The following is a 72,089-nucleotide window of genomic DNA, read 5'->3' as shown; positions in this document are numbered from 1 at the left end:
TTAATATTCCATTCTATTTTGCTGTCCCAATGGTTCATAAATTCTAACAACCAACCAGCATGGTGGCCTAATAGTTGGTTGGGTTTTAAGTTTTTTAACCTTTGGCTTCTCAGAAAGGGCAGTCTCATCAACAGTTTAATTGCATTATTCAGTTAAAGAAAAGAATATTTTCCTTTAACAAACAACCTGCACCAAGAAGAAATAAATCTGGAATGATAAAAAACTTTAGCAGCACTTGGTTCTCTAGAAAATAGCACAAGTACGAAGTTCTAGGTTCTGAAAACACCCCAATATGCTAAAGACTGCACAAACTTGTACAGGTATGCTTATTCCATAAACAAGTTTCTTCCTTTTTTTAATAAAAAATTATTTTCTTAATCAATAACAGTAATTTCATTAGATATAAATATAAGTGATGTACAGAAATAGGATGACTATGTCTCCCCAATATTTGGAACTTTACAAAAAAAGAGGCAAAAAGAAACAAATATTAACAGCAAAGTCTCCCATTTGTTATCAAAGTCAACCCTTGTTTGGTGTAAATCTATGATGCTGGAATGGTATTATACCTACTTGGAGATTTCTAGACTACTTAGAGATTGTTATCAAAGTCTCCCGTTTGTCACAAAACACTAATTTGAATGGTTAGGTATTTCATTTGTCACAACACTAATTTGAATGGTTAGATATTTCATTATTCAGAGGTATCTGTGTGCATGTGTTCTAGTGTATATCAGTGTGTGTCAGAGAGAGAGAGAGAGTATGTGCTGTACTACCATAACATTTAAGAAATAGCAAACTGGATCATTGGCCACCTCTTTTATTCCCCATCCTCCTTTCATTTCCAAGTTTCATAGTAGTACCAAGATGGCAAAAGAATGGTATATGGTTTGTCCTATACTTACAGTGTCAGCAAAAAAACAATCAGAATGGTAAGGCACAAGAGTCAGAAACCCCTTCCTGAGATGACAATAAACAAAAGCTCACCCATGGAATCCCCTTCTCTTCTAAGCTTGCTCATGGTTTCATGTGGAAAGACTGAAATAGACATATATCCAATAAACAAAAGCTCAGCCACGGAAGCCCCCATTGGTTGCATTGAAAGAACCCTAATGGACTGGACCTCTATATTAAAGTACTTTGAAGGCCAGAAGTACAAAACTTTAGACATCAATAGGATGGAAAAATATCTTTGCATCTTTCGATAAGCATGAATACTTATTATATAATTGCATATGACTTTCATGGTGTATACTAATCAACCATGTATAGAATGTATATCTGGGGACAAGGATCGTTTATTGAGCTGCTATATTAAATCACTTAATATGCTTTTTTTTTTTTTTTGACAAGAGGTAACTTTCATCGAGAACCAAAAGGAGGGGGTGTGCATGAGAGAATGTACAAAAACAGAAAGCCCAAAAAAGCCAAAAAAATACAATGGAAATTTGTTATCGCTATACAATGAAGCCTTATCTACCCCTGATTTTCTAACGAATCAGTCATATTCAGTTCCCTAGAAACCCATCTAAAAGAACAAAAGCTCTTGAGTGTCGTTGAGCAGGTGGGCCAAAATCCCAGGACCCCCTTCTTGATTAGCAGCCCATCCTATGGCATTTCTTCAAATCACCCTCCACAAAAGGGGGCAGAGTGAATAGTTCTAGCCATCCTTAAGCGGTTAAGCCCATAAAAAGAGCTCTGACTTTAGCTTCAACCACGTCTGTAATGCCAATAGGTCCACTATAAGCCCACAATACCGTCCCAGCAGAGTTGGTTATGAGAAAACCAATCCCTGCCACCCCCTACCATCTGAAATTATTCTGCAACTTCCAACAAAGTTTAGCAGGAAGTCACAACTTGGCCTTGGATAACAAAGGAACAAACCTACAAGAGAGGAGGACCAGAACTTACCTCCTTAGAAAGAGCTTCCACCTTCGTCAAAGGGGAAATATTGGGAGAGGGACCAGAACTTACCAAGTTATTCAGACAGGCGATGACCAGCCGGCAAACCTCTCTGCTAAGATGAACTTTGGCTCCGATCCTTTGCTTTATTCCCGTGGCGTTAGATACATTGTCGCCTCTGAATCCCCTGCCTTCTGCGACTCAACTCATCTGCATCTTTTGGCTATTCATCGCAGTCCCCCTACTTCAACTCTTGCTATCAGAATGGGTTCTCGTACCCTTCACTCCAGACCAAAGCCCCCTATTTCGACTCTCGCTATCAGAGTGGGTTCTCGGACCCTTCACTCCAGGCCAAAGCCTTCGATAAAGGAAATCAAGATCGTATCAAATAGGATCCTCTTAACGGTTAAATTGGATACTCGTCGATCTCAAATCGGATCCTGTAAACGTTAATAAACTAAAAAATGACGTTAATATTATATGCCATCACCAAATACAAAGATGTGGAGTGCAAAACCTACATTGTATTAAACGAAAATAAAATAATAGAAATTATAGGCAAATGAAATAAATCCAATTAGTTGACAAAAATATAAGATGATCTATATTGAAAGTTAATAAAGTTTAAGAAAATTTCTACTAATTTTATGATCTATATTACTAATTTATCAATAGTAGTTATCTGTAATTTTGTGCTAATTTTTGGTAATTTATTAATAATTTCAGGATATTTCTACTATTTTATGATAATTTGTGGTCAATTTCTACTAAATTTGTATACTAATTATATGATAAATTATTGGTAGTTTATTGTATTTTCTGGAAATAACAGGTTATTTTTGACAAAGTTCTACTAATTTCTAGTATTTTCTATTGTATAATTATATTTTTCAATATTTTCAAAACCGGACCAAACCAAACGGTCGGACCAGAAAACCAAGAAACTATCACCTGACCAGTTTTGCTTCATCGCAAAACCAGTTTTTGGCAAAAAACCGTTGATTTTGCTGTTTTTTGTTTTTTTTTTTTTGTCAGAATGGGTTGTCCGTTCAGACCGAACGGTCTGACCATTCGACCAGGGAACCGGTCCCCAAAATGGTTCTTGTTTGGTCCAGTTTTAAAAACCTTGATATTTTTGGACATTCCTACTATTTTATGATAATTTGTGCTAGTTCCTAGAAACCTCTGTTATTTTATGATAATTTTTGACAATCATTGGTAATTTATTTTGGTTACATTATTTGAAGATTTCATGTAATTTCTAGTAATTCATTTTCTACTAATTTATGATAATTATTGGTAATTTATGGAAATTTAGTTTCTACTAAGTTATGGTTAACAGAAAATATTATTAATGATAATTATTAATAAATTTTTGATAATTATTTATTCATTGTCATAAATTACTGGTTATTTTGGAAATTTCTAGTAATTTATTTTCAAATAATTTATGATAATTATTTATTAATATTAATAAATATCAAATATTATTAGGATGATACTAATTAATTATTATTAACAATAATTACAGTAAATTATTAATATTTTCAGATATTATTAAATTGATAATATTTTTAGAAATTGTAGAATTTTCATAAATAATTAATAACTACTAATTTCTATTAACATTTTCAAAAATAAATAATTACTATTAATATCAATACTGTTATAAAAAATTAAATGATATCAGATATTATCAATGGATTATTAATATCATTATCAATATTATTATTAAAAATTATTATCATTAATATTTTTTTATAATTTTTATTAATTGTTAATAATTGTTGTTAATTAATAATTATTAATTACTATTTCAATAATTATTATAGAAAATAAAAAAAAATATTGTAATAAATAATTTTGAGTGGATATAAAAAAATTCATAAATCAATTTTCATTTTCTATTAATTATCTGAAATATTAATTTTAATATGAATTATCATTATCGAAAATTATCAGATATATTAATGTAATATTAATTATCACTAACTAATTATCTAGATTCAATTGTTGGTCTTTGAATAATATTAATTATCAGAAATGATTAATTTTAATAACCATTTTGATCATTTTTATTTTGATTGACTAATTAAATAATTTGTATAGGTAATTTTCCATAATTTAAAGAGAGTAATATAATGATGGTTTTGTTAATAATATTTTCCTAAAAATTATTCAAAAATTATGCTTAACTGTTCATGTTAATAACATTAGTATTTGCATGAAAAGCTTTTGAAAAGGTTCATCTGGTAAGAATACATTAGTATCTTCATGCGTTAAACCAGGATGTATTTCTTACCCTTGAATATAGCAAAGCTTTAACAGGGAGAGTTTCAGAATCAGACGCACTAGTCAGTACCATCAACAGGAATGTTCATTCCAATTAAAAATTCGAAAAATACACAAACACGATATGAATGAAATGGAAAAACAGGACACATTGGGTGGAAGTAATAACAAATGATTTAAGTTGTATTTGGTTTGATGAAAAATAAGAAAGAAACAGAAAGTTGATATGTAATTTCTTTCAACTTAGGCTGTCGTGCACTTAATGAAGTTTGTTTGAACAAGAGAATATGTGTGACCATGATCCATTTTTTCCATTCTCGGTACAACTATAAAATTTTAGAGGCACTAGATTTATAGGTGAATTTCAGAGGTTTATTTCTTAATTGCTGAAATATAACCAGAACTCAATTTTTAAGTGCATATGATATTTTGTTGGTGGAAAGAACATCATAAATAAGGCTATATTATACATCAATGGCATAACAACCATATAGTAAGACGAGACCAATATATATAGACACAAAAACATGCATGCAATTGTGCAATTTGACTATAAAACCAATAAGCACATGAAGAGAACAAATTCAATTCAGTAACTCTATCTACTTCATGAGAAAGTTGAAATCAATACAAGGATAATATTGATTGGAGATAATAATAACATTGGAGCATGCATAACAATTGCATAAAAGAAAATCCCAACATGTCCCCTATAAAGCTTAAAGGAAAGATCATTCATAAAGCACAAAAGCTACTCATCAGAGAGAGAAACATAAGATAAATTCCAACCTCTCTCTCTCTCTCTCTGTATATAACAATTGCATATCATCATTTTTTAAATATTGAATCCATAATGAAATCGGAAAATAATAAAATCAATTCCCTACTTGCAACTTTGTACAGGACCTACAGGTCTCCTACCTTTCCCTTCGAACCAAATGGAGGGGGTGTGCATGAGAGAATGTACAAAAAACAGAGAGCCCAAACAAGCCAAACAAAAAAAAACAAAGAAAATGTGTTATCACTATTATTAGGATGATACTAATTAATTATTATTAACAATAATTACAATCAATTATTAATATTTTCATATATTATTAAATTGGTAATATTTCTAGAAATTGTAGAATTTTCATAAATATTTAATAAGTACTAATTGCTATTAATATTTTCAAAGATAAATAATTACTATTAATATCAATACTATTATAAAAAATTAAGTAATATCAGATATTATTAAAGGATTATTAATATCATTATCAATATTATTAATAAAATTTATTATCATGAATATTTTTTTATAATTTCTATTAGTTGTTAATAATTGTTGTTAATTGATAATTATTAATTACTATTTCAAATAATTATTATAGAAAATAAAAAATATTGTAGTAAATAATTTTGAGTGGATATAAAAATTGTCATAAATCAATTTTCATTTTCTATTAATTATCTTAAATATTAATTTTAATATGAATTATCATTATCGAAAATTATCAGATATATTAATGTAATATTAATTATCATTAACTAATTATCTTGATTCAATTGTTGGTTTTTGAATAATATTGATTATCATAGATGATTAATTTTAATAACCATTTTCATAATTTTAATATTGATTGATTAGTTAAATAATTAGTATAGGTAATTTTCCATAATTTAAAGGAAGTAATATAATGATTGTTTTGTTAATAATATTTTCCTAAAAATTATGGTAAATTTTTCATGTTAATATTTTTTTATAATTATTAATAGTATTTCTAGATTTATTAATTATTAACAATAATTTGGGTTAGGGGTGTTCACATTAAATGTCAAACCGACCAAATTGGCCCGACCCAACCCGAGTTGGTCAGTTTTTCAAAACCATCATCGGTTGGTTTCAGTTTGTGTGAGAAAATAAACCGACAACTCGGTTCGGTTTCAGCTTTCATGTGTGAAAGTCAAACCGATACTTTGTTTATGTAATCACTAATTAGTCCCTATCTTATATGTTAAATGTCGATATATTTTATTATGGTTACTTATGATAAAAACAAAAAAAAATGCAAAAACAATACAAATATAACTAGGCCTAAATTGACAAGTGTGGTCAAACCATTGTTAATTGGGCCTGAGTTGATAGAATGAATGACAAGTTGGTCGGGCCTGAGTTGTTTGGACTTAGAAAACGGCGTAGATTGATTGACTAGACTAAATATAACTAATGTAAACATGGATATGAATTGGGATCCAGTTTGAATTGTCCAAACCTGACACAATATCTCCTTCCTCACTCATTTTTTAGCTACAATGGTCATTCGCGATCACAATAACAAAACAAACTAGTATTTTAAACAAAAATGCACATTTTTTACAATGTTTTAGCTCCCAAAGGTTATGTTGGCCAATATTTTCATGAAAAGAATCCCAAAATATCAAGTTGTTTTGTTCAGCTATAGTGGTTGTTTTTCTTAGTAACTTGGCTGCCAAATATTGCCCAAATAATTCCCTATTTTCATGGCTTGAATCATGTCTTAAACCTTGCTTAGAGTATCTTCGCTGACATTCTTTTTCTAACAACTTCCCTCTTTTTGCTCTCTCCTTGCGGTTGGTAAACAACAAGAACTGATTGAATGGATCATAGAAATTTAGGTGTAGGTGATGTGGGTAAATATGATTCTAAAGGTGAGGCACGCATAGGGCTTTAGGACATGTTTCATGAGTTAATCGTCAAGAGATCAGTGCTGAATTAGTTGTCTATATCAGTACATCGGTGGATGGTGTTAGTGTAGTTGGTGAAGTGGTGACATCAACTTTAGCAGTCCAACGACAACATTAGAGGCAATTGACATCTCTAAGTTCTAACAACCATTTATGTCAAACTTGGGCGATCACATCAGTCTAGGAACATCTCCCCTACTTGTCACTGGTAGATGTTCCCAATACACGGTTCCGATGTATTGTGCAGAGTTTAACATAAAACTTTTAGCTACTACTAGGACCATTCGACATCCAATAAAGCGAACTTGGCAGCTGGCATGAAATAAGAGCACCAATGGGTTACATCCAATGCAGCGAACTTGGCAATTGGCATGAAATAGGAGCGCCAATGGGTCAGATAACGGACGGACCGATGGTTGTCCCATTATTTTACTACTATGGAACACGTGTACCGAAAATCTCCTCCAAAAACTTTACTGTTTATTAGAAATATATTTCCTTCTCTCTCTCCTCACTTTTTTCATTTCCCCTCTTTCTCTCTTTGGGAGAGAAAATTGCAGTTACGGCTACAGAAAATAAAGTGAAGACTAGTTAGGACTCATAATGGACTTTATTTATAAGCAAAGTTTAAGATGAAGCTCTACGACATTTTTAATTAAATAGTATCCATCTAAGTTCAATTAAAGTATTATTTTTGGGGGTTCTGCTTGGTTTATCCAATCACAATATAAGTTCCGCTTTAATGAGAGTGACAATTTCCTATTCTCTAGATAATTTGGTATTTTTTTATTTTTTAATGCTAATTTTATTGGTTTGTTATTATTTTTATACTATTATTAGGTAAAATTATAAAAAAAAAATTATCCTCTTATAATAATTTTATAAACCACCTTTGTGTTTTGACCCTAACAAAAGCCTCCCCTATAGTTTTGAGAAAAAATGCAAATACCTCATTTCCCTTGGCTTTTCGACAACAAAGGCATTGAAGTTATCAAAATACTATTATCCTTGTTAGTGCATTATCATACATAATTAGAGTTTCAACTTTACCCTCCACTAGTTTATTTTACTAGACAACATTCAAAGAATAATTCTACTTACTCTTCTTGGACAAAGGTAAAAAGGCTGATGTGAAGTAAAATTCATGCATTACATCCAAATTTTTTTATTTGGAATGCTGACAAAAGGAAGGTATTTGCACCTTTTCTTCAAAACAATAGTGAAGGTTTTTGTTGAGGTAAAAAAAGTGGGGAGTTTCATAAGTTTTTTAGAAAACCCAATGAGTTTTTTTTTTTTTTTAATTTTCCTTATTTTTAATTGAATTTAAATTGATTTTAAAATAACAAACTATATTTAAAATTAATTCTTTAAATTAGTAAAATTAAATTTATTTAAGTATATTAAGTTTTTGTTAAATTTAAATTCCTTAGGAAATTTAATTAACTATATAAATTTTTATTTTTCACTAGAACTTAAGTTGGTTCTAAATTGAATTTAATTATAAAACTAATAATTGTTTGATAATTCCATCTTAGTTTTTAATTTATCTTATTCCTTTTATTAGTTAAATTCTTTTTATTATATTAATAAAAATATTTGTATCAATAAAATTAATTATTTGTTTTATTTAAGTAACTTACTGTAATATTTTTATTATGGTTAATTAATTTTTATTTTTTTCAAATGGAATATAAATGGATTATAATTTTAAATGGAAGTAGATTATTTAGTGCAATTACATATCATGGAATATCCCAATTTCAATATAATTAATCTTTAATAATAATTGTAGTTCCATGCAAATATATCTAATATATATAAAAATCTAGTTAAATTGAAATGGATATATAAATAAAGTTAACGTATTCTATGCAATTTAATAAAGTAACTGAGATGAGAGAGAAGTAGTGGCATGAGTTATGGAAGGAGAGAGTTAATGGCATAATTAATAAACATATATTATTTAAAGAGTTAATGGGAGAGAGAGAAAAGATAAGTTCCTTTTGAGTAGAAATGGCTGTTTATTGCAACACTCTTGTAGGTTTAGGATATTCTTCATAGTCTTACTTAGGTCCTTGTGTGTCCAAGATACGGGTACCTGATATTTTTCCAAATCCAGCTTCAGTTGTTCAATGATGTGAACCGACGAATCTAGAAAAATGAGGAACCTAACAATTGAAATTTTACTAGATGATGATGGACCAACCAAAATGCAAAACCATTGATTTGATTCTGTACACAATGTAAAGCAGCTTCCAAGCTATTACAAATTCCAGGCAATATGAACATGTGAAATTATAGATGGTTTCACTCCAGGAAATATGAACATTTTGCACTCGTGGATAAGGATTTATAGATGGGTTCACTCCAAATAAACCTACAAATATGAACATGTAAAATTAGGTTACCAATTATGTCCAACACATGTATTAAACTGAACCCTTAAAACATATGGTAGTAATAAAAAACAGAGTGGGGAGATTATTTTGCCTTTGTCGAGAAGTATTGAAAGTAGAGTCGCAGAAAAGGGGGAGAGCAGACAAGGACATGAGGTAGACGGGGTTGAAGGGGCAAAAGGAAACGAGGGATGTGGAAGAGCTGTTGGGAGCATAAGAGGAAAAGGAGATAGAGGTTCAGTAGAGGAGAATGGAGGGGAGAAAGAATTAGGGATTGAAGGAGGGGGGAAGCGAGGGTGAAGGAGGCAAGATTAGAGGTGAGGTTAGAACATTTCCCTTGCAATCCGTTTGGTTCGTGCAATATGGATGAGAAAATAAGAATATTTGTTGAATATTTCTATTTTCTCATGTTCGTTTTGAGAGATATGATGCAATGAGATGGGATTAGTATTCTCAAAATAATGGACGCGGGGTCTCACCAAATAGGTGCAACCCCAGTGAGACACAAAAGTTGCATGACGAGTGAGAAAACTTTATCGAGGGTGGACTGTTCTCATCTCCCACCTCTGCAATGGTCCAAACTTCAACTACTTTATCTTTCATCTCCAACGAGGTTTACGGCCTCCAGTAAATACTCACATCCCCTTTTAGGCTTTCATGCTATTTGGTGTTTTGTTCTACGAAAAACACCATTCTCTTCCTCCATCAACTTTGATCTTAGATCTTAGACGACAAGGAGATAGGATATTATCTGTCTTCTCTAGCGATGGTAACCTTGTCTTCATCTTCTCAGACGACAAGGAGACAGAATTCCGTTTTGCACATTATCCATGTTTTATTTTTGCATTTTTTTTATCAAGAACATTTTTCCTTTCATGTGTTTTAGGTGCTTAGCAGACAAGGAACACAGGTTTGTTTCTGAAAATTGGAGTTTTCATCCTCATCTTCTACAAAAGTCTGTTTTCATCCTCATCATCTTCCCATATCTTCTCCATTTGCCAGCCCTTTGTAATTGGGTTGATCTTAATCTGATCCACTTTCTGGTCGGATCATATTATCCAATGTGAAGATCTGAACAAATGTGAACTAAATTCAATCAAATAGGATTGAATCGGATCATGATCCGATCCATTTGCACCCCTAGTTATGCTACTGCACCATGCAGTCCCATGGCTTAAAGTGTCCACATAAAATTATAACAAATAGCTAGGTGTAGGTTCTTGAAAATTGGTGACCCTTGTCAAATCTAACAACAATAGGAGAAAATTGAGTTATAAAAATTGAGTAATTGACAATGATGGCTAAATATCAATTCTTTTAAACATGAAAATTGAGTAATTAACAATGATAAATATCTTAGTTGGTAATGTTTGGATCGGTTCTTTTTAGACTCGAACCTGATACAAAACCAAAATCCTTGTAGGGTCATGGGTCAAATCTTTTGAGAATTATATTCATGTGTCAAGGGCGAATCTAGGATATGTGACTTTTGCCTAAGAGTTGATCTAAACTAAAGTGTGAGCCTATCTGTTTCTTCTTAACTCTTACTTCTTAAGAAGATCCCTAGTCCCCTCTTGTTACTTGTTAGTTTATTGTGCGATCTCATTTCCATGTTTGTAATCAAATTGACCATTGATTGCAAATTCTAGCTCATTTTAGTTTTGAGTTTTAGCACGAGTTAGTTTGTTTACAGTATAGGTCAAGGAAAATAAAAAATGAAACAAAATAAAGAAAGTAGACTAGATTGCACTCAAATGAAACTACAATGAGAACAAATGGAATGCCAAGAAAATGCAAATGGAATGCCAAGAAGTAGACCACTCAATGAATTTATACTAATTTTGTTCTCTGTTTCAACTTTAAAACACAAACACACTGACGAAATGCAAACGAGAAAGAACTGAAGAAGAAGCTATGAAGACATGTCATCCTAACAACAGCTTACCTGAGAAAATATAAGGGAAGAATAATGGTAGACTTCTCATTGTATATACACACAAAAAGCTTATGATATTATGTACAACAAGGTAGCGCAAATCTGCAAATATAATTTTTGAAATGTTGGATGAGACTTCATCACTTGACGGTGCAAGGCTCGTGGCCTTTGAAAAGGCACTTTCTTTCTATTTCTTTTTAATTATTCTTGATATAATGTTATGCCCCCAAAAAATAGGAAAATCATGAGAAATACAATCAATACAACGACTATCTTAATCATCAGCCACCGATTGGATGAGATACTATTGAGGTTGAGTTCTCATCAATCCATGTTCTCGTTTGCTAGTGTCATCCATGTTCTCATCAATCCTATCAGGTTGAGTTCAAATAGAAGGTTAGATATCATCAATGTATCCTTGACCACAGATTATGAATCACAGATTCCATTCTATATTTTAATACAAGAAAAATAAAATAACCATCAAATCACCGTCATTAACATGTCCAACTGCTAATTCTGTATAGGATTTCTCAAGAATAAGAATGGATATTGAATGGTCAGACATTCAGACTGCCTGCATATTTATGTGAAAGAATAAAAAGTAATTTCTGCCCACAGACTAGAGATTGTTCAATCTATCCATGAATATTTGCTAAGCATATAAACAAATCATTATGGGGTCATGGTTTAGTTGAATTGCTAGCAAAACAGAGGGTGACGAGTTCTATGTTTTGGGGAATGCAACAAGGGGGGTTTGTACTCAACAATGAACCTGAATTTGAAGGTTAGTTGAGGTTACCATCCTTTCAATCGTTGTTTACTTTATCTCTACTCAATGTAATAAAATTATTCTTCGTTGCTGAGTTTCTATACTTTAAGTAAAAAAACCACCTAGGCAACTGCAGATCAAGATACCAGAACAGAATATATATTATTGGGTGGGGGTTGTTAAATAATCCAGAATACAATCTAGGCAGTTCAACAATTTGAGATGTTTGTAACAGTCTAGCAGATGTGCACACATATTGAATGGGACCAACTTCAGAGATTGGATGGGCTAATAATAAGCCAAACCAATGATTGCCAACCTGTAACTATATAACTATATATATATTATTGGGTTCATTTGTCTGGTGGGAAAGAGCTCTACTGCAACTTAAAGGAAACCTGGAAATGCATAGGTTGATTATAATATATGCAGTCTCCTATGAAACTATGGGACACATGGTGTATCAGGGTCCCAAACCATCTACAAGACTTGGAACATCTTAGTTGATAAAGTTAGAAATGCCTAGATTGTATTACTATTGAGCAATAAATACCGTAAGTTCGAGAGTAGAAAGTAGAATATAAAACCTGATTGCAAGCTCTCCTTGATGAGAGAAAACAAAAGGAAGAGAAAGAACAAATAATAACTCAAGACGAAACTCTAGGATTCAGTGAATTTCGACTGATCCTAGGTATCAATTTATAATGGTTAGAAGTAGAGATCAATTACAACTGTGACTGTACAAGATTACCAAAACTGATATTCAGAGGAACCTAGGAGATCCAACACTGATATCATCACCTGGCTTTAGTCTAAACTCGACTTGCTCAAATTGCCCCGGCTGCAGGACTCTTCAACATAATCTGCAACAAAAAAAAAAAACAACAGCAAATTACTTAGCATGGAACTTAGAAATATAAAAGTACAAAATATTGAATGGAAGACTAAAAACTTGCAGAATCCGTTCAAGGACACTAAACCTCTGCTTGTTTAGGTTTCATGGATATAGCAGGAGAAATTAAACCTGCAAATGAATAGCTTACACAATCAAACATTTGTTCATGTGAAAACACCAAAAGATATATATTCTAATAGAAGAAATGTTGGTAAGCAAGTTTCACCCCAGAGATAAGGTGGGGCCCATGAAAAAACATGTCCAACATTGCCAATGTCAACTCTCCAATCAAGGTTGAAAGCATCAAATATGTGTCACACTGTATTGTAAGATATATATCGGCTTCCAGGATTATATAATAATACAAGGTGTGCATCAATGGTGATAACTTGCACTGAAACACTGAAACAGAGACAAATAGAGAGCAATAACTTGCAGTCATTACATCAGGAGACAAATTCCGCATTCCCACTTTGATTCCCTCCTTCACACAATTTTAGAGCACCAAGGAGTTAAATTCAACCTGCCTTTTTTTCATTTGTGTGCAACTAAAACAATCTAGGCCGTAGTAGGAAGGGAAAAGCTTCCTGATTTGTAAGACCAACTAGGACCAGAATAAGCCACAAGACACTCTTAAAACACATGTCCTACACCCCAGATGGACCCGAATTTCCAAAAGAACCATAAAAAGGTTTCTGCTTTGTCTAGATCAAGAATGGCCCTTACAACTAGCTGAAACACCAAAGTTTTATACCATCAGAAACAAGTAATCTCGACTTTTAGTTGCATACAAGAAAATCTTGACTTCTTCGAGAGCCATCTTCTTCAAAATCTTTTGTCCATATTTGTATCACAGATAATGACCCTAAAAACATTAAAATAGCAAAAAACTATAAAATGATATTTCACATATCATGCATGTTTTTATATATACATACATGTATATATAATATAATATACATACATTTTTATTTATAATTTTATTCCAAATAAATTGTAATTTTTTTAATTTCATTTTATTATTACATATTGAAAACATAAAATTTCATATAAAATAAAAATTTAAGAGTTTTTTAAAACTTTGACTATTTTTTAATTTATTATAAATTTATTATTATTTTTTCAATTTTTATTAAAAAAGATGCCTCTCATGGCTTGGCTAGCCCGGGCCCGCCAAGCCCCACGACATGGGCCATGCCATGTCTGACCTCTAAAGGGCCACACGCTAACCCTACACAACCTGATTTACACCTCTATGCAAGAAATCAACTAGATCACTAGTGAATCTTCCTTCTACACCTTGATCCCCCACAAGACCGTACAATAACAAATCAACTACAAAACTAGCTACCCTTTGTACAAATTCAAATTCAATTGACCCAAAAAGGTTCATGTCAATGAAAATCACCAAATATGTTTGGTGTAGTCATTGGTTTCCTATTTCTCGAAAATAGAATCATCTTCAATAACAACCAATTTCTTAGAATCAATTCTCTAGATGACTAAAGCTGCATCGTCATCAAATACATATAGAGATAAGTTACATGTTCATGTCAAAGGGTCCCTTTGAAGGTTAAGGCCTCTACAACCATGTCCAAGGGGCCCTTTGATGCTTATTATATACGTAGAGACAATTAGTAATTGTCTCCATACACAACTCAGCACCAACATAGTGGGACCAATGAAAAGCTTTCAATGAGCAGGGCTGTGATTTCTTCTACAGGTTTCTAAGGTTGTTGCCCAACCTAAGACAACTGGGAATTACAGAAGATAGTAGCTCTCTTATCCGAGGTTGCCCAACCTTAGGTGTTAGACAAAATGATTTGGAAGTGGAAAATTGAAACTTCTCTTCTCTACCTTTTCACAAAACAATTTTAAAGACAAGGAAAACAATTGAAGCCACACATAGTTACTTATAATGAACACCACTTGAATTCTCTCTCCCCAACACCTTAAACACCAAAGATCTACAACAACAAGGTCAAGAAAATTAAGCCCAACATATTAAGAACCTTTATTGAATCCAAACAACAAATACCCAAAATTGACTTGATAAGCTACTAGCTACAAGGTCTTAATGTGAAATAAAATAATTGAAAGATTTTATAACGATTCTCTTAAGAACTTAATAGGAAATTCAATGAACATATAAAAAACTTAGCTGTTAATGCATATCAGTAAGAGCATGTCAATTTACATTAAATAAACTTTTTGGATTGGAGTAATGGCCCAACTTACATCAACACAACTTTAGTACATATCAATAACCTCATTCACAACTAAAACATCTTCAATATATTCAATGAATTCGTATCAGAGCATGAAATAATTAACTATAAAATGCAAATTTCATTTGAGATGTTTTCTTGGTTAACTAGTCAATGTTTGTCTAACCACTTTTTTATTAATAAAATTTGAAATCATAAAAGACTTTTAGGTATGTAACGCAATAACCTAATGGCCAACTATAGAACAAAATTAATTGGAATTAATTGGAAGACTCTGATTTAAGGCTATGTTTGGTTTGTGGGAAGCCTTTAGTGGGATGGGAAAAGATGGAATGGTGGGTGGATTTTTCCATGTTCCATATTTTGGTTGCAAAAGGGAAACTAATGGGAAAATCAACCTTAGCTTATCAACCTTAGTTTAATAATCAATTAATACTAAATTATTAAATAAATAATTAATTATTACTAGATTCATAACCCATAAATTATTAATTATTTAATAAAGCATTAATAAGTATCATAAAATAAAATATTAAATAATTAATAATTTCATTAAAATATATTATACGAAATAATTTATCAAGGAAAACTAATTTAACAATTTATAAATAAATAATATTATTCAAATATTCAAGTTATAACTTATAAACTAAAAAAATTTAAACGTTATTTAATTAAAATAATAAACTAACTACTTATAGATTTTAAATAATTAATATCCAATTAATAATTTAATACAAAATAGAAAAAAATGTAATAATTACAAGTTAAAATTAACAAAAACTAGTTACTAATGAATTAACTAAGCAATTAATGAATAACTCAATAAGGATTTTATTATTATAAATCTAATTAAAAATAATTAAATAATTAAAACATAATTAATACTAAAAATAATATTATTAATTCCTAATAAATATTAATAAAATAAATTTTAAAATATTAATTCTTATTAACTAATAAAATTATTTCATTAAAACATTAGTAATTAATGGAATATGAAATGATGGTTAATAAAAATATAACTAATAAATTAATTAAAAATTGCTATTAGGGTTGATTTTCCCACTATTTTCCCTTTCGCAACCAAGCAATGGAATATGAAATTTTCCACCCGTTTTGCCTTTTCCCATACCCATCATTTCCAATCCCACCAAAATCTCCCCACAAATGAACCGTAACCTTAAATCAGAGACTTCAAGTAAAGTTTCATCTATAGTAAATGGGCCATTAGGGTATTACAATACATACCTTTATGTCTTTTATGATTTCAAATTTTAATAATAGAAAAGTGGTTAACCTTGACCAATTAATCAAATGAACAATAAATTTGCAATTTGATAGTTAAGTTTATTGCATTCTTTGATATTAAATCGTTGAATATATTCAAGATGTTTTAGTTGTAGATACTCTTATTGATATGTATTAAAGTTGATATGTATTAAAGTTGTATTAATGTAGGTTGGGTCACTATTCCAATCCAAAAAGCTTATTTCATGTTCTTTGACATGTTCTTATTGAGATATATTAACAATTAAGTTTATTTAATGTTCATTGAACTTCATATTAAATTTTTAAGAGAACCATTACAAAATCTTCCAATTATTGCATTCCACATTAATTGAGAAACATAAAAGTGACATGCTTATAAAAGTCCTAATAATCAAAGGTTGTTGAACTACTTAAAAAATTAGGACTTTGTAGCTAATAGCTCATCAAGTCAATTTTAGATATTTGTTGCTTGGATTCAACAAAGGTTCTAGTATCATATATGTTTGGCTCAACTTTCTTGATCTTGTTGTTGAAGATCTTGGGTGTTTATGGTGTTGGAGAGAGATAGAGTTCAGGTGGCGTTCATTATAACTAACTCATTGTGGTGGCTTCAATTGTATTCATTTGTCTTTAAGACTGTTCTCTAAAAAAGTAGAGAGGAGAAGCATCAATTTTCCACTTTCAAATCCTTTTGTCTAGTGCACCCGAGGTTGGGCAGCAGGCTTTGAGATTAGATAAGAGAGTTGCTATCTCCTTTAACTCCTAGTTTTGTAAGTTCAACCTTGGATAAGAGGGCTACTATCTCCTTCAACTCTAGTTCGAGGTTGGGCACAGCCTTAGAAACCTATAGACTATCTTTGAGAACAAATCACACCCATGGCCTGTTGAATATGTCGAAACATGATGAAAACTTTTCATTGGTCCATGTGTTGGTGCTTCTAGACATGTCATATCAGATTGAGTTCTATATGGAGACAATTACTAATTGTCATTGTATGCCCTTAAATGATTTCTCCATACTTCAACCCATGTCTTTATCCCTTGCTCTTCTAGCCCCTAAACTCGTAGAAAATCACTTCTTACTGATTTTGTAATGGTCTTCTTTGAACATAACAAACCTTATTCTACTTTCCCTCATTTTACTACCTATTGAAACTACTCCTAGATTCATGGAGAAAAACTCATTTCTAGCCTTATATTTTCTAGTTTTCCCACTTATCAATCTCAATGTCTACATTCCCACCACTCATTTTTAAACATGTTGTCTTGGCTTCCCACCACCACTCATTGTGTTGGCTTCCCACTTACAATGATTTATCAATGAATTAATTACGAATTTTTCCGTATTTGTCATTGAGTAATCGATCAACTTCACTCACAAACAGTAGGAAAATTCACAACAAACAATGTAGGACTACAAGTTTATGGTAATCAGGAGACTGGCACACAAGGCCTCTCTGATATTCACAGCCAAATAAGAGAATATAAATATCTTGGAACACAACTCTGTATGGATCCTATAGAACTGAAAATTCAGATAAACTAAGTTTTGTGTGAAGTGCCAATAATTTGGGATGAGCTTCTGAAATTTTGGCCAAACAAATTCACCCAATGTATCATGATCCATTGGAAAAATAAAATGTCATTAAACTAACATTTTTTAATTAACTGGTAAAAATTCTAGTTATAAAAAGCTATTTTGTACAGTAAATACTTGCAACTTCCAAGAGAATTCAGCTTCTAAAATTTACCACTCTAATGTCATCAAAGTGAAATTTACATCATAGACTGCTTGGATTCACAACAAACAACGTAGGACTACAAGTTTATGGTAATCAGGAGACTGGCACACAAGGCCTCTCTGATATTCACAGCCAAATAAGAGAATATAAATATCTTAGAACACAACTCTGTATGGATCCTATAGAACTGAAAATTCAGATAAACTAAGTTTTGTGTGAAGCGCCAATAATTTGGGATGAGCTTCTGAAATTTTGGCCAAACAAATTCACCCAATGTATCATGATCCACTGGAAAAATAAAATGTCATTAAACTAACATTTTTTAATTAACTGGTAAAAATTCTAGTTATAAAAAGCTATTTTGTACAGTAAATACTTGCAACTTGCAAGAGAATTCAGCTTCTAAAATTTACTACTCTAATGTCATCAAAGTGAAATTTACATCATAGACTGCTTGGATTTATATCCATTAGAAAGGGTGAAAAACCATTCACCTTGATGAGAGCTAACCAATTGTAGAAAGCTGTTAAATAGTTCACTATTTTATTTTCTTACATAGGTGTCTAAGAGTGTTTTGGCACCAAATAAAGATACACAACATTTTTTTTACTTAGTTTTGTTCTAAAATACTGGAAATGAATAAAAGAAAATCGGTGACTTTTGAAGGCATGATAGCTTCTAAGTGGTAGGAAAAACTAGTACTACCTAGTGTCTATGTCATCCACCTTCATGGAATTTAGTAATGGAAATAAAAGAGGTTAATCTACATGTAGAACTCCATAACAGTGGGTAACTTCTGAGTTTATGATTGTGCTACTTTTGCATTGCGAATCGGAATATTTTCAGTATAATTTTATACTTTTTTATGATTAACAAAGTATAGTTATGGACTTTACCCTTAATAAATTAGACAACTTGCAAAACTTATTAGTTCCCCTCATTTATGATTCATTAACCTCATTGAACAATAAAATGACTATTATGTATATGCATTGCATCAAGACTACATTTGCTAGGATCACATGCCAAATAAGCACAAGAACACAAATATCATCCCACAAATGTAGGAAAAACAAATATGCACAATTGCACCATTGTTGCATGGATTTTCCTAAATAGATGGCATACCCATGACAATCAGAGTCCAATAATCCTTTCTCAATGACACTTCAACGTAACATTCCATTTTTTATTTGACTTAAGTGTACAGATAATGTTCAAGATTACTATAATTTTTTTATATCAAATGTTGCTTAGTAACAAAGTCAACATTTTTTGCAGGCATACAATGTCAAAATTCAGAAAAAAATAAAAGAATAACTATTTTCTTCTGCTCGCTTAGTAAGGAAGTGAACTACTTCGATGATATATCATATATGAACTATTTTCGTGAGTCTATGTTTTCTCATCTTGCCAAGCCAGACTCTTGGACAAGCGTTGGATTCTGACTCCCGTATCCTTATAATGCAACATTAGTTTGCCCTAAATAAACACACTCATTCTCTTGTCGTTTAGAGTTTTGGTATTTTGATACACTTAAATCACACTATCCATATTGGATCCGATTAGGAAATAGTGAAATGGGTTAAAGATACGTATTCATTAGAAGTGGGTTCGTTCAGCACTTACAACTGACGTATGCAAACAAGAAAACAGCCTTCTTCAGAGATATAATGATCACAAGCATCAATTTTTTCCATCCATATCAGAAATATCAATATTGAGTTCCAATCAGTATTGGATATCAAAATCATTTCTAGGAACAACATTTATAGAAGAATAAACAAGTAAACGTCCGTTTCTTCTGGTTCATTAACGAGTTGTTACAATGCAAACGTCTTTTACATAGACAAGTTCACGGTCACCCTTAACAGCAAGCAAAACCACCACATAGATCGGAATAATTACTTGCATTAAAATATACATATCCAAATCAGATATTAGTATTGCATATTGTAAACAGACAAGAATTTGCAGATAAGGCTGAAGAAAAATCTTGACATAAGGTTTTTGAGATCAAAGAGTGACTGTTTCAACAGAAAATGAATCAATAATGTACCCCCATAACAAATCCGTCACAACAGTAAAACTGAATTAAACATCGCCCAAAAAGCATATCTCTGGAAGGAAACAGAAAGGTAAAACGTTGATCGAACTACACACCTCAACGGGAGCTGAACTATCCTTACTTTGTTGTGGTTGTGTTGAACCCCAAGCACTAGGCGGAGCTGTTATTGCATAGTAATCGTCATCATCATCAACATCGGCCCAAGATTTAACCGTCAGAGGCGCCGGCGTCGAGTAAACCTGGGGTCAGGTTCCTTGGCCTGGTTTTTGGAAGATCCCTTGCTCTTCGACGACCCATGCTCCTTGTCAGATTTCTTCTTTCTCCTAAGGCTTTCGAGAGCAGCGAAAACGTTCGTATTGCTTATCCCCAAGGGCCCATCGTCCATCCTGCTTCCACCTCCAACCATTTCTAGCCCGATATCAAACAAGCCACAGTTGTGTTATTGTGTATTGGAGCAAACGCCTCCGAAGACTAGAAGCATCAGTTCTATTTGCCAGATTGAAACTAAGATAACAAATCTCTAGCCTTGCAAGGATTCAAGACTAGGGTTACAGAGAAACGTCTAAACCAATTAGATTTTCCTACAGAAAATAAATAGGGCTCAACAGACTCGGGCAAAAAACACCTAAGAAGGACTCGGTAACCTTGTAGCCTCACCACACTCGATGTCGCCAAAAAAAATACCAGAGTTCTGATGAAGAAATTAGGGTTTCGAAACAAATGAATCAAAAGAAACCCAGAGAAAATTAGAGTTCCCCCCGGAGCTATCAAAGCCGGAAAAGAGAGATAGAGATTCAGAGGCCGTGATTAACAGATTACTATCTACAGAATAGGGTTCTGAAAGGCTGGGGGGGCATTCGAGCGAAAATGGAGACATGGGTAGGATATGGAGTTAGGGTTTCCAGAGCGATGGTGTAGATGAGTTTTTTCCGTCTCTCAAAGGACTTCAAGACCTCTCTCTAGATGACGCAGGTGACGAACACGAGTTCCGTCCTTTTATACCAACAACAGACATGACGAAACCCTCTCCTTCCCTTTCCCTCTCGCCGAGATAATTTTAAGGTGTTTCCAACGTGTGACAATATCATACCGCTTACGAACTTGATCAATTAATCCAACGGCAAATAATTGCCTTCAGCGTGGATTTCTGGGACGCACAAAAAGGTATCCTTTGTCTTCTTAACTTCATCTGGCCCGTTCATACCAGTTTTAATGTAAGGTGGGCCAGTGGAATGGTCGTTTGGTCCACAACCAAGTCCACGTGTTTGAGTGCCGCTGTAAAGTCTGCTGATGGCGGTTACAGATACGTGGAATTTGAGGACACGTGGCTTGGAAGCAAAGAACTTGGAGACGCGTCCTCTGAAAGAGATCAAGCAGGGATGCTGCCTACCGTCGGATGTGTTGACCAAACAACTCAGTAAAGTTTTTTCACGAGTTTGATACGTGCCACGTGTCCTTTCAACAGGTATTTCTATCAAGCATCATTGCAGCCGAGCTGCCTCGCGAGCACGCTTCAGACAAAGGTGGGCCCAAAAACTATGCATTGGTACTTGGTAGGCCTCGTCGGCTATCCTTTTCTTTTAATATTCAAATAAAAAAAATTTCCTCTTCGCTTTTTCTTCTTTTTCCCTTTTCTGTAGCAGACCCGACTGAACAGTCAGGACTCGGGATAAGCAGGACGAGTAGTGATCTGTTACCAACGAGTCTTTACTATTCCTGTCCCAACATGCCACTGAAGCCCCACATTAGGAATATTTCTTTGTCATTCATTGAGGATGTTCCCGATGTACGGTTGGGACTTTTTAGTACCGTGTATTGATAGCTGATCCGAAGTCCGAACCCATACTGGACGGAGATGGAGATGGGCTTTGATCAGACATTAAACAGAATCGTTGACCCGGGCGAATCTCCCGTAAAAGGCAAAAAACATAAAACGAAACCGTTTCGAGTTTCGACAACCAGATTTAGACACGGTTCAACCAGTCGACTGATCATTCAAACCAGAAAGATCCCAAAACCGTTTGGCCTATTTTAGCCGACCACCTAAAAAATCATCTTGTGGGTTAGTTTGAAAAGAGTATAAATACAATTTGCAAAGCCTTGTATTTTGTATATATTTATATTTATATTTTTTAAAATTAAGGTTCAATTTGAGAATAATACAAGTATAAATATGTTCAGTGCAAAACCTTGTATATCATATTTATAAACACGATAAATATTAGTATTTACACTCTTTCCACACTATGTCATAAACAATACATGTATGCATGCTACGGCTACCAACGGATTGAATCCCACTAGAATCAGAATCATCTTGACATGAAATATTAAAGACCAATGACTGAATTGGATCTGATAGGGTCTGTAGTTTTTAAACCTGAAACCGAACCGATTGATTCTTAGGACAGTCAGATCTTCCAATGGATCCTATATAATATATATATATATATATATTATACATTAATCAATAATAATCGGGATAGTATATCAAGACCTGAACTAATCCAATTGGTTCGGGGTCCGTTGAATTGGCCCCGACCCATTGACAGTCCTACTGCATGCAACTGTATTAATGTGTGCACTCTTTTGTTTTTTTATTTCTTTTTAATGTTAGCAGTTTGAAATTAATCTATATCTATATCTAGGTGGCTTGTTTTCTCAAGACAGAATATTGTAGCTTCTAGGTGGCTTCGACTGATGCTAACTGCCAAGTGCCAAGTAACTGATGCTAAACTGCTAAGTGACTTGTTTCTTTGGAGCTATTAATTCTGTTTTCTGAAGAAGGTTGATCTCGTGTCTTAGTTTGGGACTGATGCTAACTGCCAAGTGACAAAAATTATATTGGTAATAGAAAACTTAAATGGAGGAATGGAGGATGTCAATCATATTCAATGAATATGGAGGAATTTGATAAAAAACATTGCTATGTCTCAAAAAACATATGTTTCATCCAAAAAATAAATAAAAGTACAGAAAAATACAGAAATTAATAAAAAATAATAAATGTATATTTCATCCAAAAATAGCAGAAATTGCAAAAATTACAGAAATTAATAAAAATAAAAAGAATGTATATTTGAGCCAAAAATATATTTCAGACAAAAAAAGCAGAAATTGAAGAAAATACATGAATTGATAAAAAATCACAAAATATGTTTCAGACAAAAAATAGAACCTTGGAAAAAACAGAGAAATTTATTAAAAATAAAAATATTGCATTAAAAAAAAACAGAAATTCAAAATAAACAGAGGAATTGATAAAAAAATTAAGAAATGCTAACATACTAACATATTATTTATTTACTACCAAAACAAAATAGTGAAAATCTTTCTTTCTTACCAAGAAGTCAGTAGCTAAGTACAAATTAAAGAATTGCAAAATATGAAAATTAATATTAAATTTGAAATATTTTTTCTAATAGATAAAGAGAGAATTCAAGAAGTAGAACCCTCCCCAGTCCCCTCTTATTACTTGTTAGTTTGTTGTGCGCTCCCATTTCCATGTTTGTAAACAAATTGACTACTGAGTGCAAATTCTGGTTTATTTTAGTTTTGAGTTTCAGCATGGGTTAATTTGTTTGCAGTATGGATCAAGGAAAATAAAAGATGAAGCAAAGTAAAGAAAGATAGAGTTAGACCAGATTGCACTCAAATGAAACTACAATGAGAACAAATGGAGTGCCAAGAAAGTGCAATATCAGCGTCCACCAATATTTTAACAATTTGCTGGAGTTCATCAGTCTCACACTCAAACCGATAATTGATACGTCTTAAACTCGCCAAACCAAATGCATAATCTTTATAATTAGTAGTTAGTACTTTTGTTTATTCATAGACGTCAACTGAGAATAAGCACGACCACTCAATGAATTTATACTAATTTTGTTCTCTATTTCAACTTTCAAACACACAAACACACTGATGAAATGCAAATGGGAAAGAACTGAAGAAGAAGCTATGAAGACATGTCATCCTAACAACAACTTACCCGAGAAAATATAAGGGAAGAATAATGGTAGATTTCTCATTGTATATACACACAAAAAGCTTATGATGTTATGTACAGCAAGGCAATGCAAAACTGCAAATATAATTTTGAAATGTTGGATGAGACTTGATCACTTGACGGTGTAAGGCACGTGGCCTTTGAAAAGGTACTTTCTTTCTATTTCTTTTTAGTTATTCTTGATATAATGTTATGCCCCCAAAAAATAGGAAAATCATGAGGAATACAATCAATACAACGATTATCTTAATCATCAGCCACCGGTTGGATGAGATACTGTTGAGGTTGAGTTCTCATCAATCCATGTTCTCATTTGCCAGTGTGTCGTCCATGTTCTCATCAGTCCTGTCAGGTTGAGTTCAAACAGAAGGAAGGTTAGATATCATTAACATATCCTTGACCACAGATTATGAATCACAGATTCCATTCTATATTTTAATGCAAGAAAAATAAAACAACCATCAAATCACTGTCATTAACATATCTAACTGCTAATTTTGTATAGGATTTCTTAAGAATTAGAATGGATATTGAATGGTCTGACATTCAGACTGCCTGCATATTTATGTGAAAGAATAGACAGTAATTTCTGCCCACAGACTAGAGATTGCTCAATCTGGCCATGAATATATTTGCTAAGCATATAAACAAATCATTATGGGGCCATGGTTTAGTTGAATTGCTGGCAAAACAGGGGGTGACGAGTTCTATGTTTTGGGGAATGCAACAAGGGGGATTTGTACTTAACAATGAACCTGAATTTGAAGGTTAGTTGAGGCTGGCCATCCTTTCAATCTTTGTTTACTTTACTCAATGTAATAAAATTATTCTTCGTTGCTGAGTTTCTATACTTTAAGTTTACACTTATGAAAATCATATTTAACTAAGCTAGTTCAGCTGCATGCTTTGAGGCACTATGGATAAATTATCCAAACTTCCATTTAGCTAAACATTTCCAAGTTTCAAGTTTCAACAGTCTACGATTGGTAAGATGATACCAATATATGTAGACACAAATGCAATTGTGCAATTTGACTATAAAACCAATAAGCACATGAAGAGAACAAATTCAATTCAGTAACTCTATCTACTTCATGAGAAAGTTGAAACCAATACAAGGATAATATTGATTGGAGATAATAATAACATTGGAGCATGCCTAACAATTGCTTAAAAGAAAATCCCAACAAGTCCACCTCTCTCTCTCTCTCTCTCTCTATGTATATAGCAATTGCATATCATCATCTTTTAAATAATGAACCCATAATGAAGATCAGAAAATAATAAAATCAATTCCCTACAGGTTTGGTTTGCAACTTTGTACAGGAACTACAGGTCTCCTACCTTTCCCTTCCTCTCCCTACCTTTTACTTGAAACCAAATACAGTCTTTTTCCAAACTTTTTAAATTTGTGCCTTTAAACAGAGAGCCCAAACAAGCTAAACAGAAAAAATATATACATATATATTACAATGGAAATGTGTTATCACTATACAATGAAGCCCTATCCACCCCTGATTTTCCTAAAGAATCAGCCATATTCAGTTCCCTAAAAACCCATCTAAAAGAACAAAAAGCTCTTGAGTGTCGTTGAGCACGCAGGCCAAAACCCCAGGACCCCCTTCTTGATTAGCAGCCCATCCTATGGCATTTCTTCAATCACCCTCCACCACAAAGGGGGCAGAGTGAATAGTTCTAGCCATCCTTGAGCGGTTAAGCCCATAAAAAGAGCTCTGACTTTAGCTTCAACCACGTCTGTAATGCCAATAGGTCCACTATAAGCCCACAATACTGCTCCAGCAGAGTTGGTTATGAGAAAACCAATTCCTGCCACCCCCTACTAATTATACTAATTATAAGATAACTTATTGGTAATTTATTGTATTTTCTAGAAATAACAGGTTATTTTTGACTCCTAATTTTTAGTATTTTCTATTGTATAGTTATATTTTTCAGTGTTTTCAAAACCAGGCCAAACCAAACAGTTGGACCGGAAACTAGGAAATTGTCACCTGACAGGTTCTGTTTCACCCCAAAACCGATTTTTGGAAAAAAACCATTGATTTGGCCAACAAAACGCTGACCCGAGTGGTCAAACCATCGAATCGTCAGCTTGAATAACGATTTTTTTTTCTGTTTTTTGTTTTCTTTTTTTTTTTTTGTTAGAATGGTCGTCCATTCGGACCAAACGGTCGGACCATTCGACCAGGAACCGGTCCCCAAAATGGTTATTGTTTGGTTCAGTTTTAAAAACCTTGATGTTTTTGGACATTCTTACTATTCTATGGTAATTTGTGCTAGTTCCTAGAAATTTCTACTATTTTATGATAATTTTTTACAATCAGTGGTAATTTATTTTGGTTATTTTATTTGAAGATTTCGTGTAATTTCTAGTAATTCATTTTCTACTAATTTATGATAATTATTGGTAATTTATGGTTGATAGAAAATATTATTAATGATAATTATTTATTTATTGTAAAAAATTACTGATTATTTTGGTAGGTTCTAGTAATTTATTTTCAACTAATTTATTATAATTATTTATTAATATTAAGAAATATCAAATATTATTAGGATGATACTAATTAATTATTATTAACAATAATTACAATCAATTATTAATATTTTCATATATTATTAAATTGGTAATATTTTTAGAAATTGTAGAATTTTCATAAATATTTAATAAGTACTAATTGCTATTAATATTTTCAAAGATAAATAATTACTATTAATATCAATACTATTATAAAAAAAATAAGTAATATCAGATATTATCAAAGGATTATTAATATCACTATCAATATTATTTTAAAAAATTATTATCATGAATATTTTTTTTTAATTTCTATTAATTGTTGTTAGTTGATAATTATTAATTACTATTTCAAATAATTATTATAGAAAATAAAACATATTGTAGCAAATAATTTTGAGTGGTTATAAAAATTGTCATAAATCAATTTTCACTTTCTACTAATTATCTGAAATATTAATTTTAATATGAATTGTCATTATCGAAAATTATCAGATATATTAATGTAATATTAATTATCATTAACTAATTATCTTGATTCAATTGTTGGTTTTTGAATAATATTAATTAACATAGATGATTAATTTAATAACCATTTTGATAATTTTAATATTGATTGATTAGTTAAATAATTAGTATAGGTAATTTTCCATAATTTAAAGGAAGTAATATAATGATGGTTTTGTTAATAATATTTTCCTAAAAATTATGGTAAATTGTTCATGTTAAAATTTTTTTATAATTATTAATAGTATTTCTAGAATTATTAATTATTAACAATAATTTGGGTTAGGGGTGTTCACATTAAATGTCAAATCGACCAAATTGGCCCAACCCAACCCGAGTTGATCAATTTTTCAAAACCACCGGTCGGTTTCAGTTTGTGTGAGAAAATAAACCAACTCAGTTTCGGTTTCGGCTTTCATGTGTGAAAGTCAAACCGATACTGTGTTTATGTAATCACTGATTAGTCCCTACCTTATATGTTAAATGTTGATATATTTTATTATGGTTACTTATGATAAAAACAAAAAAATGCAAAACCAATACAAATATAATGTAATGGTACAATATTTAGTTCAATTTTGTATAAATTTAAATATATATTGACAAAAAAATCAGTTTTGTACAAGAAAACTAATCGAATTAAATATATATTTTGATTTTGCATAAAAACTAAAAAAATAAACTTAAATATAAATAGATATTTTGATATAAATATTTCAGTTTAAAATATATTTAAAAATCGACTAAATCGAGAAACTGACCCTTCATGTTTGTGTTGGTCAGTTTCGATTTAATCAATAAGTAAACCGACAAGGTCAGATCGATTTAAGAAAATCACTCAAGTCGACCCAACCCGACCTGTGAACACCCGTAGTTTGGGTTGGTCGGGCCACTATTAACTAGGCCTAAATTGACAAGTGTGGTCAAACCATTGTTAATAGGGCCTGAATTGATAGAATGAATGACAAGTTGGTCGGGCCTGAGTTGTTTGGACTTAGAAAACGGCGTAGACTGATTGACTAGACTGAATATAACTAATGTAAACATGGATATGGATTGGGATCCGGTTTGAATTGTCCAAACCCAACGCAATGTCTCCTTCCTCACTCATTTTTTAGCTACAGTGGTCATTCGTGATCACAATAACAAAACAAACTGGTATTTTAAACAAAAAAGCACATTTTTTTACAATGTTTTAGCTCCTAAAGATACCCAAAGGTTATGTTGGCCAATATTTTCATGAAAAGAATCCCAAAATATCAAGTTGTTTTGTTCAGCTATAGTGGTTGTTTTTCTTAGTAACTTGGCTGCCAAATATTGCCCAAATAATTCCCTATTTTCATGGCTTGAATCATGTCTTAAACCTTGCTTAGAGTATCTTCGCTGACATTTTTTTTCTCCAGCAACTTCCCTCTTTTTGCTCTCTCCTTGCGGTTGGTAAACAACAAGAACTGATTGAATAGATTATAGAAATTTAGGTGCAGGTGATGTGGGTAAATATGGATTCTAAAAGTGAGGCACGCATAGGGCTTTAGGACATGATTCATGAGTTAATCGTCAAGAGATCAGTGCTGAATTAGTCGCCTACATCGGTACATCGGTGGATGGTGTTGGTGTAGTTGGCGAAGTGGTGACATCAACTTTAGCAGTCCAACAGCAGCATTAGAGACAATTGACAGTTCTAAGTTCTAACAACGATTTATGTCAAACTTGGGAGATCACATCAGTCCTACATGCACATCTATGGCAACGTCTCCCGTACTTGTCACTACTACTAGTAGATGTTCCCAATACACGGTTCCGATGTATTGTGCAGAGTTTAACATAAAACTTTTAGCTACTATTAGGATCATTCGACATCCAATAAAGCAAACTTGGCAGCTGGCATGAAATAAGAGCACCAGTGGGTTACATCCAGTGCAGCAAACTTGGCAATTGGCATGAAATAGGAGCGCCATTATTTTACTACTATGGAACATGTGTACCAAAAATCTCCTCCAAAAACTTTACTATTTATTAGAAATATATTTCCTTCTCTCTCTCTCCTCACTTTTTTCATTTCCCCTCTTTCTCTCTTTGGGAGAGAAAATTGCAGTTACGGCTACAGAAAATAAGGTGAAGACTAGTTAGGACTCATATGACACATGGACTTTATTTATAAGCAAAGTTGAAGATGAAGCTCTATGACATTTTTAATTAAATAGTGTCCATCTAGGTTCAATTAAAGTATTATTTTTGGGGGTTCTGCTTGGTTTATCCAATCACAATATAAGTTCCGCTTTAATGAGAGTGACAATTTCCTATTCTCTAGATAATTTTGTATTTTTTTTTATATCTTAATGCTAATTTTATTTATTTGTTATTATTTTTATACTATTATTAGGTAAAATTATAAAAAAATTATCCTCTTATAATAATTTTATAAACCACCTTTGTGTTTTGACCCTAGCAAAAGCCTCCCCTATAGTTTTGAGAAAAAAAGTGCAAATACCTCATTTCCCTTGGCTTTTCGGCAACAAAGGCATTGAAGTTATCAAAATACTATTATCCTTCTTAGTGCATTATCATACATAATTAGAGTTTCAACTTTATCTTCCACTAGTTTATTTTACTAGACAACATTCAAAGAATAATTCTCCTTACTCTTCTTGGACAAAGGTAAAAAGGTTGATGTGAAGTAAAATTCATGCATTACATCCAAATTTTTTTATTTGGAATGCTGACAAAAGGAAGGTATTTGCACATTTTCTTCAAAACAATAGTGAAGGTTTTTGTTGAGGTAAAAAAAGTGGGGAGTTTCATAAGTTTTTTAGAGAACCCAATGAGTTTTTTTATTTTTTTTACAATTTTCCTTATTTTTAATTGAATTTAAATTGATTTTAAAATAACAAACTATATTTAAAATTAATTCTTTAAATTAGTAAAAATTGAATTCATTTAAGTATATTAAGTTTTTGTTAAATTTAAATTCCTTAGGAAATTTAATTAACTATATAAATTTTTATTTTTCACTAGAACTTAAGTTGGTTCTAAATTGAATTTAATTATAAAACTAATAATTGTTTGATAATTCCATCTTAGTTTTTAATTTATCTTATTCCTTTCATTAATTAAATTCTTTTTATTATATTAATAAAAATATTTGTATCAATAAAATTAATTATTTGTTTTATTTAAGGAACTTACTAATATTTTTATTATGGTTAATTAATTTTTATTTTTTTTCAAATGGAATATAAATGGATTATAATTTTAAATGGAAGTAGATTATTTAGTGCAATTATATATCATGGAATATCCCAATTTCAATATAATTAATCTTTAATAGTAATTATAGTTCCATGCAAATATATCTAATATATATATATATATAAATATAGTTAAATTGAAATGGATATATAAATAAAGTTAACGTATTTTGTGCAATTTAATAGAGTAACTGAGATGAGAGAGAAGTAGTGGCATGAGTTATGGATGGAGAGAGTTAATGGCATAATTAATGAACAGATATTATTAAAAGAGTTAATGGGAGAGAGAGAGAAAAGATAAGTTTCTTTTGAGTAGAAATGGTTGTTTATTGCAACACTCTTGCAGGTTTAGGATATTCTTCATAGTCTTACTCAGGTCCTTGTGTGTCCAAGATACGGGTACCTGATATTTTCCAAATCCAGCTTTAGTTGTTCAATGATGTGGACTGACGAATCCAGAAAAATGAGGAACCATCAGAAACATCTGCATACGCAGAAGTGGAACTTGAAGAAAGATACCCATTTATTTTGGAGCTGGACGATAAATCTAGCCACTTGGATATTAAATCTTCACTCTCAATTATAAATGCCTCCTTTGATGATTCCAAAATAAGCATCACAGTATTCACCAATGTACTACTCAATTTGTACAATAACACAACGAAAATTGCGAAAAGCGTTGTGTTGCTCAAAACACCCAGCAATTCAGAAATATCAGTTGTAGATGAAAGATTTAATTCATTAGCACATTTCCAGTGAGCTGGGCAAGTAACCTAACAATTGAAATTTTACCAGATGATGATGGACCAACCAAAATGCACAACCATTGATTTGATTTTGTACACAATGTAAAACAAGTTTCAAGCTATTACAAATTCCAAGCAATATGAACATATGAAATTATAGATGGTTTCACTCCAGGCAATATGAACATTTTGTACTCGTGGATAAGGATTTATAGATGGGTTCACTCCAAATAAACCTACAAATATGAACATGTGAAATTAGGTTACCAATAATGTCCAACACATGTATTAAACTGAACCCTTAAAACATATGGTAGTAATAAAAAATAGAGTGGAGAGATTATTTTGCCTTTGTCGAGAAGTATTGAAAGTAGAGTCGCAGAAAAGGGGGAGAAGAAAAGGACATGAGGTGGATGGGGTTGAAGGGGCAAAGGAAACAAGGGATGTGGAAGAGCTATTGGGGAGTATAGGAGGAAAAGGGGATAGAGGTTCAGTAGAGGAGAATGGAGGGGAGAAAGAGTTAGGGGTTAAAGGAGTGGGGAAGCAAAAGTGAAGGAGGCAAGATTAGAGGTGAGGTTAGAACATATAAAAGGAAAAATATAGAACATTTCCCTTGCAGTCCGTTTGGTTCGTGCAATATGGATGAGAAAATAAGAATATTCGCCGAATATTTCTATTTTCTCATGTTTGTTTTGAGAGATATGATGCGATGAGATGGGATTAGTATTCTCAAAATAAGAGACGCGGGTCTCACTAAATAGGTGTGACCCTAGTGAGACACAAAAGTTGCAAGACGAGTGAGAAAATTTTGTCGAGGGTGAACTGTTCTCATCTCCCACCTCTACAACGGTCCGAACTCCAACCACTTTATCTTTCATCTCTAGCGAGGTTTACGACCTCCGGTAAATACTCACATCCCCTTTCAGGCTTTCATGCTATTTGGTGTTTTATTCTACGAAAAACATCCTTCTCTTCCTCCATCAACTTTGATCTTAGATCTCAGACGACAAGGAGATAGGATATTGTCTTTGTCTTCTCTAGAGAAGGTAACCTTGTCTTCGTCTTCTTAGACGGCAAGGAGACAGAATTCCATTTCGCACATCATCCATGTTTTATTTTTGCATTTTTTTTATCAAGAACGTTTTTCCTTCCATGTGTTTTAGGTGCTTAGCAGACAAGGAACACAAGTTCGTCTCTGGAAATTGGAGTTCTCATCCTCATCTTCTACAAAGGTCTGTTTTCATCCTCCTCATCTTCCCATATCTTCTCCATTTGCTAACCCTTTGTAATTGGGTTGATCCTAACCTGATCCACTTTCTGGTCGGATCATATTATCTGATGTGAAGATCTGAACAGAGGTGAACTAAATTCAATCAAATAGGATCAAATCGGATCATGATCTGATCCATTTGCACCCCTAGTTATGCTACTGCACCATGTAGCTCCATGGCTTACATAACCCTCCTCTCTTGGAAAATTTCCCCTTGAAAATCAGTAAAAAGTTTAAAATCTAATCTAGTTTGGTCCACATGAAGTTATAAGAAATAGCTAGGTGTAGGTTCTTGAAAATTGGTGACCCTTGTCAAATCTAACAACAATGGAATGTGAATGGTTTTAAGGAGAAAATTGGGTTTTAAAAAGTTACAACAATCACGTGCCAATGGAATGTGACAATATTGATACAATTAGTCAATTGTTAGAATGTAAAGGCATTTTAAAGGATTTGGCAAACGGTTGGGTGTATAACATATAAGTCCATTTCCTAAAACTTAGTTATAAATTAAGTCCATTTGGTGGAACCGAAGCCTGTGTTCTTTAGACACGATGATGGCTAAATATCAGTTTTTTTAAACATGAAAATTGAGTAATTAACAGTGGTAAATATCTTAGTTGGTAATGTTTGGATTAGTTCTTTTCAGACTCAGACCTGATACAAAACCAAAATCCTTGTTGGGTCATGGGTCAAATCTTTTGAGAATTATATTCATGTGTTAAGGGAAAATCTAGGTATGTGACTTCTGCCTAGGAGTTAATCTAGGCTAAAGTATGGGCCTATTTGTTTCCTCTTAACTCTTACTTCTTAAGAGGAACCCCAGTCCCCTCTTGTTACTTGTTAGTTATCTGTGCGATCCCATTTCCATGTTTGTAAACAAATTGACTATTGAGTGCAAATTCTGGTTTATTTTAGTTTTGAGTTTCAACATGGGTTAGTTTGTTTGCAGTATGGATCAAGAAAAACAAAAGATGAAGCAAAGTAAAGAAAGACAGAGGTAGACCAGATTGCAGTCAAATGAAACTACAATGAGAACAATTGGAGTTCCAAGAAAATGCAATATCAACATCCACCAATATTTTAACAATTTGCTGGAGTTCATCAGTCTCACAGTCAAATCAATAATTGATACATCTTAAACTCGCCAAACCAAATGCATAATCTTTATAGTTAGTAGTTAGTACTTTTGTTCATTCACAAATGTCAACTGAGAATAAGCATGACCACTCAATGAATTTATACTAATCATGCTCTTTGTTTCAACTTTCAAACACACAAACACACTAATGAAATGCAAATTGGAAAGAACTGAAGAAGAAGCTATGAAGACATGTCATCCTAGCAACAACTTACCCGAGAAAATATAAGGGAAGAATAATGGTAGACTTCTCATTGTATATACACACAAAAAGCTTATGATGTTATGTACAACAAGGCAGTGCAAAACTGCAAATATAATTTTTGAAATGTGGGATGAGACTTGATCACTTGACGGTGTAAGGCCCGTGGCCTTTGAAAAGGCACTTTCTTTCTATTTCTTCTTTTTAGTTATTCTTGATATAATGTTATGCCCCCAAAAAATAGGAAAATCATGAGGAATACAATCAATACAACGATTATCTTAATCACCAACCACCGGTTGGATGAGATACTGTTGAGGTTGAGTTCTCATCAATCCATGTTCTCATTTGCCAGTGTGTCATCCATGTTCTCATCAATCCTGTCAGGTTGAGTTCAAACAGAAGGAAGGTTAGATATCATTAACATATCCTTGACCACAGATTATGAATCACAGATTCCATTCTATATTTTAATGCAAGAAAAATAAAATAACCATCAAATCACCGTCATTAACATATCCAACTGCTAATTTTGTATAGGATTTCTTAAGAATTAGAATGGATATTGAATGGTCAGACATTCAAACTACCTGCATATTTATGTGAAAGAATAGACAGTAATTTCTGCCCACAGACTAGAGATTGCTCAATCTGGCCATGAATATATTTGCTAAGCATATAAACAAATCATTATGGGGCCATGGTTTAGTTGAATTGCTGGCAAAACAGAGGGTGACGAGTTCTATGTTTTGGGGAATGCAACAAGGGGGATTTGTACTTAACAATGAATTTGAAGGTTAGTTGAGGCTGGCCATCCTTTCAGTCTTTGTTTACTTTACTCAATGTAATAAAATTATTCTTCGTTGCTGAGTTTCTATACTTTAAGTTTACACTTATGAAAATCATGGACAATTATCACGGAAATACAATTGCTAGTTGCTATGGAACCTAGTGAGCTATCCTAGGATAATTTTTACTTAAAAAAAATCACCTAGGCAACTGCAGATCAAGATACCAGAACAGAATTAATAAGCAATATTTCAGATTTGGGTGGGGGTTGTTAAATGATCCATAATACAATCTAGGCAGTTCAACAATTTGAGATGTTTGTAGCAGTCTAGCAGAAGTGCACACATATTGAATCGGACCAACTTCAGAGATTGGATGGGCTAATAATAAGCCAAACCAATGATTGCCAACCTGTAACCACATAACTATATACATATTATTGGGTTCATTTGTCTGGTGGGAAAGAGCTCTACTGCAACTTAAAGGAAACCAGGAAATGCATAGGTTGATTATAATATATGCAGTCTTGGGTCCAGAGTCTAGACCCATGTAAGAAATTGATTAGGGAAGGAATCAGCTTGTATTGAAATGACTTATGTAAATGAAAGATTGAAGTTTATGTAAGAAATTAATTAGCTAATTAATTATTGATATTAATCCTTATATATTCTTTTTTGTTGAATTTCGCAGATTGAAGTTTATGACTCAAAACAAAGGTCTTGAGTATAATGCACGCGTATACAAGCAAATGTTCAGACGACAATGAAGAAATTTTGTTAATTCTTTTTTTATTTTTTGTATTGAAATGACTTGAGTAAATGTGAATATTGAACAAATACTACTATGGATATTTTTTGTAAATGTGTAAAGGTTTTCTTTGTAAAGATCACTTTTACCATACAGATATAGGTGAAAGTAATCTTTCTTTAAAGTTGCAAAGGCATTCAAATGAAATAATGAAACTTTAGCGACGGTTTACTTAAACCGATGCTAAAAGTACCATTATCAACAGTTCATTATAAGTCGTTATAATAGACTATACATTTAGCCATGAACACACCCGTTGCTATATCAAGTTGCAGCAACATTTCGTATTAAAGTCGTAGCAATAAATGTTACAATTAGCAACAGTATAAACCGTGGCTATATATACTTTTAGCCATGGTGTACAATATCCATTGCTATAAGTTTTAGCCACGCCAATATCCACCACGGACAAAAAACCGTTGCTATAATTTTTAGCAACGGTTTTTTAGTATTTTTTGCAACGGTTTGGTCCGTTGCTAAAACTGATTTTTCTTATAATGAAAACAGTCAAAATAAAAAGGAAATAAATAAAATAGTAATAAAAGATGACCAATAAGATGCATTATTGGATAAAAAAAAGATGCATTATGTACATCACCATTCTTACCATTTCAATGGAGAAAAAAATAGTGAGCAGCGAGCAGCTCAATGGTGTCGGCAACAGAGTGGAGGAGGATGAAGCATCAACGATGGAGCCGATAACTATATTAAGCGGAACAGCAACTGAGAGAACCAATAGTCGATGACTAGATTAAGTGGAACAACAACTAAGAGGACCAATGTCGCACAACAAGATTATGGAGTGGAAGAGGAGAAACACAATGTGATTTTTGGAGAAGTAGAATGGAGGAGGAGAAATGCAGAGCTGAGGGGTGAGAGGAGAAAAACGGAATGGAGGAGAAGAAATGCAGAACCGAGAGGTGAGAGGAGAAACGTAGAGCCAAGATCTGGGGAAAAAAAGTTGAAGAGATTCTTATCTTGTGGGGGCAATTTTGAGATTTTACTTTTTATTTATTTACCCTCCACTCGGAAACCAATTTACCCAAGTGTCGCAAGGATATCATTTACTCAGGGAACTGATACCCAGGAAAATAAAACTTTGTGTGGGTTCCACATAAATTTAAAATTTGAACACAGGTAAATTGGTCAATGGGATTCACAGTCCCATTGACCAAACTTTCCCCCCTCCACTTTACAAAAAACGAACATGGCTTTAGAAATACTGTCACATGCAAATGCACGTACATGTTTACTAGTTAATAAAAAAACCGAAAACAATGAAAATTAGAGAGAGAGAGAGAGATAGAGAGAGCTAATAAGTAAGAACAAGGTGGTTACGTTTGGGATCATGGTTCAAAGTATTGATGTGTATATTTTTTCAAACCCATGGATATAAAAAAAAAACAACTTGTGACCAATCAACAGTATCATAAACATGTTGACCAATAGGATGGTATTTATCAAAATTAAGGGGTGATTGGTCAAAGCTTTTCTGGTACATGTCTTTCCAGCATCATAAATCTTCCCTAATTTAAACATTAGAATTCCTTACTAATGCATTTATTTTTGAAATACTTAACAAAAATAAGAAAAAGCAAATGAGTACCAATACTATTTGAAAACTTGCAATATGCATATTTTGCATACCACAAATAAATTCACATATTACATGTATCAATGCTTTGAACCAAGATTTCACACACACACACATATATATATATAGAAAACCTATCAATTTATCAAATAAATTGATACTTTAAAACTTGCTTTGGACCACGATTGAGATAGATAGGAAATGGCTAGTCAGAAGAGTACTAGCAATAGTTGGGGATTTGCCAAATTGTTCCTCTAAATTAAAAATATCCGATTTGAAGAATTTACAGTGCATTGGACCACGTGCTTTCAGACTAGGTGCATTCAAATTTCAACAAATTGCCCACCTGAGCCCGCCCAAATTGCATTTGCACCCCTAGATATATAATATATTAATATATAATTATACAATTCCAAATGGATGACAACTGCTCTAATTATCCTTTATAGGCATGGAATGCGCCGTTCCAATGTTTTTAATTTTATAATATTACTAATAGGGAATGGCCAAGTCATAAGCTATGCATTAGTATAAGACTTATTGGAATAATAAAGTATATTTATTTACTTTAATGCATTAACTGAAAAGCACAAAATGATTCATAAGAGATCTCTATTAGGAAAAGTGTTTTCTAATATATATGCAAATAATAAGGAGATTCCCATGCACTCTTACTTTTAGTTTGTCTTACTGCCGTACAAAAAAGACTAAATTTTCTGACTAGCACCATTTCATAATTTCCACAAGAAAAATAAGCATAATTATCTGCATTCTGCAATTCTGAATAATTCTGTTCGTATTATTACATCCTGTCCACTAAGCTGGCCACTGTTTATTCAAAATTTGCCATAATATCAAACAGTAACAAGTTTTATTTTATCATACAAAGGTCCAAATATATAAACGTGTCTTGAACACTAACAAATAACCATGCCCACCAAGTACAATCAGAATTTTTTAATAGTAATAAAAACTGAAAATAAAAACAAATCTCAAACAAGAAGATCAACCCACCGATTTTCTTTCAGGTTCCAAGACACTGTTTAATCTTTCAAGCACACTATCATCAGCCAAAGATATCTTATCCACAAGAAGTAGATCCCCATCCTTCATTGTTCGTACAGCAAGAGGTCCATCCTGCCACATAAATATGGTCTGCCACTTCTGGGATAGCTCAACTAGGTCTAGTTTAACTTGCTCAAGGCTATCAAGATCCTGCTCAGTGACGTCAGAGTGTGAAACCACACCTTGTCTATAACTATCTATAATTCTTGTCAGCCAATCAAGAGTTGAAGAAGCTTGGACAATGTCTGTAGATATCATCTGCATTGAGAGAAATGCATAAGCATACATAAAGCATCAAGCAAGTAAAAGAACCTCATTCAAGGAAATATTGACATGGACAGGATAATACATGCATTGTCGCCAGGAGAGTGGAGAAAAGCCTTTGACAGTATCAGTTTTTCAACCAAATATTTGAACTCTCCTGTTAATCTTGACCTACCTCGTACAGGATAAAACCCCTGAACTTTTTATGATGGTTAACTTGTAGATTATCATATTCTAACAGCAATAAGCAATCAGAAGTTTCAAAACAGAAACCACTAAAATGCAATCCCTCATTAAAGAAAATCTGTAAAAGAAAGAAACAAACCCCAAGAAAATCAGATGTCTCCGCGTACTGATGGCAATTCAAAATATGCAATTTTAACTTTAAAATAATGCTAAGTAACTGGCAAGCAGTTGTCTTCCCACCACCAGTCTCACCAACAAGAAGGACAGGCTCATGCAACTTGAAGCAACACTCAACAAGAAAATATAACCTCCACATGAAGTAGGTTCAGCTTACAAGTTCACAAAATCATACTTTCCAAGACTCTGACACTTCTGATCATTCACTGAAGTTTAAAACAGAAAGACTATCAGCTGGTTCCTGAATTATAAAAGGTTAAACAGTTAGCGAAGTTTATACACAAATATAAAATTCCCATCAGCTTCATAAAAGGAAAAAAAATGACCAAAAAAGGAATTCAAGTAGCACATTGACTTCCAGATAATTAACAAAGATTCATATTTTCTATGATGATTCACACTACTTGTTCATGAAATGTATCCAATTACCACCTAGGAATCATTTCTATCTCAATTATTCCTGACTCCTAAAGAGAGAGGACAAATGAAACCACAGAAGAAAAAACCTCTGAACTGATGATATCCCTATAACCAATCATCTAAACTCCAACAGAAGCAGTCAACATTCAACTGAACAAACATGTCCGAAGCTACATGAACAAACTGTACTTCCTTGGATTAAGATAACAAGATCAGAACTGCCAAGTTACAGGATTATGAACGACATACTTTCCTACTCCATGCTCAAATAAACAATCAAAAAACAAAAATCCATCTAAAAACACAAAAATAAAGTATAACTGCACAACAGGCAATTCCACTTTCTGTTGTCAAGACAATAATGAGCACAAGAGAGGGAGGGAGGGAACAAACCTGCCGGTACAAGTTGTCTGTGGCAGGTTTTACCCCAAGATGTCTCTCCAAGATCTCCTGGACAACTTTATTCTCATTTTCATCTCGCAACCCTTCAGACAAAAGAAAATAACCATCTTTGGCCAGATCTTAATATGAGTTACCAAAGGTATGAAAACAATCAGCCCATTGAAACAGATCCCTTGGAGTTATGAAACCATGCTTTCCAGCAAAAACTTTGCTACTCTGGCGATGCAACTGCAAGTTCTTCATAATTTCAACCATTTTTTCGCATAACCTTCGGGAATTTTGCACCTCCTCTCTAGTATTGTGCTCAATTCATCTTCAGGAATCTCATCAACATGTATTTCAACAAAATGGTTGCGAAATGCTCAAGAAAGCATCTTACGCCCACCATAAAATGTTGGTGGGTTTTGGGTGGCAAAAAGCATAAAATCTGGATGAGCAATCACTGTTTCCTGCAGTTCAGGAACAAAAAGCTCTCTGTTGTCATCTAATAACCGGTTTAATGCTTCCAGAACATCCAAAGGTGCAAGGTTAAGCTCATCTAGAACAATCCAGTATCCATTTCGAACAGCCTCAACCAATACACCTTTCTTGAAACACAAGCTTCCCATGAGCATCAGTAATAATTAGAGCCCAAGTATTCTTGCAGATCAGTATGCTCATGGTTATTTATATGAACAAATTCATGACCAGTTATTGCAGCAAGATACTGAACAAGGCTTGTCTTTCCACTAGAAGTTGGACCCTGTAAAAGAACGGGATTTTTTTAATGAAAATAGCACGTGCAAAGTTCCTTAAATGCTCTTTGACACTTTTTGTCAGGACATAATTCTCCAAGAAAGCATCATCACTCAATTTCCCCTTATCCAAGAAGTAAACAATCAAAGGGAACATTTGGAGGCATATTTCCACCTTACAAATATGATGGTATCATACTGTTCATAAACTTGAAACAAGGACTATCCAGTGCACAGTATAGAGACCTTAAACTGAACTGGGGCTTCTGATTAGCCTCTCTTCAGGTTCCTTCTTGGCTTCTTTGTAAAAACACACAATTTTATTTACCAATTCTCTATTGGGACTGCTGTAATCCATAAATTGTTTCACAAATGGAGTCAAATATTCTTCATCTAACACATCATTAACAAAATACTATGTAAACCTGCTTCTCAACGAATATGGCAAGTTCCTCTTTCCAGCTTCAGTAGCAGGATTCATAAAAGCAAATATACGAAAATCAGGATGTCAACGAATATAATCAACATCTCCCCTTTCAGCTAAACAAATTAAACTATCGTCTCCTTCCAAAACCCCTGTAATTCTCTGTAGCATCTCAGGAGGAGCCAAATTTATTTCGTCAAGTAATACCCAATTACCATTTTTAATTGCTGTCACAAATGCTCTTTCCACAAACAAAAAGACCATAGCTGAAGAGCCAATCTCTCTACGTGCTGTCTCAAGTTTCATGGAAAAACGCTCCCAAGCTTGGATGAGTTCTTCACTCAGGTCGCTTTCACTTTGTACCAGATAGAGATCTACCAACCTCACAAACTTGCTTCCTGGAAAAACCAAGGCCTTTCTGACATCCATTTAAAACCATTTTCCAGTTCCTATCAGACACATGTTTTCTCAGACAAACAAGAAAATCCCCATTGTCCTGCATACAAGCATAGAAGAGTACTGTCATATTTTGCCTCTTTATCAACAAGAAAAGAAGCTATAAAGAAAAAAAAATGCAATCAAGGTTATTATCATCCAATCATAGTGGAGGAATGGCGAAACAGGATTCATGTTGACCAATCCCATATAGTTGGCGTAAGGCTTGGATCATGATGATCATCATCCAATCATAGTGGAGGAAAGTTGCAATTATCAAACAAATTATCCAAAAAAAAAGTTGCAATTATCAAATACCAAGTCCATGATGGAAAAAATCGGGACACATATGATATCACCAGTCACAACAAGATAATGTTTATAGCTAACCAACTGATAAAAGATTGTAATAACAACAATAAGAAGACAAAACTACAATTTCAGGATAGATGATCCCTAGTACAGTTGGCTCCTACCTTCCACATTATAGCAAATTGAAGTACAGGGACAAGCAGAAATTCAGAAAAGGAGATTGAGTTTGGGGATGGGAATAGATAAGCAAATTATAAACAGGTATTCATATAAATCTTGGATCTGTAGGCTTAAAGCCACCCAATAAGTCTGAAATGTCACTTTGTTGGCTTAAGTTCTGCAAGATAAGCAAATTAGCATTCAATTTCTAGTCCACATGATAAGAGTCCCGTACACAAAAGAACCATCATAATGACAAACTGCCTAGACTGAATACCAAGACTGTAAGTGATTAACCAAGCCTCACTGCAAGATTCTGTACAAGAGTTGTTTTTCCAGTAACAGTTTCACCAACCAAAAGAACTGGCTCATTGCACTTAACAGAACATGCTATCCTCTCAAGAACATGTAGTGAACTACAGATATCCACAAAAGGTTTCTTTTAGTGATGTAACTGCAGAAAACACATCAAGGAAAGTCAACCAATGTCAGAAAGTAAGCAACAAATAATATAAAACAGAGTAAGTGCTTACATGTAATGCAGCCTTCAGTGCATTTGTGGGTAACCCTTCCAACTCATAAATCTGATTGCAAATCCTGCAGGAAAAAAAAAATTCAGATTTTTGTACTTGATGCTCATAGCACAAACGTATCAGACACAATGATTAGAAAAGACAGACACCTGAACTATGGGCTTATTAAGAGGATATAATGTTTCTGCTTCTTACATCGGTACTCCCCACATCTTTGCTATTTGTCTCATTATTAACAGTCGACTTTCAGAAGAAATTGAAGAAGATGCAAAAATAAATACAAACCCACAGTTTATTAAGTAACCAGTAGAAACAAGTAGATAGTCATCCATCACATTATCACAAGAAGGAATAAAAAGTGGAAATCAAATACAACCTCTTGACAAATGCTTTTACTTTCATAAGCTGATAAGCTAAGCCCCATAAAGTTAAAACCTTGACCTGTGATTCTTTTGCACCATTTCAGCAGATCCCTGTAAATATATAACAAAACATGAAAAATAATGACATCTGTTGGGGTCTTATTATGCACAGAGTTGCTAGAGAGGCACTATCTACCCTAAAGAGAACCTGCTTAAAACCAACACATCCTCCAGGCTGGTAAGATGGAGAAGAATTGACCTTTCCAAATGTCTCTGACACAACAGAAATCAATTTTGTAAGGATTATATTAGTCTTGAAAGCACCGGCATATAAGAACAGCAGAGAATACCTATAAGTTTCTCAGCAATAGTCTCCAAATTTGGATACCATGCATTCACTATATCAAACAGATCTTCACGGTTTGACAGTCCAATCATCACTCTTATCAAAAGGACACCAAAGGAGATATTGCCTGTTACTAAAAAGTACTGTTTGGTCAATAAACAAAATACTAATGTACTAAGTGTTAACTAGCAACCATTGCTTTAATCTATCATCATAAGTTGAGCAAACTACAAACATTCAGACCCAAATAAAAGAATTGTAACAAACATGGACTTAAAATATTTGACTCTCATTTCTAAGGATAGTGGCTCTGTGTTATCATAGAAGTTAAAACAACAGACTTAATAGTTCCAGATAGTCTTGCATTTTTCAAAAATGTATATACTACCAAATATTTTAAAAAGTAGGTTTATTGTCAAATTACAGGCTAAAAGTATAGCTGTCAATTGTAATCAGGTGTTATCAGGTCAGACCCAATAGTCCCAATTAATAATTACATAGGTTCTGGGTTTGTTACCACAGACACATATGGAGCCTGGTTTCAAACTGGTTCTGCACATTTACAATACTAAGTCAGGTCAAGCCTGACCAAAACCAAACCCAACCCCATTGACAGAGCACAAAGTCATATCCATTTGTCCAGGCAAAGGACACTAATAAGACTGCTAGTGGAGAATTTTCTAATTCCACAGCACTTATGTTGCTTTCACAAAATAGAAAACTGGAATAAAGCTACTCAGAGTAATGAAACTGATTAAGTGTTTTGTGTTTACTGTAAGAAACCAAAATAGGTTATAGTTGTTAAAATCCTGTCTCTAACAAATGTTTTGTTACCAGGGATTTGTCCTTTTTGAGTCTCGCCTTTCTATGCTACTTCCATCTTTCTTCAGGAGGAGATTTTACACTAAGAGAGCGGAGTGCTTATTTATACCTATTCTAGTACCTATGTCCAACAACTCACTTTCTACTAGTTTGCTTCCTACTTACGGCTCTGACTCTAGCTCTAATATGCAGCGAAAAGATTTGCAGGTGCACGGTTGTCACCAGAAAGTAGTCCCCAAAATTGATCTATGACAACCATCAAATACCTTGATCCAAAGTGACTCAGGTGCTTCCCTTGCTGCTCCAACACCTCCTTCTAATCATGTTATTCCTTTTGATATCTACTTACCTGTGTTTGGTCCGACAGAAAATAGGAGAGAAATAAAAAGTTTAAATTTCCTTAAGAAATTTCCCGTGGAACATTATTGTGAAGTATAAAGCTAATGAATCCATAGAGAGATACAAAGCAAGGTTGATTGCGAAGGGGTATAAATAGACCTATGAGATTTACTATCAAGACATGCTCACACTAGTGACATAAATAAACTCAATCCATACTCTGCTTCCTCTAGCTTCTTCTTATTATTTTTCCTCTAGCAACTACATGTCAAAAATGCATTATTGAATGGAGCTATCCCAAAAGTCCCAAAACAGGCCTATGTATAGTTACCTCCAGGAGTTGAACTAGTTGAACAAGGATTACAAGAAAAAAGTGTGCATGCTAAAGAAGTCAATATATGGGCTGAAGCAATTGTTGGTAAAGAAGGGTGATGACTCCTAAACAATCATGATTAGAACAATGACGGCATTTTGGTTACATGGAAACATCCTACTAAGATAGACAACTTAAAAGAAGCCCTGGCTTCTAAATTTGAAATTAAGGATCTAGGCATAGTTGTCAAGAGTCAAGACATCACATTGCCTATCCTGAACACCTTGATTTTCTTTCTTGAGTATATAAATTTTTACCAAAAACAATAAGGACAAAATACAACGCTGGATGAAGAAATACCATTGAGGCAAGAAGAACCCAAAGAGAACCCAACTTAAGCACCCTCACCACTCACTACCCTGCCACCTACCAAAAAGTAAGATGTAGAAGTATAAGCATCACCCAACAAAACCCCCTCCCACCTTTATCCTTGTGTCCAACTGATCAGTCACACGACTCACACCACCTTGCACATTCAAACACCTCTTAACACCACTGACCACCCCCCAATAAGACTTCACAACCCTCCATTAATAACCAAATCCCTTTTTAAACCTCTCCAAATCCAAACCTGTATTACTTTTTTTCTTCTTTCTCCCTTTCTCTTATAGCTCCAAGAAAGTTGTCCTTGAAGAGTCTTCACCTCCTACAAAGTACAAACACAGTCTCCTACTCATGTCTACTGCTTTCACAGTTACCCTATTGAACAACGAGTGCGGTTTTGAAAGGTCCTTACCTTGAAGTACAGGTCTGAAGGGAGAAGAAAAAGGGATACCAACCTTGCTGCAGCACAATCGCTCTCATCGTTCGTGTTCTTGAAGGGGCTGTCAATGCTTCAGGTCTAATCAACTGGCCCGAATAGACCCAACCATTTATAAAGGATCTGGTTCCATGATTATGTTTGTTAGAGTGCCGAATAAGGGTAGTTTAGTCAACTTGTCCTTGTTAAGTTGTATGCTTATGTGGCAGTTTTATTAGAGACACTCTGCCCCACACTTAAGTAAGGGCAGTTTAGTCTTTGTACAAGTAATTAGAAACTAATTACTATTAAGGGGTCGACTGATAGGGTTAACCCATCAGATTCGACAGTCCCTTCATTTTCCTTCTTCTTCTTCTTCTTCTTCTTCTTCTTCTTCCTCTTGCTGGTTCGGGTTACTGTAGCAGCAGTCGAAACATGGTATCAGAGCAAGGTTCCTGACCTACTTCAGTTCATGAACATCTCAGCAGTGTTCGTGACCTCTCTTTCTTTGTTTCTGGGTTGTCAATGGAGAAAACTGGTTCGTCCTAGGTCTGAAACATCTCAGCTCGTCTCTCTCTGCTGCGCATAACCTTCTTCATTAAGAAAATGACTTCAGCAGTGAATGGTTGGTTGAAATTCTCAAAAGAAGGTCGGTTACTTCTTCTCCTTGTGCTGCTGGTATTTCTGGGTAGAAAACCTTCAAGAACCTGCGAGTACTGATCAGAACCTAGAGAACTAGGTTTATTGTTGCCCTAGTTCTTGGAGAAAATCCCAAGAACAGACTGTGTTTACAGTAGCTGAATGGTGTAAGGGCTGCTGTAAGTGGCCGAATTGTGCAAAGTGTAATGCAGTGACCTAGCTGAGTTCTTTGTGGTTATGTAGTGCCCTCTTAAAGGTGTTAAACAGGTCTGTACCGGGTGTAACAGATATGACTATGTGGTGGTGCTTGTGATGCACAATCTTTGTTGAGTGGTTGTAAGAGGGTTTGCATGTGATTAGTAAGTGTTGAATTGATGTTTATGTGGTTCGTGGTGTTGTGAAATCAGTAGTGGTGTGAACAAGAACAAGGCTTGTGTACCTATTATTGTGCTTAGGGACTTCTATAGGTTCTGGAGCATCAAACTCCTAATAACAACACTCAGTTGGTAGCTGGGAATTTAGGTTAGAAGCAACAGTGAAAGAGTATCATGGCAGCAATGGGAGATGGGTATAATGATCAGAAACCAAGTGTGGTAGTTCCCTCTGACTATCTAAGTGTACAGATGACCTCAATTAAACTGAATGGTGAGAACTATGTTCCATGGGCCAAATCAGTGGAAGTTTTCCTCAAGGCAAAGAGGAAAGTGAAGCATGTAAAAGAAGATAAACCACCGGCTGACTCTCCAGGGTTTGATGATTGGGAACAAAAGGATGCTCAAATCATGATCTGGCTATGGAATAGTATGGAACCAAAAATTAGTGCCAACTTCATGTTCCTAGATACAGCTAAGGATATATGGGAACATGCTAAGAAGCTATAATCTGGACAAGATAATACTACAAGGGTATATCAACTTTATCAGGAATACTTTAATTTGCAACAAGGAAACAAAACCTTAGAAGAGTACTATGCCTGCATGAAGAAATCGCAAAAATGAACTCAATGTCTACCATCCCCTCACTCCAGATGTTAAAGTTCAGCAACAACAAAGGGAACAACAAGATGTTACAAGATTTTTAGTGGGGTTGAAATCGGAGTATGAACCAGTTAGAGCCCAAATATTAGGGAGCTTGATGAGAAATAGTCAGTCACTTATCTGAAGGAATTAAAAGCAAATGGAAGTCCATTGAGCAAGGAATGTGTCCTATATACTTACATTGTTATCGGAAACCAGAAACAATAGTATGGTGCAATAGTCAGAAAGCCCTCCCCAAAAGTAGCAACGCCTCGAGCAATCCAAAACTACACATATAAACAGAGCAAATTAGTAAGCCATACACCCAAAAGAGGACACAGAATGAAGTGGAGAGTTGAGAAGCTTACACCGAAGATTGGACCAGCTTCCTTATAGTAAAGCTGTGAGATCTTGCACAGCTTGCCTGCAAATCGAGCATTCTTCGTGCCTGCCCAGAGGAACCAAGGATATTACTCCAGAACCAGCAAACTAATATTTCAAAAGTGTTAAAATATAGGAATGCTGACATTCTACAACAATCACATACCTGTGCCGCTTCCGAATCCGTATCACTTCCGAGTCTCCTTTTCGCGCCCACGCCATTCGCCAGTCAAGAATATCTAATCAGAAATAGGTGGAGAAGAAAAGGTTTAAGAGTGTATATAGAAGAAATGGGTTGGAGTGGCTCATTCTGGACTCGAGCGTATGCAAGGCCGTGGCTGGTAGCTACAACAATTCGAATGCTTGAATCAGCTCAGCGGACGAAATTTCCTGAAAGCGGCAAAGCCTGAATATGCCAGCCAAGAGGAGTATTAAAAAATTAAGAAATATTGCATGCACAACTACCGGAACAGAGCAATTAGTAACCCTCACACCCACAAGAAACATCCAGTCACTTTTCCTACGGAATTAAAGAATAAAAGAAGTCAGTTAAGCAAGGAATGTTTCGTATACTTACATTGATATCGAAAACCAGAATCAATGGTAAGGCGCAGAAGTCGGCAAGCCCATCCCCAAAATTTGCAATGCCCCGAGCAATCTAAAATTGTGCATACAACCCAAGCAAATTAGGAACCAAAACAACCACAAGAGAACACCGAATGAACTGGAGATTTGAGAAATTTACATCGAAGAGTTGAGCGGTTTCTTATAGTATTGCCGCGAGAGGTGGCGAATCTTGCCCGCAAGTCGAGCATTCTTCGTGCCTGCAACCATAAGAACCAAGGATATTATTGTCACCTCCACAAACGGCAAACATTTTCTTCTATAAATTTTAAAATTTAGGGATGCACACATTCGACAACAACCACATACCTATGCCGCTTCCGAATTCGTATCACAATCGAGTTTCCTTTCCGCGCACACGCCATTCACCTGTCGAGAAATTCTAATCAGAAACAGGTGGAGATATAAAAAGTCTAAGAGAAAATAAAGAAAAAATGGGTTAAAGTTGCTCATTTTGGACTCCAGCGTAAGAGAGGCTTTGGTTGATCACTGCTACAATTCGAACGCTTGAATCAGCTCCGCCGATAAAATCTCCTAAAAGTGGCAATGCATAAAGGTGTCAGTCATGAGGATTATTAATAAATTAAGAAAAGTTACAAGCAAAAACAACGGCAATTGAGCAATTAGTAACCCACACACCCACAACAACATCCAGTCATTTATCCTACGGAATTAAAAGGAAACGGAACTGAATAAAGCACGGGATGTTTCCTATACTTTCATTGATATTGAAAACCAGGGACAATGGTAAAGCGTAGGAGCCGGCAAGCCGATCGCCAAAAGTAGCAAAGCCTCGATCAATCTAAAACTACGCATATAAACAAAGAAAAAGAGTAACCCACACACACAAACGAGAACACCAGATGAAGTTGAGAATTGAGAAGCTTACACCAAAGAGTTGATCGGCTTCGTTATAGTATTGACGCGAGAGGTTGCGCATCTTGCCCGCAAGTCGAGCATTCTTCGTGCCTACACCCATAAGAACCAAGGATATTATGGTCACCTCCACAACTGGCAAGCCATATATTCCAAAAATGTTCAAATTTAGGGATGCGGACATTCTACAACAAACGCATACCCGTGCTGTTTTCGAATCTGTTTCACTTCCGAGCCATCTTTCCGCGCTCACGCCATTCACCTGCCAAAAATATCTAGTTATAAATAGGTGGAGAAGAAAAAGTTTACGAGTGTATAGAAAAGAAATGGGTTAAAGTGGCTCATTCTGGACTCCAGCGTATGCGAGGCTGTGGTGGTTCATTGCTACAATTCGAACGCTTGAATCGGCTCCGCAGATGCAATCTCCTGGAAGTGGCAATGCATGAACATGTCGGTGATGAGGATTATTAACAAATTCAGAAAAGTTACAAGCACAACAATGGTAATAGAGCAATTAGTAACCCACACACCCACAAAAAACATCCATCAAGTTATCCTACGGAGTTTAAAGAAAACGGAACTGAATTAAGCAGGGGATGTTTCCTATACTTACATTGATATCGAAAACCGGGAACAATGATAAGACACAGGAGTTAGTAAGCCGATCGCCAAAAAGTAGCAACGCCTCAAGAAATCAAAAACTACGGATATAACCAATCAAATTTAGTAACCCATACATCCAAACAAGAACACCAAATGAAGCTGAGAATTAAGAAGCTTACACCGAGGAGTTGATTGGCTTCCTTATAGTTTTTCCGCGAGAGGTTGTGTATCTTGCCCGTGAGTTGGGCATTCTTCGTGCTTGCACCCATAAGACGCAAGGATATTATAGCCACTGCCACGACCGACAAACCTTGTCTTCCAAAAATGATATAATTTAGGTATACAGACATTGTACGAAAAACACATACCTGTGCAGCTTCCGCATCCGTATCACTTCCGAGTCTCCTTTGCACTCATGCCCTTCACCTGTCATGAATATCTAATCAGAAACAGGTGGACAAGGAATAGTTTAGAAGTGAATATAGAAAAAATGGTTAGAGTGTTTTATTTTGGACTCCAGCGTATGCAAGGCCTCGGCGGACTACTGCTCCAATTCGTACGCTTAAATCAGCTCCAAAGACGCAATCTCATGGGAGTGGCAATGCCTGTAGAAGCCAAGGGGAGTATTAGAAAATTGAAAAAATTACAAGCACAAAAACGGCAATAAAGCAACATAAGCCCTTATAAAAAGTTTAAACAGATACAAGCGATGTTGTCTTACATTATCGCAGCCATTCTGATACGGCAGTTGACAACGCGAACCCATTAGAACATTCCTGCAAGGACAAGGCAGAAATTGCATTAGCAGAATCTATTAATTCGTGCGAATCCAAAATCAACTTCGCAGGACAACATCATATGCTTCAATAACAAAGGTACGAACAACGAGTGTGGTATTGAAAGGTCCTTACCTCGAAGTACAGGTCCGAAGGGAGAAGAAAAAGGGATACCAACCTTGCTGCAGCATAATCGCTCTCATCGTTCGTGTTCTTGAAGGGGTTGTCAACACTTCGGGTCCACCCGACTAGCCCGAGTAGACCCAACCATTTATAAAGGATCCGGTTCCATGATTATGTTGAAATAAATAAATGGGTCGGTTCCGGATCTCGCCCCTCCTGAATCGATTCATGCCCAAAACCGATTATTTTGTTAGCCTTATATGTTATTTCCTTCCTTTTCCTTATAATTTTTCTCTTATCATAGGTTTAAAGTGTCAAATCTGATAGATAGATAAATACAAGTGTTTAACGTTTTAACATATAAGTAACTTAGTATTTTTCTATCAATTTTATTAACGATATTTAAATAAGAAAAGTGGTCTTTTTTAGCTTAAATGGTTCGGTTTTAAACCTATGTTATTGTTTCAACCTAAATTTTAAGTTAAAATGGACGGTTTTGGGTCTAAGATTTTGTCCCAATTAATGATCTGTTCGGGAGTGCTTCTACCTAGACCGGACCTGGATCCCACCCGTTGACAACCCTCTTGAATGGTGGCCAATTTTCGATCGAGCCCCCACTCAAAGCTTGATGAGAAATAGTCAGTCACTTATCTGAAGGAATTAAAAGAAAATGGAAGTCCATTGAGCAAGTGATGTGTCTTATATACTTACATTGTTATCGGAAACCGAAAACAATAGTATGGCGCAATAGTCGGAAATCCCTCCCAAAAAGTAACGCCTCGAGCAATCCAAAACTACACATATAACCAGAGCAAATTAGTAAGTCATACACCCAAAAGAGCTTGCACAGCTTGCCTTCAAATCGAGCATTCTCCATTCCTGCCCAGAGGAACCAAGGATATTACTCCACAACCGGCAAAGTTATATTCCAAAAGTGTTAAAACATAGGAATACGGACATTCTACAACAATCACATACCTGTCCCGCTTTCGAATCCATATCACTTTTGAGTCTCCTTTCCATGCCCACGCCATTCACCTGTCAAAAATATCTAATCAGAAATAGGTGGAGAAGAAAAGGTTTAAGAGTGTATATAGATGAAAACGGTTAATGTGGCTCATTCTGGCCTCCAGCGCATGCGAGGCCGTGGCTGGTTGCTGCAACAATTCGAATGCTTGAATCAGCTCTGTAGACGCAATTTCCTGAAAGCGGCAATGCCTAAATAAGACAGCCAAGAGGAGTATTAAAAAATTAAGAAATTTTATATGCACAACTACCAGAACAAAGCAATTAGTAACCCTCACACCCACAAGAAACATCCAGTCACTTATCCTACGGAGTTAAAGGATAAAAGAAGTCAATTAAGCACGGCATGTTTCCTATACTTTCATTGATATCAAAAACCGGGAACAAAGGTAAGGCACAGGAGCCGGCAAGCCGATCGCCAAAAGTAGCAAAGCCTAGAGCAAACTAAAACAACGCATATAACCAAAGCAAAATAGTAACCCACACACCCAAACGAGAACACCGGATGAAGTTGAGAATTGAGAAGCTTACACCGAAGAGTTGATCGGCTTTGTTATAGTATTGCCGTGAGAGGTTGCGCATCTTGCCCGCAAGTCGAGCATTCTTCGTGCCTGCACCCATAAGAACCAAGGATATAATTGTCACCTCCGCAACAGGCAAACATTTTATTCTGAAAATTTTAAAATTTAGGGATGCACACATTCGACTACAATCACATACCTGTGCCGCTTCCGAATCAGTATCACTTTCGAGTCTCCTTTCCGCACACACGCCATTCACCTGTCAAGAAATTCTAATCAGAAACAGGTGGACAAATAAAATGTCTAAGAGAGAATAAAGAAGAAATGGGTTAAAGTAGATCATTATTGAATCCAGTGCAAGAGAGGCATTGGCTGATCACTGCTACAATTCGAACGCTTGAATCATCTCCGCCGATGCAATCTCCTGAAAGTGGCAATGCGTGAAGGTGTCAGTCATGAGGATTATTAATAAATTAAGAAAAGTTACAAGCAAAACAACAGCAACTGAGCAGTTAGTAACCCACACACCCACAACAACATCCAGTCATTTATCCTACGGAATTAAAAGGAAACGGAACTGAAGAAAGCACGGGATGTTTCCTATACTTTCATTGATATCGAAAACCGGGAACAAAGGTAAGGCGCAGGATCCGGCAAGCCGGTCGCCAAAAGTAGCAAAGCCTCGAGCAATCTAAAACTACGCATATAACCAAAGCAAAATAGTAACACACACAGACAAACGAGAACACCGGACGAAGTTAAGAATTGAGAAACTTACATCGAAGTGTTGATCGGCTTCGTTAGAGTATTGCTACCAGAGGTTGCGCATCTTGCCCGCAAGTCGAGCATTCTTCGTGCCTGCACCCAAAAGAACCAAGGATATTATGGTCACCTCCACAACTGGCAAGTCATATATACCAAAAATGTTCAAATTTAGGGATGCGGACATTTTACAATGGACGCATACCCGTGCCACTTCCAAATCCGTTTCACTTCCGAGCCTTCTTTCTGCGCCCACGCCATTCACCTGCCAAAAATATCTAATTAGAAATAGGTGGAGAAGAAAATATTTTCGAGTGTATACAGAAAAAATGGGTTAGAGTGGCTCATTCTAGACTCCGGCGTATGCGATGCCGTGGCTGTTCATTGTTACAATTTGAACGATACAAGCACAAAAACGACAATAAAGCAACATAAGCCCTTATAAAAGTTTAAACAGATACAAGCGATGTTGACTTACACTATCGCAGCCATTCTGATACGGCAGTTGACAATGCGAACCCATTAGAACGTTCCTACAATGACACGGCAGAAATTGCATTAGCAGAATCTATTAATTCGTGCGAATCCAAAATCAACGTCGTAGGACAACATCATATGCTTCAATAACAAAGGTACGAACAACGAGTGCGGTATTGAAAGGTCCTTACCTCGAAGTACAGGTCCGAAGGGAGAAGAAAAAGGGATACCAACCCTGCTGCAGCACAATCGCTCTCATCGTTCGTGTTCTTGAAGGGGCTGTCAACGCTTCGGGTCCACCCGACTGGCCCGAGTAGACCCAACCATTTATAAAGGATCCGGTTCCATGATTATGTTGAAATAAATGATTGGGTCGGTTTCGGTTCTCGCCCCTCCCGAATCGATTCATTCCCAAAACCGATTATTTTGTTAGCCTCATATGTTATTTCCTTCCTTTTCTTATAATTTTTCTCTTATCATAAGTTTAAGGTGTCGAATCTGATAGATAGATAAATAAAGGTGTTTAACGTTTTAACATATAAGTAACTTACTATTTTTCTATCAATTTTATTAACGATATATGATTAAAGTTTAAATTTTAGTTCCCGATTTAAATAAGAAAAGTGGTCTTTTTAGCTTAAATAGTTTTGTTTCAAACCTATGTTATTGTTTCAACGTGTATTTTAGGTTAAAATGGACGGTTTTGGGTCTAAGATTTTGTCCCAATTAATGATCTGTTCGGGAGTGCTTCTACCTAGAACGTACTCGGATCCCACCCGTTGACAGCCCTATCTTGAATGGCAGCCAATTTCCGGTCGAGCCACCACTCAAAGCTTGATGACAAATAGTCAGTCACTTATCTGAAGGAATTAAAAGAAAATGGAAGTCCATTGAGCAAGGGATGTGTCTTGTATACTTACATTGTTATCGGAAACCGGAAACAATAGTATGGAGCGATAGTCGGAAAGCCCTCCCCAAAAGTAGCAACGCCTCGAGCAATCCAAACCAACAAATATAACCGGAGCAAATTAGTAAGCCATACACCCAAAAGAGGACACAGAATGAAGCGGAGAGTTGAGAAGCTTACACCGAAGATTGCACCAGCTTCCTTATAGTAAAGCCGTGAGAGCTTCCACAGCTTGCCTGCAAATCGAGCATTCTCCGTTCCTGCCCAGAGGAACCAAAGATATTACTCCACAACCGGCAAAGTTATATTCCAAAAGTGTTAAAATATAGGAATGCAGACATTCTACAACAATCACATGCCTGTGCCGCTTCCGAATCCGTATCACTTCCGAATCTCCTTTCCGTACCCACGCCATTCACCTGTCAAGAATATCTAATCAGAAACAGGCGGAGAAATAAAAAGTCTAAGAGTGAATAAAGAGGTTAAAGTTGCTCATTCTGGACTCCAGCGTAAGAGAGGCTTTGGCTGATCACTGCTGCAATTCGAACGTTTGAATCATCTCCGCCGATGCAATCTCCTGAAAGTGGCAATGCGTGAATGTGTCAGTCATGAGGATTATTAATAAATTAATTAAAGTTACAAGCAAAACAACAGCAATTGAGCAGTTAGTAACCCACACACCCACGACAACATCAAGTCATTTATCCCACGGAATTAAAAGGAAACGGAACTGAAGAAAGCTTGGGATGTTTCCTATACTTTCATTGATATCGAAAACCGGGAACGTAGCAAAGCCTCGAGCAATCTAAACTACGCATGTAACCAAAGCAAAATAGTAACCCACACACCCAAACGAGAACTCCGGATGAAGTTGAGAATTGAGAAGCTTACACCGAAGAGTTGATCGGCTTCGTTATAGTATTGCCGCGAGAGGTTGCGCATCTTGCCCGCAAGTCGAGCATTCTCCGTGCCTGCACCCATAAGAACCAAGGATATTATGGTCACCTCCACAACTGGCAAGCCATATATTCCAAAAATGTTCAAATTTAGGGATGCGGACATTCTACAACGAGCGCATACCCATGCCGCTTCCGAAACCGTTTCACTTCCGAGCCTTCTTTCTGCGCCCACGCCATTCACCTGCGAAAAATATCTAATTAGAAATAGGTGGAAAGAAAAAAGTTTACGAGTGTATACAGAAGAAATGGGTTAGAGTGGCCCATTCTGGACTCCAGCGTATGCGACGCCGTGGCTGTTCATTGTTACAATTCGAACGCTTGAATCGGCTCCGCGGATGCAATTTCCTGGAAGCGGCAATGCATGAAAATGTCGGTGATGAGGATTATTAACAAATTCAGAAAAATAACAAGCACAACAATGGTAATAGAGCAATTATTAACCCACACACCCACAAGAAACATCCATTCAGTTATCCTACGGAGTCAAAAGAAAACAAAACTGAATTAAGCACGGGAAGTTTCCTATACTTACATTGATATCGAAACCGGGAACAATGGTAAGGCACAGGAGCTAGTACGCCGATCGCCAAAAGTAGCAACGCCTCGAGAATTCAAAAACTACGCATATAACCAATCAAATTTAGTAACCCATACATCCAAACAAGAACACCAAATGAAGCTGAGAATTAAGAAGCTTACACCGAGGAGTTGATCAGCTTCCTTACAGTTTCTTCGCGAGAGGTTGCGTATCTTGCCCGTGAGTCGGGCATTCTTCGTGCCTGCTCCCATAAGACCCAAGGATATTATAGCCACTGCCACGACCGGCAAACCTTGTCTTCCGAAAATGATATAATTTAGGTATGCAGACATTGTACGAAAAACACATACCTGCGCAGCTTCCGCATCCGTATCCCTTCCGAGTCTCCTTTGCGCTCACGCCCTACACCTGTCAATAATATCAAATCAGAAACAGGTGGACAAGGAATAGTTTAGAAGTGAATATAGAAAAAATGGGTTAGAGTGGCTTATTTTGGACTCCAGCGTATGCAAAGCCTCGGCGGACTGCTACTCAAATTCGAACGCTTGAATCAGCTCCCACGACGCAGTCTCATTGGAGTGGCAATGCCTGTAGAAGCCAAGGGGAGTATTAGAAAATTGAAAAACGTTACAAGCACAAAAACGGCAATAAAGCAACATAAGCCCTTATAAAAAGTTTAAACAGATACAAGCGATGTTGGCTTACACTATCGCAACCATTATGACACGGCAGTTGACAATGCGAACCCATTAGAACGTTCCTGCAATGACACGGCAGAAATTGCATTAGCAGAATCTATTAATTCGTGCGAATCCAAAATCAACTTCGCAGGACAACATCATATGCTTCAATAACAAAGGTACGAACAACGAGTGCGGTATTGAAAGGTCCTTACCTCGAAGTACAGGTCCGAAGGGAGAAGAAAAAGGGATACCAACCCCGCTGCAGCACAATCGCTCTCATCGTTCGTGTTCTTGAAGGGGCTGTCAACGCTTCGGGTCCACCCGACTGGCCCGAGTAGACCCAACCATTTATAAAGGATCCGGTTCCATGATTATGTTGAAATAAATGATTGGGTCGGTTTCGGTTCTCGCCCCTCCCGAATCGATTCATTCCCAAAACCGATTATTTTGTTAGCCTCATATGTTATTTCCTTCCTTTTCTTATAATTTTTCTCTTATCATAAGTTTAAAGTGTCGAATCTGATAGATAGATAAATAAAGGTGTTTAACGTTTTAACATATAAGTAACTTACTATTTTTCTATCAATTTTATTAACGATATATGATTAAAGTTTAAATTTTAGTTCGCGATTTAAATAAGAAAAGTGGTCTTTTTAGCTTAAATGGTTTTGTTTCAAACCTATGTTATTGTTTCAACGTGTATTTTAGGTTAAAATGGACGGTTTTGGGTCTAAGATTTTGTCCCAATTAATGATCTGTTCGGGAGTGCTTCTACCTAGAACGTACTCGGATCCCACCCGTTGACAGCCCTATCTTGAATGGCAGCCAATTTCCGGTCGAGCCACCACTCAAAGCTTGATGACAAATAGTCAGTCACTTATCTGAAGGAATTAAAAGAAAATGGAAGTCCATTGAGCAAGGGATGTGTCTTGTATACTTACATTGTTATCGGAAACCGGAAACAATAGTATGGAGCGATAGTCGGAAAGCCCTCCCCAAAAGTAGCAACGCCTCGAGCAATCCAAACCAACAAATATAACCGGAGCAAATTAGTAAGCCATACACCCAAAAGAGGACACAGAATGAAGCGGAGAGTTGAGAAGCTTACACCGAAGATTGCACCAGCTTCCTTATAGTAAAGCCGTGAGAGCTTCCACAGCTTGCCTGCAAATCGAGCATTCTCCGTTCCTGCCCAGAGGAACCAAAGATATTACTCCACAACCGGCAAAGTTATATTCCAAAAGTGTTAAAATATAGGAATGCAGACATTCTACAACAATCACATGCCTGTGCCGCTTCCGAATCCGTATCACTTCCGAATCTCCTTTCCGTACCCACGCCATTCACCTGTCAAGAATATCTAATCAGAAACAGGCGGAGAAATAAAAAGTCTAAGAGTGAATAAAGAGGTTAAAGTTGCTCATTCTGGACTCCAGCGTAAGAGAGGCTTTGGCTGATCACTGCTGCAATTCGAACGTTTGAATCATCTCCGCCGATGCAATCTCCTGAAAGTGGCAATGCGTGAATGTGTCAGTCATGAGGATTATTAATAAATTAATTAAAGTTACAAGCAAAACAACAGCAATTGAGCAGTTAGTAACCCACACACCCACGACAACATCAAGTCATTTATCCCACGGAATTAAAAGGAAACGGAACTGAAGAAAGCTTGGGATGTTTCCTATACTTTCATTGATATCGAAAACCGGGAACGTAGCAAAGCCTCGAGCAATCTAAACTACGCATGTAACCAAAGCAAAATAGTAACCCACACACCCAAACGAGAACTCCGGATGAAGTTGAGAATTGAGAAGCTTACACCGAAGAGTTGATCGGCTTCGTTATAGTATTGCCGCGAGAGGTTGCGCATCTTGCCCGCAAGTCGAGCATTCTCCGTGCCTGCACCCATAAGAACCAAGGATATTATGGTCACCTCCACAACTGGCAAGCCATATATTCCAAAAATGTTCAAATTTAGGGATGCGGACATTCTACAACGAGCGCATACCCATGCCGCTTCCGAAACCGTTTCACTTCCGAGCCTTCTTTCTGCGCCCACGCCATTCACCTGCGAAAAATATCTAATTAGAAATAGGTGGAAAGAAAAAAGTTTACGAGTGTATACAGAAGAAATGGGTTAGAGTGGCCCATTCTGGACTCCAGCGTATGCGACGCCGTGGCTGTTCATTGTTACAATTCGAACGCTTGAATCGGCTCCGCGGATGCAATTTCCTGGAAGCGGCAATGCATGAAAATGTCGGTGATGAGGATTATTAACAAATTCAGAAAAATAACAAGCACAACAATGGTAATAGAGCAATTATTAACCCACACACCCACAAGAAACATCCATTCAGTTATCCTACGGAGTCAAAAGAAAACAAAACTGAATTAAGCACGGGAAGTTTCCTATACTTACATTGATATCGAAACCGGGAACAATGGTAAGGCACAGGAGCTAGTACGCCGATCGCCAAAAGTAGCAACGCCTCGAGAATTCAAAAACTACGCATATAACCAATCAAATTTAGTAACCCATACATCCAAACAAGAACACCAAATGAAGCTGAGAATTAAGAAGCTTACACCGAGGAGTTGATCAGCTTCCTTACAGTTTCTTCGCGAGAGGTTGCGTATCTTGCCCGTGAGTCGGGCATTCTTCGTGCCTGCTCCCATAAGACCCAAGGATATTATAGCCACTGCCACGACCGGCAAACCTTGTCTTCCGAAAATGATATAATTTAGGTATGCAGACATTGTACGAAAAACACATACCTGCGCAGCTTCCGCATCCGTATCCCTTCCGAGTCTCCTTTGCGCTCACGCCCTACACCTGTCAATAATATCAAATCAGAAACAGGTGGACAAGGAATAGTTTAGAAGTGAATATAGAAAAAATGGGTTAGAGTGGCTTATTTTGGACTCCAGCGTATGCAAAGCCTCGGCGGACTGCTACTCAAATTCGAACGCTTGAATCAGCTCCCACGACGCAGTCTCATTGGAGTGGCAATGCCTGTAGAAGCCAAGGGGAGTATTAGAAAATTGAAAAACGTTACAAGCACAAAAACGGCAATAAAGCAACATAAGCCCTTATAAAAAGTTTAAACAGATACAAGCGATGTTGGCTTACACTATCGCAACCATTATGACACGGCAGTTGACAATGCGAACCCATTAGAACGTTCCTGCAATGACACGGCAGAAATTGCATTAGCAGAATCTATTAATTCGTGCGAATCCAAAATCAACTTCGCAGGACAACATCATATGCTTCAATAACAAAGGTACGAACAACGAGTGCGGTATTGAAAGGTCCTTACCTCGAAGTACAGGTCCGAAGGGAGAAGAAAAAGGGATACCAACCCCGCTGCAGCACAATCGCTCTCATCGTTCGTGTTCTTGAAGGGGCTGTCAACGCTTCGGGTCCACCCGACTGGCCCGAGTAGACCCAACCATTTATAAAGGATCCGGTTCCATGATTATGTTGAAATAAATGATTGGGTCGGTTTCGGTTCTCGCCCCTCCCGAATCGATTCATTCCCAAAACCGATTATTTTGTTAGCCTCATATGTTATTTCCTTCCTTTTCTTATAATTTTTCTCTTATCATAAGTTTAAAGTGTCGAATCTGATAGATAGATAAATAAAGGTGTTTAACGTTTTAACATATAAGTAACTTACTATTTTTCTATCAATTTTATTAACGATATATGATTAAAGTTTAAATTTTAGTTCGCGATTTAAATAAGAAAAGTGGTCTTTTTAGCTTAAATGGTTTTGTTTCAAACCTATGTTATTGTTTCAACGTGTATTTTAGGTTAAAATGGACGGTTTTGGGTCTAAGATTTTGTCCCAATTAATGATCTGTTCGGGAGTGCTTCTACCTAGAACGTACTCGGATCCCACCCGTTGACAGCCCTATCTTGAATGGCAGCCAATTTCCGGTCGAGCCACCACTCAAAGCTTGATGACAAATAGTCAGTCACTTATCTGAAGGAATTAAAAGAAAATGGAAGTCCATTGAGCAAGGGATGTGTCTTGTATACTTACATTGTTATCGGAAACCGGAAACAATAGTATGGAGCGATAGTCGGAAAGCCCTCCCCAAAAGTAGCAACGCCTCGAGCAATCCAAACCAACAAATATAACCGGAGCAAATTAGTAAGCCATACACCCAAAAGAGGACACAGAATGAAGCGGAGAGTTGAGAAGCTTACACCGAAGATTGCACCAGCTTCCTTATAGTAAAGCCGTGAGAGCTTCCACAGCTTGCCTGCAAATCGAGCATTCTCCGTTCCTGCCCAGAGGAACCAAAGATATTACTCCACAACCGGCAAAGTTATATTCCAAAAGTGTTAAAATATAGGAATGCAGACATTCTACAACAATCACATGCCTGTGCCGCTTCCGAATCCGTATCACTTCCGAATCTCCTTTCCGTACCCACGCCATTCACCTGTCAAGAATATCTAATCAGAAACAGGCGGAGAAATAAAAAGTCTAAGAGTGAATAAAGAGGTTAAAGTTGCTCATTCTGGACTCCAGCGTAAGAGAGGCTTTGGCTGATCACTGCTGCAATTCGAACGTTTGAATCATCTCCGCCGATGCAATCTCCTGAAAGTGGCAATGCGTGAATGTGTCAGTCATGAGGATTATTAATAAATTAATTAAAGTTACAAGCAAAACAACAGCAATTGAGCAGTTAGTAACCCACACACCCACGACAACATCAAGTCATTTATCCCACGGAATTAAAAGGAAACGGAACTGAAGAAAGCTTGGGATGTTTCCTATACTTTCATTGATATCGAAAACCGGGAACGTAGCAAAGCCTCGAGCAATCTAAACTACGCATGTAACCAAAGCAAAATAGTAACCCACACACCCAAACGAGAACTCCGGATGAAGTTGAGAATTGAGAAGCTTACACCGAAGAGTTGATCGGCTTCGTTATAGTATTGCCGCGAGAGGTTGCGCATCTTGCCCGCAAGTCGAGCATTCTCCGTGCCTGCACCCATAAGAACCAAGGATATTATGGTCACCTCCACAACTGGCAAGCCATATATTCCAAAAATGTTCAAATTTAGGGATGCGGACATTCTACAACGAGCGCATACCCATGCCGCTTCCGAAACCGTTTCACTTCCGAGCCTTCTTTCTGCGCCCACGCCATTCACCTGCGAAAAATATCTAATTAGAAATAGGTGGAAAGAAAAAAGTTTACGAGTGTATACAGAAGAAATGGGTTAGAGTGGCCCATTCTGGACTCCAGCGTATGCGACGCCGTGGCTGTTCATTGTTACAATTCGAACGCTTGAATCGGCTCCGCGGATGCAATTTCCTGGAAGCGGCAATGCATGAAAATGTCGGTGATGAGGATTATTAACAAATTCAGAAAAATAACAAGCACAACAATGGTAATAGAGCAATTATTAACCCACACACCCACAAGAAACATCCATTCAGTTATCCTACGGAGTCAAAAGAAAACAAAACTGAATTAAGCACGGGAAGTTTCCTATACTTACATTGATATCGAAACCGGGAACAATGGTAAGGCACAGGAGCTAGTACGCCGATCGCCAAAAGTAGCAACGCCTCGAGAATTCAAAAACTACGCATATAACCAATCAAATTTAGTAACCCATACATCCAAACAAGAACACCAAATGAAGCTGAGAATTAAGAAGCTTACACCGAGGAGTTGATCAGCTTCCTTACAGTTTCTTCGCGAGAGGTTGCGTATCTTGCCCGTGAGTCGGGCATTCTTCGTGCCTGCTCCCATAAGACCCAAGGATATTATAGCCACTGCCACGACCGGCAAACCTTGTCTTCCGAAAATGATATAATTTAGGTATGCAGACATTGTACGAAAAACACATACCTGCGCAGCTTCCGCATCCGTATCCCTTCCGAGTCTCCTTTGCGCTCACGCCCTACACCTGTCAATAATATCAAATCAGAAACAGGTGGACAAGGAATAGTTTAGAAGTGAATATAGAAAAAATGGGTTAGAGTGGCTTATTTTGGACTCCAGCGTATGCAAAGCCTCGGCGGACTGCTACTCAAATTCGAACGCTTGAATCAGCTCCCACGACGCAGTCTCATTGGAGTGGCAATGCCTGTAGAAGCCAAGGGGAGTATTAGAAAATTGAAAAACGTTACAAGCACAAAAACGGCAATAAAGCAACATAAGCCCTTATAAAAAGTTTAAACAGATACAAGCGATGTTGGCTTACACTATCGCAACCATTATGACACGGCAGTTGACAATGCGAACCCATTAGAACGTTCCTGCAATGACACGGCAGAAATTGCATTAGCAGAATCTATTAATTCGTGCGAATCCAAAATCAACTTCGCAGGACAACATCATATGCTTCAATAACAAAGGTACGAACAACGAGTGCGGTATTGAAAGGTCCTTACCTCGAAGTACAGGTCCGAAGGGAGAAGAAAAAGGGATACCAACCCCGCTGCAGCACAATCGCTCTCATCGTTCGTGTTCTTGAAGGGGCTGTCAACGCTTCGGGTCCACCCGACTGGCCCGAGTAGACCCAACCATTTATAAAGGATCCGGTTCCATGATTATGTTGAAATAAATGATTGGGTCGGTTTCGGTTCTCGCCCCTCCCGAATCGATTCATTCCCAAAACCGATTATTTTGTTAGCCTCATATGTTATTTCCTTCCTTTTCTTATAATTTTTCTCTTATCATAAGTTTAAAGTGTCGAATCTGATAGATAGATAAATAAAGGTGTTTAACGTTTTAACATATAAGTAACTTACTATTTTTCTATCAATTTTATTAACGATATATGATTAAAGTTTAAATTTTAGTTCGCGATTTAAATAAGAAAAGTGGTCTTTTTAGCTTAAATGGTTTTGTTTCAAACCTATGTTATTGTTTCAACAGACTGGTGAGCTTTCACAGGTAGAGATCCTCAAAGACCAAAGACTGTTTGGTTGCAAAATTTTAAAGATCTTTTCAAAAGCTAGAAAGACCAAAAGACTATTTGGCAAGCATACTTGTCAATCCCTCTTACATACATGTTAAATGCCATGTATGGGACCCAATAACACATTCAAACATGAAAATATTATTTGTGGGTCCCACGTACGCATTTACCTATGCAAAATATTAAAATGGGCCCTACTCGCACATTTACCTATACAAAAAACTCAATTGGACATTAAAGGGGTAACTGGGTATGAGGAAAAGTGTGTAAGATACAAGTTCCAAGAACAAATCGTATTTAAATTATCAGTGTGACAACAGTTGTAGGGGTTCATCTTTCTGGCAAGATTCAGTTGTAAACCAAGGTACACCACCCTTCCTAAATATCAAATCCACAGTCAAAAGGCGGAGCTCCTGTACATATTAATTATTGACTCAGTTGAAGGGCCCTCTTTGGGAATTTCCCACAAGAAGAAGAGATGAAAGAGTGTCCATTGATTCAGAGGTTGCAGCAAAACCTACCACCTCCATTTTTAAATATCACAGGACTAAAGACATTCAGGTGCACACACAATTCAGCTTTTAGACTTCTGTTTGTCCTCAGATTTGACATGGTAATGAGCCTAGTTTGAGTTGTGTTTGGGTGATTGGAAATCAATCCTTTTGACACGGTAATGGACCTAGAAAGATTAAGTAAATCTGAAATTGTTGGAAGACCAATTTGTTTGGCATCTAATGAAAGCAGTTTGAAATCAGATCTCTGTATGACAAAACTTGGACAACAAAACAAATTAAATCCCACCCAAAACTGTTATTAGATCTGTTATCGGATCTCTGAATGACAAATGTTGGACACCAAGACAAATTAAATCCCACCCAAGAAACTAAAAAGACAGATACACCCATGCATGAAAACCTTTTGAAAAGGTTCATTTGGTAAGAATACATTAGTATTTGCATGGGTTAAACCAGGATGGATTTCTTACCCTTGAAGATAGCAAAGCTTTACAGGGAGAGTTTCAGACGCACTAGTCAGTACCATCAACAGGAATGTTCATTCCAATTAAAAATTTGAAAAATACACATATGCGGTATGAATGGAATGGAAAAACAGGATATGTTGGGTGGAAGTAATAACAGATGATTTAAGTTTTATTTGGTTTGATGAAAAATAAGAGAGAAACAGAAAGTTGATATGTAGTTTGCTTCAACTTAGGCTGCTGTGCACTTAATGAAGTTTGTTTCAACAAGAGAATATGTGTGACCATGATCCATTTTTTCCATTCTCGGTACAACTACTAAATTTCAGAGGCACTAGAAGGTAAATTTCGTAGGTGTATTTCTTAACTGCTGAATATAACCAGAACTCAATTTTTAAGTGCATATGATATTTTGTTGGTGGAAAGAACACCATAGATAAGGCTATATTACATATCAATGGTATAACAACCATATAGTAAGATGAGACCAATATATGTAGAAACAAAAACACCATAGATAAGGCTATATTACACATCAATGGCATAACAACCATATAGTAAGATGAAACCAATATATGTAGACACAAAAACATGCATAGTATTGTGCAAATTGACTAGCAAATCACTAAGCACATGAGGAGAACAAATTCAATTCAGTAACTTCTATCTACTTCATGAGAAATTTGAAACCAATACAAGGATAATATCGATTCGAGATGATAATAATAAAATCGAAGATGCATAACAATTTATTAAAAGAAAATTCCAACCTCTCCCTTATAAAGCTTAAAAGAAACATCACTCATAAAGCACAAAAGTTACTCATCAGAGAGAGAGAGAGAGAGAGAGAGAGAGAGAGACATAAGATAAATTCCAACCTCTCTCTCTCTCTCTGTACATAACAATTGTAGATCACCATTTGTTAAATATTGAATCCATAATGTAGATCAGAAAATAATAAAATCAATTCCCTAATTGTACAGGTTTGCTTTGTATAGGTCCTACAGGTTTCCTACCTTTCCCTTCCTCTCTCTACCTTTTCCTTCAAACCAAACACAGCCTTAGTTTTTCCAAACTTTCTAAACTTTTGCCTTCGTCACCTTTGACCCTAAACCAGGTATACTTTACTAAGATTACCCAGTGATCCTACATCAATTTGGTATAGAGCATTTTTTTTGCTAAAACTCCCATGTCAGTCCAACATTTCTTTACTGCTTGGGGTTGGGGGTCAGCATAGTATTCTTGATTGTTGAATAAAATGAGCACAATATGTAAAGGGTTTCCTTTGCCAAAGCAATAAAATATCCACATAACAGATTGAGAAAGTAAAAAACACTTATCCCCTAACCAATGCAGCTTTCATCTTCCTATCTAACTTGGAAGTTGGGACCAACCTAGCCCTATATATTATTAAGCTGACTCAGGCAAGACAGCCTTCACCAAATACCAAATACTTAACAAAGTTCCCATCTTCTACCCTAATAAGCAAAATTTGTTGGGTAATTAGATTCAGTAAGCAATTTTTTTTTGATAAATGGATTCAGTAAGCAAATTAATAACATCAAAGAGTTGCAATACATAACTATGAACACAAACATGTTAGTTGCTGGAATCTAATGGAGAAAGGCCCAATTAAATCATTCTTAACATTCCATTCATCTACTTCCTTCTCTCTACAAGTAAAAGAAAGGTCAAGAAGAATCCCAACAACAACAAAATGTAGATAACAAGGTCATGTATATTAAATATTTTTGGGTCCAACATACTTGTTGTGCAAGATGGAATTAAGAATTCAGGCTCAGTTAATATTCCATTCTATTTTGCTGTCCCAATGGTTCATAAATTCTAACAACCAACCAGCATGGTGGCCTAATAGTTGGTTGGGTTTTAAGTTTTTTAACCTTTGGCTTCTCAGAAAGGGCAGTCTCATCAACAGTTTAATTGCATTATTCAGTTAAAGAAAAGAATATTTTCCTTTAACAAACAACCTGCACCAAGAAGAAATAAATCTGGAATGATAAAAAACTTTAGCAGCACTTGGTTCTCTAGAAAATAGCACAAGTACGAAGTTCTAGGTTCTGAAAACACCCCAATATGCTAAAGACTGCACAAACTTGTACAGGTATGCTTATTCCATAAACAAGTTTCTTCCTTTTTTTAATAAAAAATTATTTTCTTAATCAATAACAGTAATTTCATTAGATATAAATATAAGTGATGTACAGAAATAGGATGACTATGTCTCCCCAATATTTGGAACTTTACAAAAAAAGAGGCAAAAAGAAACAAATATTAACAGCAAAGTCTCCCATTTGTTATCAAAGTCAACCCTTGTTTGGTGTAAATCTATGATGCTGGAATGGTATTATACCTACTTGGAGATTTCTAGACTACTTAGAGATTGTTATCAAAGTCTCCCGTTTGTCACAAAACACTAATTTGAATGGTTAGGTATTTCATTTGTCACAACACTAATTTGAATGGTTAGATATTTCATTATTCAGAGGTATCTGTGTGCATGTGTTCTAGTGTATATCAGTGTGTGTCAGAGAGAGAGAGAGAGTATGTGCTGTACTACCATAACATTTAAGAAATAGCAAACTGGATCATTGGCCACCTCTTTTATTCCCCATCCTCCTTTCATTTCCAAGTTTCATAGTAGTACCAAGATGGCAAAAGAATGGTATATGGTTTGTCCTATACTTACAGTGTCAGCAAAAAAACAATCAGAATGGTAAGGCACAAGAGTCAGAAACCCCTTCCTGAGATGACAATAAACAAAAGCTCACCCATGGAATCCCCTTCTCTTCTAAGCTTGCTCATGGTTTCATGTGGAAAGACTGAAATAGACATATATCCAATAAACAAAAGCTCAGCCACGGAAGCCCCCATTGGTTGCATTGAAAGAACCCTAATGGACTGGACCTCTATATTAAAGTACTTTGAAGGCCAGAAGTACAAAACTTTAGACATCAATAGGATGGAAAAATATCTTTGCATCTTTCGATAAGCATGAATACTTATTATATAATTGCATATGACTTTCATGGTGTATACTAATCAACCATGTATAGAATGTATATCTGGGGACAAGGATCGTTTATTGAGCTGCTATATTAAATCACTTAATATGCTTTTTTTTTTTTTTTTGACAAGAGGTAACTTTCATCGAGAACCAAAAGGAGGGGGTGTGCATGAGAGAATGTACAAAAACAGAAAGCCCAAAAAAGCCAAAAAAATACAATGGAAATTTGTTATCGCTATACAATGAAGCCTTATCTACCCCTGATTTTCTAACGAATCAGTCATATTCAGTTCCCTAGAAACCCATCTAAAAGAACAAAAGCTCTTGAGTGTCGTTGAGCAGGTGGGCCAAAATCCCAGGACCCCCTTCTTGATTAGCAGCCCATCCTATGGCATTTCTTCAAATCACCCTCCACAAAAGGGGGCAGAGTGAATAGTTCTAGCCATCCTTAAGCGGTTAAGCCCATAAAAAGAGCTCTGACTTTAGCTTCAACCACGTCTGTAATGCCAATAGGTCCACTATAAGCCCACAATACCGTCCCAGCAGAGTTGGTTATGAGAAAACCAATCCCTGCCACCCCCTACCATCTGAAATTATTCTGCAACTTCCAACAAAGTTTAGCAGGAAGTCACAACTTGGCCTTGGATAACAAAGGAACAAACCTACAAGAGAGGAGGACCAGAACTTACCTCCTTAGAAAGAGCTTCCACCTTCGTCAAAGGGGAAATATTGGGAGAGGGACCAGAACTTACCAAGTTATTCAGACAGGCGATGACCAGCCGGCAAACCTCTCTGCTAAGATGAACTTTGGCTCCGATCCTTTGCTTTATTCCCGTGGCGTTAGATACATTGTCGCCTCTGAATCCCCTGCCTTCTGCGACTCAACTCATCTGCATCTTTTGGCTATTCATCGCAGTCCCCCTACTTCAACTCTTGCTATCAGAATGGGTTCTCGTACCCTTCACTCCAGACCAAAGCCCCCTATTTCGACTCTCGCTATCAGAGTGGGTTCTCGGACCCTTCACTCCAGGCCAAAGCCTTCGATAAAGGAAATCAAGATCGTATCAAATAGGATCCTCTTAACGGTTAAATTGGATACTCGTCGATCTCAAATCGGATCCTGTAAACGTTAATAAACTAAAAAATGACGTTAATATTATATGCCATCACCAAATACAAAGATGTGGAGTGCAAAACCTACATTGTATTAAACGAAAATAAAATAATAGAAATTATAGGCAAATGAAATAAATCCAATTAGTTGACAAAAATATAAGATGATCTATATTGAAAGTTAATAAAGTTTAAGAAAATTTCTACTAATTTTATGATCTATATTACTAATTTATCAATAGTAGTTATCTGTAATTTTGTGCTAATTTTTGGTAATTTATTAATAATTTCAGGATATTTCTACTATTTTATGATAATTTGTGGTCAATTTCTACTAAATTTGTATACTAATTATATGATAAATTATTGGTAGTTTATTGTATTTTCTGGAAATAACAGGTTATTTTTGACAAAGTTCTACTAATTTCTAGTATTTTCTATTGTATAATTATATTTTTCAACATTTTCAAAACCGGACCAAACCAAACGGTCGGACCAGAAAACCAAGAAACTATCACCTGACCAGTTTTGCTTCATCGCAAAACCAGTTTTTGGCAAAAAACCGTTGATTTTGCTGTTTTTTGTTTTTTTTTTTTTGTCAGAATGGGTTGTCCGTTCAGACCGAACGGTCTGACCATTCGACCAGGGAACCGGTCCCCAAAATGGTTCTTGTTTGGTCCAGTTTTAAAAACCTTGATATTTTTGGACATTCCTACTATTTTATGATAATTTGTGCTAGTTCCTAGAAACCTCTGTTATTTTATGATAATTTTTGACAATCATTGGTAATTTATTTTGGTTACATTATTTGAAGATTTCATGTAATTTCTAGTAATTCATTTTCTACTAATTTATGATAATTATTGGTAATTTATGGAAATTTAGTTTCTACTAAGTTATGGTTAACAGAAAATATTATTAATGATAATTATTAATAAATTTTTGATAATTATTTATTCATTGTCATAAATTACTGGTTATTTTGGAAATTTCTAGTAATTTATTTTCAAATAATTTATGATAATTATTTATTAATATTAATAAATATCAAATATTATTAGGATGATACTAATTAATTATTATTAACAATAATTACAGTAAATTATTAATATTTTCAGATATTATTAAATTGATAATATTTTTAGAAATTGTAGAATTTTCATAAATAATTAATAACTACTAATTTCTATTAACATTTTCAAAAATAAATAATTACTATTAATATCAATACTGTTATAAAAAATTAAATGATATCAGATATTATCAATGGATTATTAATATCATTATCAATATTATTATTAAAAATTATTATCATTAATATTTTTTTATAATTTTTATTAATTGTTAATAATTGTTGTTAATTAATAATTATTAATTACTATTTCAATAATTATTATAGAAAATAAAAAAAAAATATTGTAATAAATAATTTTGAGTGGATATAAAAAAATTCATAAATCAATTTTCATTTTCTATTAATTATCTGAAATATTAATTTTAATATGAATTATCATTATCGAAAATTATCAGATATATTAATGTAATATTAATTATCACTAACTAATTATCTAGATTCAATTGTTGGTCTTTGAATAATATTAATTATCAGAAATGATTAATTTTAATAACCATTTTGATCATTTTTATTTTGATTGACTAATTAAATAATTTGTATAGGTAATTTTCCATAATTTAAAGAGAGTAATATAATGATGGTTTTGTTAATAATATTTTCCTAAAAATTATTCAAAAATTATGCTTAACTGTTCATGTTAATAACATTAGTATTTGCATGAAAAGCTTTTGAAAAGGTTCATCTGGTAAGAATACATTAGTATCTTCATGCGTTAAACCAGGATGTATTTCTTACCCTTGAATATAGCAAAGCTTTAACAGGGAGAGTTTCAGAATCAGACGCACTAGTCAGTACCATCAACAGGAATGTTCATTCCAATTAAAAATTCGAAAAATACACAAACACGATATGAATGAAATGGAAAAACAGGACACATTGGGTGGAAGTAATAACAAATGATTTAAGTTGTATTTGGTTTGATGAAAAATAAGAAAGAAACAGAAAGTTGATATGTAATTTCTTTCAACTTAGGCTGTCGTGCACTTAATGAAGTTTGTTTGAACAAGAGAATATGTGTGACCATGATCCATTTTTTCCATTCTCGGTACAACTATAAAATTTTAGAGGCACTAGATTTATAGGTGAATTTCAGAGGTTTATTTCTTAATTGCTGAAATATAACCAGAACTCAATTTTTAAGTGCATATGATATTTTGTTGGTGGAAAGAACATCATAAATAAGGCTATATTATACATCAATGGCATAACAACCATATAGTAAGACGAGACCAATATATATAGACACAAAAACATGCATGCAATTGTGCAATTTGACTATAAAACCAATAAGCACATGAAGAGAACAAATTCAATTCAGTAACTCTATCTACTTCATGAGAAAGTTGAAATCAATACAAGGATAATATTGATTGGAGATAATAATAACATTGGAGCATGCATAACAATTGCATAAAAGAAAATCCCAACATGTCCCCTATAAAGCTTAAAGGAAAGATCATTCATAAAGCACAAAAGCTACTCATCAGAGAGAGAAACATAAGATAAATTCCAACCTCTCTCTCTCTCTCTCTCTGTATATAACAATTGCATATCATCATTTTTTAAATATTGAATCCATAATGAAATCGGAAAATAATAAAATCAATTCCCTACTTGCAACTTTGTACAGGACCTACAGGTCTCCTACCTTTCCCTTCGAACCAAATGGAGGGGGTGTGCATGAGAGAATGTACAAAAAACAGAGAGCCCAAACAAGCCAAACAAAAAAAAAACAAAGAAAATGTGTTATCACTATTATTAGGATGATACTAATTAATTATTATTAACAATAATTACAATCAATTATTAATATTTTCATATATTATTAAATTGGTAATATTTCTAGAAATTGTAGAATTTTCATAAATATTTAATAAGTACTAATTGCTATTAATATTTTCAAAGATAAATAATTACTATTAATATCAATACTATTATAAAAAATTAAGTAATATCAGATATTATTAAAGGATTATTAATATCATTATCAATATTATTAATAAAATTTATTATCATGAATATTTTTTTATAATTTCTATTAGTTGTTAATAATTGTTGTTAATTGATAATTATTAATTACTATTTCAAATAATTATTATAGAAAATAAAAAATATTGTAGTAAATAATTTTGAGTGGATATAAAAATTGTCATAAATCAATTTTCATTTTCTATTAATTATCTTAAATATTAATTTTAATATGAATTATCATTATCGAAAATTATCAGATATATTAATGTAATATTAATTATCATTAACTAATTATCTTGATTCAATTGTTGGTTTTTGAATAATATTGATTATCATAGATGATTAATTTTAATAACCATTTTGATAATTTTAATATTGATTGATTAGTTAAATAATTAGTATAGGTAATTTTCCATAATTTAAAGGAAGTAATATAATGATTGTTTTGTTAATAATATTTTCCTAAAAATTATGGTAAATTTTTCATGTTAATATTTTTTTATAATTATTAATAGTATTTCTAGAATTATTAATTATTAACAATAATTTGGGTTAGGGGTGTTCACATTAAATGTCAAACCGACCAAATTGGCCCGACCCAACCCGAGTTGGTCAGTTTTTCAAAACCATCATCGGTTGGTTTCAGTTTGTGTGAGAAAATAAACCGACAACTCGGTTCGGTTTCAGCTTTCATGTGTGAAAGTCAAACCGATACTTTGTTTATGTAATCACTAATTAGTCCCTATCTTATATGTTAAATGTCGATATATTTTATTATGGTTACTTATGATAAAAACAAAAAAAAATGCAAAAACAATACAAATATAACTAGGCCTAAATTGAC

At 35.0% G+C, this 72,089-nt stretch overlaps 4 long non-coding RNA genes across 15 annotated transcripts; all 4 read right to left on the bottom strand.

Annotated features, from left to right (window-relative positions):
- Positions 1 to 12,647: 12,647 nt before the first annotated feature.
- On the bottom strand, positions 12,648 to 21,244 carry LOC148873132 (uncharacterized). 2 transcript variants are annotated; one of them, XR_016105717.1, is made up of 3 exons: positions 20,305 to 21,244; positions 12,985 to 13,028; positions 12,648 to 12,867 (listed from the first exon to the last, which is right to left on the bottom strand). It is a non-coding gene; the product is annotated as an uncharacterized LOC148873132 (long non-coding RNA). The 2 variants fall into 2 exon arrangements; XR_016105718.1 differs by lacking the exon at positions 12,985 to 13,028 and having other exon boundaries at positions 20,305 to 21,212.
- A 16,556-nt stretch (positions 21,245 to 37,800) lies between these two features.
- LOC148873131 (uncharacterized) lies at positions 37,801 to 49,723 on the bottom strand. 10 transcript variants are annotated; one of them, XR_016097694.1, is made up of 19 exons: positions 49,661 to 49,723; positions 49,472 to 49,584; positions 49,303 to 49,390; positions 48,892 to 49,115; positions 48,703 to 48,782; positions 48,123 to 48,347; positions 47,935 to 48,013; positions 47,767 to 47,847; positions 47,356 to 47,595; positions 47,177 to 47,256; positions 47,010 to 47,095; positions 42,885 to 43,013; positions 42,731 to 42,807; positions 42,549 to 42,645; positions 42,173 to 42,236; positions 41,645 to 42,093; positions 39,567 to 41,229; positions 38,476 to 38,994; positions 37,801 to 38,384 (listed from the first exon to the last, which is right to left on the bottom strand). It is a non-coding gene; the product is annotated as an uncharacterized LOC148873131 (long non-coding RNA). The 10 variants fall into 10 exon arrangements; XR_016097736.1 differs by having other exon boundaries at positions 38,476 to 38,694; positions 38,795 to 38,994; positions 49,472 to 49,708; XR_016097682.1 differs by having other exon boundaries at positions 49,472 to 49,708.
- A 39-nt stretch (positions 49,724 to 49,762) lies between these two features.
- LOC148873130 (uncharacterized) lies at positions 49,763 to 51,828 on the bottom strand. 2 transcript variants are annotated; one of them, XR_016105962.1, is made up of 5 exons: positions 51,749 to 51,828; positions 51,170 to 51,409; positions 50,204 to 51,070; positions 50,014 to 50,068; positions 49,763 to 49,897 (listed from the first exon to the last, which is right to left on the bottom strand). It is a non-coding gene; the product is annotated as an uncharacterized LOC148873130 (long non-coding RNA). The 2 variants fall into 2 exon arrangements; XR_016105961.1 differs by having other exon boundaries at positions 50,204 to 50,985.
- A 115-nt stretch (positions 51,829 to 51,943) lies between these two features.
- On the bottom strand, positions 51,944 to 53,084 carry LOC148873129 (uncharacterized). The gene is made up of 4 exons (XR_016102284.1): positions 52,979 to 53,084; positions 52,706 to 52,765; positions 52,517 to 52,596; positions 51,944 to 52,162 (listed from the first exon to the last, which is right to left on the bottom strand). It is a non-coding gene; the product is annotated as an uncharacterized LOC148873129 (long non-coding RNA).
- Between the last annotated feature and the right edge of the window lie 19,005 nt (positions 53,085 to 72,089).

The sequence above is a fragment of the Nelumbo lutea genome, chromosome 1 (assembly GCF_056320005.1).
Source record: "Nelumbo lutea isolate HS-2025 chromosome 1, American lotus-T2T, whole genome shotgun sequence".
Taxonomy (NCBI): domain Eukaryota; kingdom Viridiplantae; phylum Streptophyta; class Magnoliopsida; order Proteales; family Nelumbonaceae; genus Nelumbo; species Nelumbo lutea.
The sequence above is the reverse complement of the archived record's forward strand: the minus strand, read 5'-3'. Positions and strand labels throughout refer to the sequence as shown.